General features: G+C 36.9%; 3 protein-coding genes across 9 annotated transcripts; 1 reads left to right on the forward strand and 2 right to left on the reverse strand.

Annotated features, from left to right (window-relative positions):
- Positions 1-5,050: 5,050 nt before the first annotated feature.
- On the reverse strand, positions 5,051-5,752 carry LOC104108500 (uncharacterized). The gene has a single exon (XM_009617559.1). The coding sequence runs from the start codon at positions 5,750-5,752 to the stop codon at positions 5,051-5,053; it is 702 nt and encodes a 233-aa protein (XP_009615854.1).
- A 1,018-nt stretch (positions 5,753-6,770) lies between these two features.
- LOC104108497 (uncharacterized) lies at positions 6,771-7,600 on the forward strand. The gene has a single exon (XM_009617549.4). The coding sequence runs from the start codon at positions 6,869-6,871 to the stop codon at positions 7,433-7,435; it is 567 nt and encodes a 188-aa protein (XP_009615844.1). The 5' UTR covers positions 6,771-6,868; the 3' UTR covers positions 7,436-7,600.
- A 2,785-nt stretch (positions 7,601-10,385) lies between these two features.
- On the reverse strand, positions 10,386-34,736 carry LOC104108498 (kinesin-like protein KIN-7K, chloroplastic). Of its 7 annotated transcripts, none has more exons than XM_018774950.3 (24): positions 34,442-34,736; positions 33,961-34,216; positions 33,780-33,877; positions 32,761-32,850; positions 31,223-31,275; positions 24,011-24,076; positions 23,881-23,934; positions 22,357-22,416; positions 19,759-19,837; positions 18,618-18,685; positions 18,431-18,493; positions 18,110-18,214; positions 17,474-17,578; positions 17,221-17,328; positions 16,996-17,139; positions 15,736-15,918; positions 15,393-15,551; positions 14,427-14,639; positions 13,654-13,794; positions 13,437-13,562; positions 13,243-13,293; positions 13,084-13,131; positions 12,794-12,997; positions 10,386-11,179 (listed from the first exon to the last, which is right to left on the reverse strand). In XM_018774950.3, exons 2-24 carry the CDS (start codon positions 34,197-34,199, stop codon positions 10,586-10,588), a joined length of 3,051 nt encoding a protein of 1,016 aa, XP_018630466.1. In that variant the 5' UTR covers positions 34,200-34,216; positions 34,442-34,736; the 3' UTR covers positions 10,386-10,585. The 7 variants fall into 7 exon arrangements, 6 of the variants coding, with proteins under 6 accessions (XP_018630466.1, XP_018630465.1, XP_009615846.1 ...); XM_018774949.3 differs by having other exon boundaries at positions 13,440-13,562; positions 14,415-14,639; XM_009617551.4 differs by having other exon boundaries at positions 14,415-14,639.
- Positions 34,737-72,089: the final 37,353 nt, after the last annotated feature.

The raw sequence follows: 72,089 nt of genomic DNA on the forward strand, positions 1-72,089 counted from the left end.
GGAACAATTTGGCGTATTTAGGTTGTTTGAGAAGTAAGTGTATGTGCTTTGGTCCAAACTTATGAATATTTGTGTAATTATTTTTCTTATCTTGTTTATTTTATTTTTTCTTGTTTTTTTATTGTTTATATTTCTTGTTTGTTTTCTTAGATTTTGAAAAATGGCATCGCATAATGAAAATTGGTCGGATGGTAGTTGTTCATGCGTTAATGACCCTTGTCCTTATTATGGAGGACCACACTCGTGGCAAAATTATTTAAATTCTCCCGAGGGGCGGATTGTGCGCACAATCTCAAACCCATGAGTGGAGTATTTGTGATAAGTGTGGTGGTTAAAATGGTCATTGGACTAATTGTGTTTATTTGTCCTCCCCTTCCCCGAACCCCCACTATGATGATTCTACTTTTTGTGATGACAAGTATAGGGATATGGAAGCGAAAAAAATTGAACATGGTCAAAATGGAGAGTTTAAGGTCATAGTGGAATGTCTACCTGAGGGAGGAAACAAAGAGCAAAATGCCTTGGAGGAGCTTTTGAAAAATAGTATCCAAAATGATTTGGTGCTTGAAAGGTTGAACTCACAAATGGGAGAAATGCTTGAAGCTTTGGAGGTCCAAAAAGCCTCGGAATTGAATGATAGCCAAGAACCTTCCTTAGAGGTTGAAGCCGCAAATCCTTCTTTGGCACTTGATCAAAACCAAGAAGAACTCTCAAATGCTCAAAATGAGAGGATGATGTTCATGTTGGAGGCCATTCTTGAAAATGAGGAGAAGCACAACTTGGCACTCGAGGACTTGAAATAAGTTTGACTCAAAATGATGAGAATATCCGCACTTTGGAAGCTCAAATAAAAATATTGGTTGAGGCTCACTATGCCCACCAACTTGAGAGCTTGGAAAGGGTTCAAGAAAAGTCCAACTTCGAGGAAAAAAGTGAGCTTTATTTTGAGGAATCAAGAATTGAACATCCGTCAACCGATTCCATGCTTGTTAGTGGTGCCAAAAAAAATATGAAATTAGAGTCAACCAATGTAGTTGAAAAGATGGTTGAAGTTGACTCTAGTTTGGGGGACCAAGAGGATGTCAAAATCCGGAAGGAATTGACATTTGGAGGCTTGATGTCACATTCCAAGCATTTCTCAACATTGGAGTTGTGTGGTGATATGGGAATTGAACTACACGAATCAATGTGGGGGTGTAGAGAAGAAAGACAAAGAGCCATACATCTTGAAATTTAAATATTCAAGAACGCAAAATGACATTCCTCACATGAAAGCCAAGAAATGTAAAATGAAGAAAATGGCATGTGGCTTGATCATCTACTTACCCCCCCCTCCCCCCATCACTCGTGGTCACAAGTTTGATTCCAAGTTAGGTGCCCGGTTCATATCTTTCAAGTGGCAAAAAAAGTGGTAAAGTTGATTCATGTCGTGCCACGACGTTAAATGCGGCGCTTGGTGGGAGGCAACCCATCGTTTTCAACTTTTTAGTCATTTTAAACATTTTCATTTTGTTTTTAAATTTTTATTTTTAGAATAGTTAATTTGTTATTTCTGATCAATCTACTAAGTTGCAGGAAGTTTGGAATTATTCAGGACACAAAGTAGGGAGATTGGGCAGTGAGAAAAATCAAGCCCAGGCTAGTGATCGGTTATTGAGGAAGACTTAGCTTAGGGATGAGAAGTAAGGAGACTCCAACATTCATTTCTATTTTGTTTTTGTTTTTAAGCCTATTGGCCGACATTGGCATTAAGACTTAATGAATTTATTCACATATACCTACTTTCTTTCATTTAGGTAGGCGTGGTAAAGGATCTCGCTCGAAAGAAACTCTTCACCTACTCAATTGGAATGACTTTTACCCTTACTTATCTCTTTACTCAGAGAAGTCCCTCTCGGAGCTATTCCCAGATGCTGTGTCTCTTGACTCTGCCCCTGAAAAGAAAGGGCGGGAAGACTTTTGACATATGCTGGGGAGGGATTGGGGTCTCTTTTCTTTAGGAATTTAGTCGGGCCTCTGATTTCGCAATTGCGAGCAGAGGTCCGCATTTGCGAGCATCTAGCCCACCACAAAATCGAAGAACTAGTCGCAATTGTGAACACTGCTGACTATTCATCAATCGCAATTGCGAACTCTCAGGCGTAATTGCGACCACTGAAACAACTTAAACGAGGTTTTGCATAATATTTAACAAAAGTTCCCAAAAATATTTTGAGGCTTTAAAATTGAACGACTGGTATCTTTCTCACTGTCCTACCTCTCAAGTTCCACCATTTCTCACTCCTAATTGCAAGTATCAAGGTATGAAAGCTTACTCTTTGTGCTCTTCATGATTTGTAGTATCTTCTTCTTCTTTTTCTCTAGTTTATCTCTCAACAGTTAGGGTTCAAAGTTGGTCATTTTCTTTTGTACGAAATTATTTGAAAAAATGGTCAAATCATGTGTTGATTTCTGGGTGAGGTTGGTTTTAGAGTGTAAGCTTATTTCTTTGCTTGAAAATGGGGAAGTCTGAGTACCCATGGCTTTGTTAAAATAGAAGTGATTTTATATCTTTACTATGTGTTCGATGAAAGGCCCAAATGAGATTCTTGGCTGAATTATTAAAATTTCTTCAATTTGTGGTTGTGTGTGAAGTTTATTGCATGATTTTGTGCCTAAAATTGATTGGACTCTTTAAAAGTGTGATTTTGTTCGAAAATTTTGTGGCTAGACTATTCTGGGTTTGAAGAGCTCCTGGGGATGATGGAATCGCAATTGCGATACGCTTTTCGCATTTGCGATGATTGTTCCACAATTGCGACTTCTGGGATTCCTGCTGCCTTCGCAATTACGAAGAAATTGTCGCAATTGTGAAGAAATTGTCGCAATTGCGACATCAGAGAGTAGGCTTCTGCTAAACTGAAAATCCTAAAAAAAATTCTAAGGCTGGGTTTTGTCTGTCCAATTATTTCTTTGGCATTGGACTCATTTTGCAATATAATTCATAGTCATACCACGTTTTCACTCCAATACTTTGTTTACAGGTACCATAAGCTGAAAATGAGTTCTAACTCCGACGAATCCGCACATGACAACCCTTTGGAAGTAGAGGAGAACTATGATCAACACCGGTTCTTGTCATTGTAATGCCAAGAATGGTATTATGCCGAGTTGATTTTCTTACTGGGGAATAAATCTCCAGTCATAGGCTCCAGATATTTTATAATAGAAGGAGATTCATACCCAACATATATCCCCAACTTTCTTTGGGGACCCATCTTTGTGCGTTGTGGTGGAGCAATTGGAACATATACTGCACATCCAAAGATTCTAAGATGGGAAATATTTGGCTCCTGACCAAAAGTCAATTGCAATGGGGAGACTTTATGATAACTTATAGGCCTTGTCCGCACAAGTGCTGCTGCATGCAAAATAGCATGACCTCATACTGAAATGGGGAGTTTTGTTCTCATAAGCATTGGTCTAGCAATTAATTGGAGGCGTTTGATCAATGATTATGCTAGACCATTTTTGTGTATGAACATGAGCAACCGGATGCTCAATTATTATCCCAATTGATATACAATAATCAGTAAAGGCCCGAGATGTAAACTCACCAGCATTATCAAGACGAATTATCTTAATTGTATAATCTGGAAATTGTGCTCTTAGCTTTATTATTTGAGCCAACAATCTCGCAAATGCCATACTGCGAGTTGATAATAAGCACGCATGTGACTATCTTGTAGATGCATCTACCAAAATCATATAATATCTAAATGGTCCACATGGAGGGTGAATGAGCCCACATATATCACCATGTATACATTCCAAAAATATAAGGGATTACCTCCTAACTTTAATAGTTGATGGTTTAATAATTAATTAGCCTTGAGAACATGTAGCACAAGAGAATTTCTTAAATTGAAGAATCTTTTGGTTCTTCATTGAATGTCCATGTGAATTCTCAATTATTTTAAGCATCATAATAGAACCAGGATGATCCAACCGGTCATGCCAAATAATAAAATTATCTTGATTAGTAAATTTTTTATTTACTATGGCATGTGTTTCAATCCTGCTAATACTTGTGTAATATAAGCCGGAGAAAATGGCAGGTAACATTTCAAGCACATATTTCTTACCCGACTTTATTGTAGTAATATAAAGATATTCAATCTTTTCATTATTTGTAGTCTCAATGTGATATCCATTTTGGAGAATATCTTTGAAACATAGTAAGTTTCTTTGAGGCTTACTACAATATAATGCTTCATTAATAACCATATAATGCTTCATTAATAACCAAATTTATTCCTCCGGGTAGTAATAAATTTGCTTTTCCTAAGCCTTCAATTAATCTTGTACTGCCAGATATTGTATTAACATTGGCTTCTTTCATCACCAAATAAGAGAAATATCTTGTATCTCTTAAAATAGTATGTGTTGTAGCACTATCTAAAAGACATATATCATCTTTATTGATCTTGGATCTAACTGAAGACTGAGGAATTTTCATATTCTTCATAAATAAATAAAAAGTACATCATAAGAAATACGAAAGACTATAAATAAAAGAAACATTAGAAATTACACGAGGAATATAGAAACTAGCATATATGATGTTTTAGGAAAGTACACTTAAGAAGAACAAACTACATAAAGACATAATATGAAAATAATAACTTTTCTTAAAGCTTTATTCCCCAGTAAGATAATCAATTCCTCAGTCAATATCCTCAAAAGTCTCCAGCTTCTAAATGAGTAATATTTGCAAGGCCTCCAAAATTATCATCTTTATAGGCAAGATTTGCCTCAGCATCATCATATTTGTTTGAGGGCCCGCTTTATTATCATCATTTTGAAAAGTCAAGTATGCCGCCACATTGTTATTTTTTCTTTTATTGGATGCTTGATAAAGTTTGACAAAATGGTCAGGTGTACGACAAGCACGAGCTCAATGACCTTTCATACCACACCAGTGGCAAATATTATCTCTGCCTTTCAAAGGATTATTTTGAGGATCCTTATTATTTTTTTGTTTATTTCCTCCATGATGACGATAATTATTTCATCCCCTTCCATATCTTTGTCCACGTTCACGACTATGGCCACGGCCACGACCACGATAATAATTTTGTCTTCTTTCAGACTTTTGAGTAGCTGCTGCCATATTCACTTCGAAAAATGGTACAGATCCAGTGGGCCGAGTTTCATGATTTTTCATTAAAAGGGTATTATGTTTCTCAGTCACCAGGAGGCATGAGATTAATTCAGAATATTTCTTTAAACCCTTTTCACGGTATTGTTGCTGCAATACCATATTTGATTCATGAAAAGTAGAAAGAGTCTTTTCCAGTAAATCCTCATCATTCACAATTTTCCCACATAATTTAAGTTGGGAAGTTATCCTGAATACAACAGAATTATATTCACTTACAGTTTTAAAAATGTGTAATCGTAAGTGAATCAATTCATATCGAGCTCTTGGCAATATCGTTGCCTTAAGATGGTCATATCGTTCCTTCAAACTGCTCCATAATTTAAATGGATCCTTTAGGGTTAAGTATTCGGTCTTTAACCCTCCATCGAGATGATGACGAAGGAAAATCATAGCCTTTGCTTTATCCTGGCATGATGTTTTATTTTCTTGTATAATAGTATTTTTAAGAGCTTTTGCAGCAAGGTGAATTTCAGCATCAAGGACCCATGATAAATAATTCTTTCCGGAGATGTCAAGTACCACAAATTCAAGCTTTGATAAATTCGACATAATGAAAACTATCATAAAAAATAGATAAATTAGAAGCAATTTGGGCAATTATGAAACAAGAAAAAATAATAATAAATCATGTAATATGGTATTCATATTTATATAAACAGAATTTACCAAAAATTTTTAATCAATAAAATTAACCGAAAATTTATGTGCCAGATTCTTAATTGAATTAAGAGAAAAATAAACAAAAATAGAGGTAAACGCTCAGCTGTAATTATGGCAAAATTGTTACCAAATGATGTAATATATGTATTCTATAATTTCTTATAATATCTTAATAATAATTTTATAATGATCTTACAATCTAAATTAACTGGTATATGTGCAGATTAGCAATCAACCTTGAAAAAAAGAAATTCTCCGGACGTAATAACAATGATATGACAACTTTAAAAGAAACATACTAGAAAGCAGAGTGGTGGTAGCTAGTGTGTGCCGGATCGGACTTGAGTAGAAGCTAATTCGTGCTGATAACGTATTATAAATATTACTCAAAGTAATAATACAGAACAAGAAAAAATAAACTAAGAGATATAGAGAGAAAGAGAGGAAAAGATATTCTTATTTCTTTTTCAATTGTGTGTATTTTCCTATCTATTACAAGACCTTTATATAGGCATGAAAAGTGAAGAAAAATATGACATTGAATATGTCATTAAGTATATAAATATGTCATTGAATATATCATTAAGCATTTGAAAAGATCATGGATGAAGAATAGACATCCACCATAATTTGATTTTTCTTATAACAAAATATTAAATTTTTCGTATGTGACTGTTTTTTTAATTACTTTATAAAAGTTATTACTCCCCACTAATTTCGAAAGGAAGGAAGCTGGTCTATCCTATCACATCTTTGGATGGTAATTCAATGTAGTAGTATTTTTTAACTAACAATAAATCAAATTACTCCTAATATTTAAATTCCACGTCCAAATACAAAAAGCAATGGAGTAGTACAATAACTGTCTATTTCAAATAGTAGTATAATTTGTAACTTATGGCATATATATATGGAGTAATAAAAAAAATCTGTTTCTCCACTAGTTCTCAGATCACCCACAAATACACATCATCTCTAATTTTCTCTCCCGATAAAAAATTAAAAATGGCGTCAACTCTCTTCTCCTATCTCAAATACTCCGATGGCTTAACAATCGTAGGAATCTCAATCTGCACAGCCGTAATCTGCGAAGCAATCTCATGGGTTCTCATCTACCGCACCACTTCCTACAACTCCCTCAAATCCAACATCGACAAAGCTTCCAAAAAGCTCGAAACCATGAAAACCCTCGAATCCAAAAAGCCCAACAAATCCAAGAAAATCGACAGATTCGAAACTTCACTTAAAGATTCAAGCCGGGATCTTTCCCTTTTTAAATTCAAATCTGGGTTCGTTGTTGCCATTGTGCTTTTTATGGTTTTTGCGTTTCTTAACAGTCTCTTCGAGGGTAAAGTTGTTGCGAAATTGCCGTTTGTGCCCTTCAGAATTATTCAGAAGATGAGTCACAGAGGGTTGCCAGGGAATGATATGACGGATTGTTCGATGGCGTTTTTGTACTTGCTTTGTTCGATGAGTATTAGGACTAATCTTCAGAAATTCTTGGGATTCTCGCCGCCACGTGGAGCTGCTGGTGCTGGCCTCTTCCCCTTGCCTGATCCAAAAACCAATTAATCGATGGATCTTTCTGCTTTGGGTACTTTTTATTTTTTTAGTTCGGAATTATAATTCTTCAGTTATAAGATTAGCTGTTGCTATTTTGATTGTGTTTTTCAATTTGAAGTTATAATAAGATACTTAATTAATTCGAGTTCAGAATGATTCATCGATTTGCTTGAATTGGATTTCTGTGCCTTCTGTTTTCTAGTTTTCACAACTGCAAATTGCAAAGCATATTCATTTAGGCTGAAGAGGAGCGTAGAGAAATTTGAACTCATCAAAAGTGAACTATAAAGAGATCGGATGATTTATCTACTTTCAGTGGCTAGTTTAGTTAATGAATGGCTATACCTCTTTTTGCTCCTTTTCTCATTTCTTTGCCTGTTGCTCCTTTCTTGAGCTCTTTTAGTTTAACCTCAATATCTTCCCATCAGCGCATTTACTGTGTGGTTCTGACGTTATGTTCTTTACATGTAAATGATTAAATTGTTAGCAATTGTCCCAAATACTGCAACCTGCCAATTCGTCCATTAGATCTCCCAAAGTTCATGCGACAGACGGCTAACACCTAGGGGATTTCCCACTCTTTACATTATTGCTAATGTATTACTATATACATTGTGATATAGTGTCGCAAACAAAATCTTGGATCAAAAGGCATGGAACTCTATCCTTTTCTTTGATAGATTCTTATGTAGCTGTAGTTTCCTAGAGGTTTAATGTGATTCCTGATTTTCTTAAACTGAGGAATCACTACGAAACTACAGATTAATAAGATCTCAAAGAATGAAAGGATAGATAGAGCTCCAAGTAAAGTTTGGGATACTTAAAGGCAGGACTATATACTGTCCACTAGGCACGAAGTTTAAGAAAAATAAGGAATACTTTGAAATTTTGTGGTCTTAAACTAAGATGTGTATAATGTACTAAAATGCCCTTGAATCTTGTGGTCTTAATTATGCCATGTGGAATGTTGGAGTTAAAGAATTACTAAATATAGAAAGAGACATTCTTTTTGAAACAAATGAAAAAGGAAAGACACATTAATTGAAACCAGTGTTTTAAAAGATGTGGGCGTAAGGCGAGGTGTTTTATATAAGCCTCAGCAAGGCGTAAGCCCCGAGGCACGGGGCATAAGCCCCATAGGTATTTAATTTTTAATATTTTATAAAATAATATAATTACGATAAATATTTATAAACAGGTAAAATTGCATAAAAATTGAAGAAAATTATAAATAGGTGAAATATATATATATATATATATATATATATATATATATATATATAGATGTATTCCATCCCCACAAAAATCTAGTCAAAACAATCTATTATACGCTACTTAGAAGTACAAGTAACATGAGTCGAAAAGAATAAAGTTTTTTATATGGAGGAACAAAAAAGGATACTAACCTACAATTTGAACTTTGAATTTGATGCTACGAAAGAGAATAGAGTTCTCTTTGTATTTGTAAAAAACAAATTGAATATTCGTTGCTTTTGGGAGATATTAGCAGACTAGCGGACAAGATAAAGAATTGGGAAAGACCGTGAATTAGTGCTTCAATCAGTAAAAAAAGGTCTTGATTTTTAAATTTAATACATTTCAGTTCCTTTTTAAAACTTTTGAGTTATTAGTTATTACCAAGCTGAATTTTGAGAATTTGGGTAGTATATGGACTTATTCAACAAATTTTGTTTTAATTTGAAAGTCTCTGGTACTTACGCCTCACTAAAAAAAACGCGCCTCAAACGCCCGGGCGTACGCCTCTTGAGACTTTCGTCCCACATCATCGCCTCGGGACGTTTTTGGTGCGCCTCGCCCCGCCTTTTAAAACACTGATTGAAACAGAGGAAGTAGATACTGTTTCAAATATGATCTCAAATATCTGCCAACACAATGGCAATTTGAAGAGGTTGGCAGCCATGGCAATTCCCCAGACCATTGCTGGGGAGAAAACAACTCCTGCTCGACTTCATATGCTTATCTTCTCAAGCCTAATCAAGCTCCAGTCTCTCGGGCATCATTGAAGCTTAAGACCGTGACTTATGTGCATATATTCAACTGATCTTGATGCATATATTCAAGAGACAAATCATCGGATAATACTCCAAACATGAAGGGGTGGGATGGTGCCTGTAATTCCAGCTTTGTAACCGATGAACAGAGGTAATGCTGCCGCTATTGAAGTTGGGTTGGTTCCTTTGGTGATCTCCTCTTTAAATTGCCAAAACATGTCATTTTATGATACGGTCAATTACTACTTGTGATAAACTCCCTCCATGACAAAATCTAAGTGCACCAAGCTTAAGTTACTAATTCAACTTGTAACTTATAAAAGTAGTAAAAGAAGAAACTACTAAATATAATAGGCAAAAATGATATGAAAAGTTATGTCAAAACTTATATGGCTCAAAGACGGTGAGATACAAAATAAATTAAGGAAAGAGGAGAGGAGAAAGCCCTCTTTTCACCGTGATGTATCTGTTTCTACGACTTTGGAATCGAATAACTACCAGTCTACCAGATAAGATGAGAGACTACCAAAAACAAAATAATTGAAACAGTTCACTTTGAGTACAAGAAAGTCTGCGTCTTTGAGCAAATAATGCTAGTAGACCAGCTAGGTCGTGAATGCAGTAGTAACTGGCTTAAGTTTATGCATTTATCATATTGAAATATTACGAGTGTCAATTAAATGAGTTCTCAAAATAAGGTATATGTCCAACTAAATTTATTTCTATCTTCGACATAGTAAGCGGCAAAATTTTCTTATTGCTCAAATGCAACAATTTGATGACTCAAAAAATGAAACGCTCTACTCAAGAAGAAAAAATAACTTCTTACCATACGATAGTTATTGCCTTGTAGAGACAACTGGTAAAGAGGAGCGAACCAATTTGCCAATTTCCCAGAATTAGTGAGTGCAAAATACATCCCTATCATCAACATACAGCTACAAAAATTGTAAACATCAACCTCTGTACAAAAGCAGTAAGTTCAATGTGCAAGGTACAATTCAGAAAGCCCCTCACGACTGATTTATCTACAGTAGCATAAGGGGGAAATAGAATAGACAAAGAACGCCCCCTCCTAATCTGCAACAATCCCACTAAACTATCATACAAGCACACAACTCACTCTTGCTTCTATTACAAACTTCCCTTACTGAAGTCCTCTAGACTGCACAAGACTATCCCAAACCTCAAAAGCATCAATTCTCTGGCTTTCTGATCTGGTTGATTCAGAAAGATCAGAATCAACTCCCTGAGACTTCTTTAGTTTTGCCACGAGAACCCACATATTTGCCAGTTCATTTTCAAGATAGGCTTCTCTTTGTTTGGACTCTTCAACCTTACTCTGTAATTCAGCCTCTTTCTGATCCCTTTCCGCAAGAGCAGCTTCATATGAATGCTCCCTTTCACGGCTCATAGCCAGTTCTCTTTTCATATCTGCAGTCAACACACTTTGCTCATTTCGTCTCGGGTGAGCATCTCTTCTTCCGTTTCGCGTGGCAACACTTGGTTTACGCTGGGTAGGTGAATTCTTCTGGGCGGCTAGCTCAGCAGCTAATTTCTCATTATGATTCATGAGCTTTGCAACTTCTTCAGAAAGTGCCTTTAATTCAACCGCTGCTGCAGATGCTAGCCCTTTGGCATATGTACTCTCTTCAGCCAATTTGTGGTTCCGGAGTTCCAGTTGCTCCTTCGCTTCAACCAGTTCCACTACTTTCTGCTGGAGTTCTTCAATCTCTCTTGCCTAACGGAAGCAAAAACAGCAATTCAGTTGAAACATTGTAGTGGATGACAACTGATTCGTAACATAAAAATGTTAACTCCAACTTAATATTTATGGAACACTTGTTGGTACTCAAGTATTTGAACATTTTGTGTGTGATATAAACATGTTGCATAAACATAAATCTGCAATCGTCTCCAAGTGCCATAATATAACAATGCCCCATCAGTGAAGTCCTTCCAGTTATAACATATAGTAACCAGAGAAACAATATATGGTATAAATTATCACATACACCAAAATTATGCATCTAGTGGATGACTTCCAATTTGGGTAAATTTTATGCACGAGTACTGAGGTGTTCTTTTGTAAGTGAATCAGAATCTTTTCTCAAACCGTTTTTTGGTAAGTCTCTCTTTATTTATTAATAAGAGTGGTAAGTATCTCTCTTCACACTATATTGAGTAAGATTGGTGTTTAATTATTGCCATAACCCAATTTAAAAGTGAACATGTGAAGTCCCTCCCTCCCACACACACGAAAACATTGAGAAAACACTTGCAACGAAGACCCTTTCTGTTCCTACATTCTCATTGAAAGTAGAGAAGTGGATGAGAAAACAACTAAATGTCGCATGAAATCACGACGATGGAGGAGCTCACCTCTATACCAAGTTACAGACTTGGAGATTTCAAAAGCAAAGCTTCCTAAAGTTGTGAAGGGAAACTCAGAGATCTAAGCTGTTTCAGATCATGTCACTCTTTTTGGGGGTTAAACCTCATCGGAAGAGTAGGTCATTGAAAGAAAACCTTTCCTGAAGACAACTCGAGGGATCTAAGTCGGATCCTAATACAATCAATCCTTCCAGAAAATCGCTAGTTCAGATCTTTCCTGAAAGTGGAATCTTCTAAATCATCCAGATAATTTCTACACTTCTAATCTTGTCTGAAAAATCAATGTTCTAAACCAAATAGTTGAGTACTTGTTCAGAGCATTGAAAAAGAACACCTCTACCTACACAGTAATGAAGCTCCATCTAATGTAGAGAATGCCATAACATAATCATCAGTTAGAGCAGTCAGTTCACTTACTATTAAACATGAGAAACTTTTTAAATATGAATAAATTGAAGCAATAAGCCATTCCGGAGGATATATACTTGTGATGGAAGGCCGGAAGCTGGGTAGGCAGCCCCTTTCACTCAGATAAAAAAAGGCTCAGCCTCACAAATTAGGTATTGCAAAGGAGAAAAAGATAACAAGCCAGAAATTACATACACGTATACTTCCTTAAATTTAAACAACAGTAATATGATTGTCAGGGTGCATACTTAATAGTAGGTGGCAGACCACAATAAGAGAGCCTAAAGAAATTTGCAGAACGTTATGTGGAGAAACACTTTGCAAATCAAAAATGGGAACGAAATGTAAAATGTTGAGAGAATACAACCTTAACCTTGGGGCTTATTTTATCCCTCTAGTAAGACTCCTGTTTCATTTTACTATTTTAGCATATCATTTTCTTTCGTCTGTTGTAACAAATATATATACACCCAAGGTATAAGAGTGGAGTGGCCAACAAGATAGTAGGTGATATGCAAGAGTTTCTACTCGACAGAGAAAAATAGATAGGAACCTGGGCCTGTAAGAGTAATGCTTCTTTTGCATCCTTTAAGGCAGTACTCTCCTTTTCAGCTCTTAGCTCCACAAGTAAACTTTTTGTCTCAGATAGGCGTTGTGAATGGGCTACTGATGGACTGCGGTTTCTCTGATCTAGCGCATCAGAAAGCTGTTGCTTTAAGGACACAATTGTTTCTTGTAGATTCTGGCATTCATGGGTCTGTCAAAATAAGAAAACTCATTGGAACAGAGTTTCCTTGGAGCAATCAAAATTCAATGAGGAAACAGCTGAAAGAGGCAGTCTACCTTTTGAGTTAGCTGGTCCTGAATTATTCGATTATCGGCAGCTTTAACCTGGCAATAGCAATATAAGTTTACTACAATTGAAAGGATAAGCATAAACTTGAACTCAAAGGAGAAATGGAAGAAACAATATTCTTAATGAAGACATGCAAGTCATACTACCTCGAGGTCAAAAGACTTCTCATTCAACTGTGCCAAGAGCTCTGCAACAGACTGCAGAGTGCAGACAAGAAAAACAGCTTAAAAGGTGGAAATATATTTTTGACATATCTGTTGCCATTCAAAGTAGAAGCAAGATTATTTTTTTTTGTTTGAAATGGTAATATGTTTTTTGATGTAGAAGAAGCCAAACTTACAACCGTTTCTTCCTGGTTCTCCATCTTTTCACGGGGGCTAAGAATGAACTCAGCAATTTGCTTCTCCAATGAAGCTATTTGTTCATTCTTCATTTTTACTTCATCCTTCAATGTCATAATCTCCATCTTAGCCAATCAAAGACCCAAATGTCAGAAAATATGTACAGTTGCAGTTAGAAAAAATAAGATGCATAACATATTGTTTCATGACTTATACTTGCACTTGTTCTTTCTTTGGACTTTGTGTAGCTTCCTCTGACAACCGTTTTAAAGCACTTGTATGCAGTGCCACTTCACCGGACAAAATCTTTTGCTGCTCTCTTAGGAGGTCAATTTGATCAATTGTCTTCATGCTAGTCTATTACACAAGAAGTAAAACTATGAGTTACCAGACCATGAAAAAGCACTGTACACATGAAATTGTCTATGTATGCTTGAGCACAAAGCAGCAAGTGATTACAACAACAACAACAACAAACCCAGTGGAATCCCACAAGTGGGGTCTGGGGAGGGTAGTGTGTACACAGACCTTACCTCTAACTTGTGCAGGTAGAGAGGTTGTTTCCGATATAACCCCGGAAAAAGACATACATGGAAAAAGCAGTAACAACAAGATAGTAACAGAAGCGAAGCAGAAGCACAAAAGCTGCAAGTGATTCTCTCCTTTACAAGCAAAAGGTACCCAAGAACTCGGGGAAGTAGGGAGATTCATAACTGAACTTCCATATGGGTAGTTTTCTAGTCTTTATTTCATGAAGAGAAACTTCGGATCCAATCACTAGTTTCCTCATCTGGAACCACACCAGAAGCTTCACGCACCCTAGAAGTGGAAGAATCTTTCAACAGCTTCTTTTATTGATCACCATTATATTTAACCCAACTCTGCTTAACCCTATATTTTGGTTTGCTACATGACATACAATAGATATAATAATGTTTACTTCTTTACTGAACTTAGAAAAAATGTAACTTCCATACCACAGGAGTCACCTGGTCCAAAAGGTTATCCTCTGAAACTTCTTTATCCAATCTGACATCAGATAATCGCTCTGCCGAAGGTGTGCTTTCTGTGGGTGTAGAGTGTGAGTTTCTCGATTGCATATGATGATTTTCAGCTTGAGGAGTGGATGGTGTACTAGTTGACTTGAGTCCACTGGATCTATCGCTAGTGCTCGCCAAGGTACCTGACCCACTGTCTCGTCTCTGAGAATGAGAGAAGAATTTGAAGCAGCATAAGTAATAGATAGCATAAAACACTAGAAATTGTTGCAATATAGACTGCACTGAAGAATGCAATCAAGGTAGGCGTAGAATTAAACCAACCATGCGATTGTTGATCAACCCAAACTTTTCAAAATGTTCTATAATTGTAATCAAACTAGCTTCCCTTTTCCCTACGTAGAGAGCAATACTGGTTTTTTTATCCGCCTTTGAAAAGAGTAGTTAAGCAAGAACAGAAAAAATATATGTTCTTTCAACTAAAACCTCTGAAATCCTTTCATCCACTGTCCCAAATGCATTATATTACAACTTTTTAAGTAAAAGTCAGAACAATTATAGCAAAAATAAAGAAGAGAAAGAGTACACTGGGAACAAAATAAGCTGTCCCTCAGTTGATTCCATAAAATGAAAATTTTCCTTAGTCAATAATCGACATGGTCTATTCCATATTACTTTCTAGTGTCTACTGCCGCCAACTTCCCCGAGTACAAAATGGGATTTTGAATAACCATGAGATAACAAACACTTAAAGAAGTTTTTGACATGTCATAGGCTGGAAAAATCTCTGTCATATGTAGTCATATAAAAGGGTTTTGGATCCTCATTTTTAATATGCTTGTTACTTTGGTATTTAAAAACAGTTCCATGTCCATGCACCAACATAATAGCAAAATCATGAAACAGAAATGTTAACTGTGAAGTAGTTGTAGCTACAATAGAGTAGATTACAAATACCCGTGGCTTAAACCAGTTAAGCAATCCATTTTTCCTAGTCTTCTTTTCCTCCTTGAATGTATCATCAGAAGTGTCTGCGTTGCCATCAACCGAAACATACAAATCGACATTTTCATCTTCCAAGATGAGATCTCGTCTTCGATGCGGAAGATATGCAAGCTATACATTCAAAAAAGGAGAGGAAAAAGGACAGTTGGACCTTGTAAAAACAGTACAAAAGTCTGTAAAGACAGGTTCATCCCTTTAATTAAGTGCTTAGACCATATTATCTAGTGATTCAAACTAAATATACATACTGCAAAGGCAACTATCAATTGAAAGGAATAATTACGAGTAACAGCACCTCTTCTTCCCCAAAGGAATGTCTTCTTCTAGGGCCAGTCCGATGAGGAAATCTTGAGGACTGTGAAGTTTTGGTGGATACTAGAATTAGTTTTGTTAGACGCTGTATTCTACCAAGCAAAGCTGCTTTAGCGTCCTCTTCTTGTTCCAACCTCGACTGTAGTCTGACTTGACCATCTTCTAGCTTTACAAAGTATGTCAAAGTAGATGGACTTTAGTTAGATAATATCATTACAAATAGGCACAAATCATTGTACACTCCGAGCAAATGTCATAAAGTAAGGCTCACAAAACTTCCAATTTAGTGTAACCAAACACTGTTTGTTAGTGATAATACTGAAGAAACAACAATTGCAGTGATTACTCGGTGAGATCCAGATGCCTGAGATGGCCATCAATTACTTCAAGAACCAGCCAGATAACAGGATGCTAAACCTTGTATTCTTTACAATATGAGGCTTCAATCAAAAAAAAAAATCTCACATAAAATCTACTAAAAAAACCTACGGAGCAGGAACAGACATGAAAAACAACAAATATGCGCAGAAGATTTAAATCTAGTGATTATTCGGTGAGAGCCAGAGGCCTGAGACAGCAAGCTGCTAATATTCTTTACGTGTGAAGGCTTCAATTAGATCACATTAAATCTAGTAATTTTTTGGCAGCTAAATTTTCTATTGAAATGATCATTGAATAGTCCAAAGAGGGATTCAGAACGTAGCACTCAATGATCAGTAATAAAACAATGCAAGCCAGTTGAGGAAAACCAGAAAGGTACAGACTGAAAATATCAAAATAAACAACAAATCTATGCCTCAATCCCAAACTTCTATATAAAAATAATTAACATAAATTAGCTGAGTAAAGAGAAAGATGAAAAATTCTGACAAAGCTACCATTATGCCCGTTCATAAAGGAATACGTTAACTAAATGTGTTTGACCTATTCATTTTTCTTTTTTTTCTTTTTATAATAAGGAGGTTTAACCTATTCATTCACTTTGGTTTCATAGAAAAAGGCCCCCTTCCCATCCCACCCCATTCTTGTCACACTTCCTCCACGGCCCTTCTGCAAGAAAGCAGGCTTCATGTGCAAATTGATCACGAGGAAATGGCTTCAACTCAGTCTCACTGAAAACTAGCTGTAGTTTTTGGTAAAGTTGAATGAAACAGAAGTATGTACTTTTCCAGTCAATATTGCAGACTGATGAAAGGAAAAAAAATTTAGAGGCCAGAGGAGAAAGCTCTTCTTTCAAGGTTACCTTTTGTTTCAGGAGCACAAGATCTTCTCCACTATCTTTCATTTGTGGAACTGTAACGATGCCTTTCTTCAGTTGTTCTAACTCTTCTTTCAGACGACGAATTTCATTTTGATATTTCTTGATAAGTGATTTTTCATCAATTATCTGCAAATTAACAGTTCCCATTTCAAGCTTTACTGACCAAAAAAAATAATCAAAAGAGACATGTATCTGCACTCGTCTGACCTTGTTTTGTGCTGCTTGAATCTCAATGTGTTTAGCACGGTGAGCAAACTTCAATGTGTTACGTGTCTCTTCAGAGTTGCTTGACGAAGGAGTCACAGTGCAGATTAACTATTAGAGACAAAGGAAAAACAGATTGGTAAGGTATTCTCATTAATTCAACATCTGTTTAATAAGGATCATTTGTATGATAGTCATGGTTCACTAGAAGCCATTATGTTTAACAACATCAATACATAAGAAATGAAGAACCTACAGATACACGTCCTTGACCACTTAATGAGGATTGAAGAAGCCTGGTCAATTTTGAATCTCTATATGGTATATGAGTAGCTCTCCCATCAGTTAACTTAGAAATAACCTGCAAGGAGAACACGTCAACATTACCCCCAAAACAAATGAAAACCAAAGATGGGAACCTTTTCCCCTTTCTTGCTTCCTTTTGTTCTTTTAATCACAAGCCTCATTATGTTGAGTTCTTTAGTGAAGAAATTAAACCTTTTTATGTAGCCTTAGAGTCCGCTAAAGACAACAAAGAATCATACAATGCTCCTTCTAAACCACTTTCACAAAGTCATCATCTACCAATATGCACTACGTACCTCTTTTAGCTTGACCTTGTTCATCAAATACATAAAGTTATACAGCTATACTTTTGTTCTTCAAAAATAAATCATCAAAAAGTCTCAAGATTCTAAAAATCTTCAGTCTTTTAGGCAGATTACAATGCCAAGTCAATCTACTTGATGATAGATCAAAAAAAGCTCTAGTGCTTTCTGTACATAAGTTTCTTTAACAAGTAAGCCAATTTATTACTGAAATGTCAAAAAGGAGATACTAGTTAAGCAAAACTATTACACCGATGATACAGTGGAGATGTTTGGGTCCTTACAGTTCCAAGAGTCAGTAGACTTTTGTTGATGTAAGATCCCTCCTTTCTGCGCACACCAGTGGTTTCAGCCTTTGAGCTCTCAGAACCTGCCAAATCAATAAGATGCTGCAAGCATTTTTTTTTAAGCAAGAAACAGAAAAGTGGGAAATGGAGAGTTAGCAGTTTTCGATCAAAACGAAGATAAACTCTTTTAGACAAATAACAGAACTTGACCCAATAATTAGTTATTAGAAAGAGAGAACTAGTTTAAGCCAGTGAGAAACACATGATTTGTTCAAAGTAATATGTTGAGATCTAACAAGTCTATAGCAGAGTATTTACCAGCTGTGACAAGGTAACTGCCCCTCCTCCACTATATTCACCACAGGGGCTACTTTCTATTGTCTGTCAAAAGAAAGTTCACTCAAATTACTATACACGCATTGTTTCAACAAACTCCGGATGCAAGAAAAATCAAATAGCATAACTAATGTAGGACTTATAGTTCACTGGTAAAAACATAGGGTACCAGCGTAAATATTGTATGACTTCTGCTACTGAGTAGATTGAAGTTTGTGGAACCAACATGCCTATGCTCTGTAGGTAGAAAACCCAATATTCAAAATACGTAAAACATAATATATAACTGTAAACTTTAACGAAAGACATAAAAGAGATATGAACCATTCCTAAAAGAATGAACGAACAAGAAGGATGAGAGCCCTTTATTGTTGCATTTATATGTTTGGTGTAATAAGTGTTCGGTTATGTATAGGTTGTGGGATAATATATTTTTTAAACATACTGTATATCAACTAGCCGTGGAATCAGCCTCTTGCAGAAATACAGGGTAAGGCTGCGTACAATAGACCCTTATGGTCCGCCCCTTCCCCGGACCCGCGCATAGCAGGAGCTTAGTGCACCGGGCTGCCCTTTTCTACTGTATATCAACTAGGATCAGTAAATATAACTCGGAAGATTATATGCCTGTGATTATGTAATCTTGATGTTCCTTCCTATTTCAGAATAGCATACACCAATCTAAACCTTCTACAGTATGCATTCCTGCAGATCTTTCTCTTTTCTCTAAAGGCTAACTTAGCTGAGGGCCTGATAGACAGACCGAAAACCTATAAGAATGATAGTCAAGGGCCATACTGAATAATACCAAATTAGAGGGACCAATTCAGTGAAAAATGGTCGCCAAAAGGAATAAACGTGGAAACAGGAAAACTATCTCTGAATTCAAATATCACAACATTAGGAAACATTACTAATACCCATATGCTCTCCTTTGGCATGTAATATTTAGCAAATTTGAGTTTCTTATCTACTCTACCTTTACTAGGTAGGGGTAAGGTCTGCGTACACACTACCCTTCCCAGACCCCACTTGCAGGAATATACTGGGTTTGTTGTTATTGTTGTTGAGTTTCTTATCTAATAGTAAAAGTACTTCCCAATAATGTAAAAAAACTGGTTTAAAACAAATTACATGCAGAAAAAACTGGCGTGATATGCGGATAGCTGTTGATCAACATTGTTAAAATGTATGCTTTTGCATGGATACAAAAATAGACAAGGACTGAAACTTGAAAATGGAACATTTCCGTTTATATTTTCTCTTGTTAAAGAAAGTTAGACTGTAACTAGAAAACCATCAGCTTATACCTTCCCCTGCAGCAATAAGGGATAGAGCATGAGCAGGGGATAAAATGACTTCCTCCTTAATTCCTTCCACAAAGGTACCCTATAATAAATAAGGAGAACAACTAATAAGAACACTGTATATTAAGAAATCAGAACACTGAAAGGCAACATTCTGTAGAAATTCAAAGCAATTAGCACCAAGTAGAAGATTCAACACACTAAATAGCTTGGGATGGACGAAAAGGCACATAAGTAATAACTTACAAACTAACATGAACACCGCAAATAATAAAAAAGACCACTGCAGATTGAGAAAATAAGCATTTAATACTTTGTTTAAAGCAGATAGAAGCTCATTGAGAACAGTGTAAAGGACACTCTGCCTGCATGATCATAAGCGTTTAATACATAAGATTAAACGCTTCTAGGCCCTTATTGCAGATTTAGTATCACCCTGGTCATCCCATCAGGAGGATGCTTGGTAGAATTTAATACATAGATAGATGGCTACAGAACCCATAAAAAATCATTCAGAGATTGACTCTACAGGTGCTATAACCATGATAGTGCATATTGTGTGCACTAACCAAGTGATTGTGATATTAGGTTACAGTGATTGAAAAAGGTATAAGCAGCAAACAGAACCCTAGGTTGTAGTTCAAGATAGTACCATAGAAGTACTGCTTTTTGCAAAATGCCTGCAAGACCAAATTAATTTATATCCAATCTAAAGAATATTCTTATGGAGCTGCAAACCACAGTAACGCAGCCAGTCTATATATAGAAATCAGTTATAAGTACGATCAGCCTCAAAAATCTATTTTCTTAAAAGCATAATTGATGATGCTCCTGACCGAAAATTTTGATCTCAACAAACAACATTTAGATTTGTACAAGTCATTAAACGTTAAGAAAGAAGCTGCCATTTTAGATGCCGAAACATTTTTTACTTCCAAACAGGAAGTATCTGTGCTGGTATGTATTTTTTTTATCAGATCCATGGTGGTATATATATCTTGCAATAGATATTTATGTGAGCTTAGTGTGGTTTTGCTTACTACATTAAGGGTAAATTCTTCTTCTTCTTTTTTCTTTTTTTAGATAAACATTAAGTGTAAAATTATGGGTAATTTTATTATGTGCCACTTGCCAGCAAAATCATGTAAGTCAAGCTTGGGTCACTTAAGATGTGGACGATGAAATTGTGAATCATGATAATATATCTGTTAAGTTCCCGAGTTCTCTCCAACATATCAGGTAAAAGCTCTCGCTAGCTGAGCCTTTTTTCTTTTTTGGGGATTGATAGGTTAAAAAGTCTCTTTTTAGGTTGATAAGAGTTGTTAGCCAAAAGAAGAATAAGAAGAATTGATAGCAAAGTGGCTCCCAAAACTTTGGTTCAATGGTCAAGGTTGTCCAACACAAGATGTGTAGTAGGCGCGAATCACGAGTTCAAATCCCTTGGCAAACCAGGCTGGTATTTAGGAGAGATAGGTAAAGGGATAGACCCATTATACATCAAAATCCAAAGATGGAAATACTGAATTCCTCGAGTCTCAAAATTCTATCTGAAGTAGAAGCTAAATTTGTAAAGCTAATCATGTAGCCAAAGTAGCTATGCTTCACCTTGTAAACAGGAGTACTCCTATTATATATATGAAGAAACCTTCTTCTTACATTCTAGAGGATTAGCTCCTACACTTTTGTCAAGGTCTGAACGTCCATTCTTAGCTTAGGGATTGAACCTGCTCATTTCTTATTTTTTCAAGAGCTAAGGCAGTCAAGTCCCCCTCTTTGTTTCTTTTCATTATCTATAGAATTACCACTAAAGTTGTTTATTTAAAACAGGAGAAAAGGAAAAAAAACATAGAAGTGAATTGCTAGCAGAGTTCAAAAGGTCTTTCAACTTTCTACTCAGTATTATTTCAAAGGTAGCCTGCTTCGCAAGTATTTCTTAATTTCCAAGTTATCTTAGTAACCAAGTGATTCATGCAACTGCTTAACCCCCAAGTTATCACATGCTCCATGGTCTATTATACAAGATGCTACTAACTAATGAGGCAATGGCTAGCCCCAAGCAATGGAGATATTTTCAATAACCAGCATCTTCTTCCGGATAATATAGTTCAAGGCATTGTTGTTGTTGAGCTAGAGGTCCCTTTAAGATTTGGTAAGCTTGGAGGTGAATCTAGTATTTGGAACAATATGCTGATCCCGCCATCAATGTAGCATTTCTAAGGAAGCAACTGTCCATGCATATTATTATGATTGTCCAACATTGCAGGTTAACAACGTTTTACTTCTGTAGATATGTGTCCAATAGGCTGATCACAGAACTTTGTTTTTTTATTTTAAGTGAAATGTCATTGATTGAACCAAGAAGGTGCCAAGAATAGACAGATCACTCTTCACTTAAAATGCACTTCCTCCCAGATGTAGAAGTGGCAGTTTCCTAATATTAAAAGGGCTACCTAGCACTAGCAGAAAATCGAAAGCTGCTAATAGAAGTTATGAAAGAGCAAGGAAGCCATAAAGTTGATGGCTTAATGCGCATCATAAAGAAAAATAGGTGTTTATCAGCATTATAAGAGAACATGCATTAGAATCTTAATGGAAAGATACCTGAGTGTCCTCTCGGATTCTTAAATTCTGTCCAGCTGGATTTAGTAAGTCATTAACAACCTGAATAGAGCAGACATTAAAGATAACAATCAACTGACAGAACTGGAAGCATCAACCCTTTAGTTTTCAAGTAATCACAATTAAACAGAAGAAATTAGTAGTCTGGCTGATATAAAAAGAGGCATGCAATGGAGACTAATGAGAAAAAATAGCAATTGTATGTTTTATTTTTTTGGGTTTTGGGTTTTTTGGGGGGGGAGGGAGTATGGGAAGTAGCTCAATGGCGCCCAAGGTGTCGCCTAGTGGTCAGTGAATTGTGAGAACCATGAAGTCTCAGGTTTAAATCCCGATAGAGGTAAAAAAGCACTAGGTGTTTTCTTCCATTTGCCTGAGGCCTTGGTGGGCAAAGTCTATATTGCTAGGACTTTCCAAAATGCTATCGCACCCGTGTCGGATCCTCCAAAAATGCACTGGAGGATCCTACACGCACCGACGATATTTTGGGAGAGTCCGAGCAACATAGGGTTACCCAACATTTGTGATATCGGGTCAATCAAGGTGCACACAATCTGGCCAGGACACCACCATCATTAAAAAAAAAAGGAGAGGAAACAGTTCAATGAATCTTCAAGATCATGGCAAAGCCTTATGCTAGACATGAATCTTGCTTACACGTCAGATGATTGATAGCTTATATCTCAAAAACAGAAAACTGAAACATGGGTCATAGTTTTATTGCTCATTCTACCCCGACGTTTTTAGACTTGAGAGAGAAATTTTTTCTAAAAGAAAATTGTTTCAGAATTTCTTTATAAATGTAGTGGTATTACATAACAAGTAGTACATGTTACTCAATTTCTTTAATAATTAACTAGATGTATTCTTTTCTTCACCAAGGTTAAATAGATGTATTCTTATAAACCATTCTCGAGTATCTATCTCTGTGTCAATTCATTTAATGGTGGCTATTTGTTGAAAAGATGTAACTTCCTTTACCAAAATGTATAATTATCTACAGAAGCAGAAGTCATGGAAATGGAAAAACTAAGCCGTTTAATTACAAGGGGCTAAGTAATTAGAATAAGCCGATAAACAAAAAAAGGAAAGTAGGTCAAGTAAAATAATGGGATTAACAGTTATCAGTTACTACACAATATATCAAGTAGAATTACGGACTTGAAACAACAACAACAACAACAACAACAACCCAGTAAAATCCCACTAATGGGGTCTGGGGAGGGTAGTGTGTACGCAGACCTTACCCCTACCCCGAAGGAGTAGAGAGGCTGTTTCCGAAAGACCCTCGGCTCAAAAAAATAAAAAGACAAAATGACAAAAAGGAGACAATATTAGTATCACAACAACAATCACAAGATAAATAGGAACACCATGAAATCCAGAAGAAAGATACAAAGCAAAGGGAGACAATATTAGTAAATAGAAAAAAAACACAAAAAACAGAATTACAGACAGAAAAAAATTATAAAAAACTGCCAATTTCTTCATGAATGGTTGGAAGCGCACCTCATTGTAGATCTCCAGGTATGAGAGACGAAGCAGAAATTCTCGGTTCGGAGTCTAAATCAGCAACAAACTCAGCAAAGTATTTATGTTAGAGGATAATCCATAATGAGTTTGTACTAACAAGAAGTACCTCTTGAATAATGCTGAAGGCATCCTTCACAGCCAAAGGTATAATACCAGGAGATCTTTGATCACCCTATGATGAGACACAAGTTACATATAGTTATCAGATTCTGTCCCTTAAATGAACAGAAATTCAGCTAGATAGGCCCCTATTTAGCATAAAGTACAGGAAACTGTAATAGCAAGCTCCAATCTTTAAGCAAATAAAGCACCAGCCGATAATGTGAAACCTGCACTTGTCAAGGCAGTTTAAAGATTTCTGAACTCCTTGTAGTATGAATCAATGTTATTAAAAGCCATCACTTTGTCTCTTAAAGCGATGAAAAGGGGTTATCACTTCATGGGTGACGCCATGCACTTTAGAGAAGTTTGCACTTCAAACAATGGTGTGCACAAAGTGATTGTTTTCTGTTAAGACATACTACCATAGGTAATTGTTGAGAGAAGAAACGAAGTTTCTGCATCTCTTGATATGGACCCTTAGGTCTCCAAGAAATAAGTGCTTCCTTGTTTGGCTTGCAGAGAGGTGGCGATATAAACAGAAGACAATTTGAGGAGGAGGAGGAAGATCATATATGCAGCTAGCTAATGTTTCATGTGTACATGTTCACGTGAGGACGTAAACCATCTCCTATTGCATTGTCACATTGCTACCCATGTATTGTGAGTGCTAAGCTAGTTTGGAATGCAATGAATGATGCTAGGCAAAGTTAAGGACATGTCGTACAGTTGGTCTAACGACATTTCATACAACTGGGCTCTCAAGAAGAGGAGGAGAAAACTCTCATTTAGCTCTCATGAGGGTCATAGGAATTAGGAGGGCATTTGAAGGGATAGAGTCTAGCTTTCTGATGTACCCATGAAGTTCCAGTTTCTCTAGAAGGTTGAGTGTCTTTGCTAGAGTGTAGGTTCCCTACTTTTTGAGTAGATTCTCTACTTTTTGGTATATTGGTAGTGTTAGTTTACAGGTATGTACATAATGTAGTCTTGTCCCACATTGAAATAGGAGTAATATGTCCTTGTAGAGTATAGCTATAAATAAAAACCTCTTGTATTGTATTGAGTATCTAATATCAATAATATATTTTCTCCCGTGCTTTCTCACATGGTATCAGAGCAATCGTGAGAGATTTATCGCTGTGCATAAATTCCAGTGACTCCGGGAAGAGAAATCAGTCAACCGGAAGTCTTTTTTTCCGGCAAACACAAGTCTGCCGCAGTAAAAAAAAAAAAGCCATTTTTCGTCAGTGTTGTGTAAAAACCAACACCACCACGAAGTAGATTGGCCTCCGGCGACCAACCCATACAGAAGACCCTCCACGCGCGGAAGAAATTTTTCCGGCGAAGTTCCGATGTCACGCGCCGGCGCGTGGAGCCCTTTCCGATCACTTTTTGGAAAAATTTCTTTGGGACAGATTATTCGCAAGGGAATTCCGAGCCTACCCATCCAGGTTACACCAAATTCCGACCACCTTTATATTTTTTTCCGGCGGGATCAGTGTTCTTTTCCGGCAGCTACAGTAAGATTCCGACGGCTACAGTATTTCCTTACTCCGTTTCAGTGGATTACAGTTAATTCTTTCTCTTATTTGGTAATAATTTGTAACGATGTCTTTGATGTTTTTGGGTCTAGAAACAAGAGTTCTGGAAGCTCTAGTGTTATGATTACCTCGGAACCTTTAATGGGAAGTTCAAACTACTTAGCTTGGGCTTCATCTGTCGAGTTGTGGTGTAAAGGTCAAGGTGTTCAAGATCATCTAATTAAACAGTCTAGCGAAGGAGATGAAAAGGCGATAGCACTTTGGGCAAAGATCGATGCTCAGTTATGTAGCATCTTGTGTCGATCTATTGATTCCAAGTTGATGCCTTTGTTTCGTCCATTCCAGACATGTTATTTGGTTTGGGAAAAGGCTCGTACCCTATACACTAATGACATATCTCGCTTCTATGATATGATATCGCGGATGACAAACTTAAAGAAGCAGGAATTAGATATGTCTACTTACTTGGGTCAAGTACAGGCAGTCATGGAGGAATATGAGAAGTTGATGTCAGTTTCTACTAGTGTTGAAAAACAACAAGAGCAGCGACAGAGATGTTTCTAGTTCTTAACCTCGCTGGACTTTCTAATGATCTTGATTCAGTACGCGACCAACTTTTGGCTAGTCCGACTGTCTCCACAGTTGATGAAGTATTCTCTCGATTACTCCGCCTTGCTGCAGCACCAAGTCACCCAGTGATCTCATCACAGATACTTGATTCCTCTGTTCTCGCATCCCAGACAGTGGATGTTCGGGCGTCTCAAACTATGGAGAATAGACGAGGAGGAGGTCGTTTTGGAAGATCTAGACCCAAGTGTTCTTATTGTCACAAACTTGGACACACTCGTAAAATGTGCTATTCCTTACATGGTCGTCCACCAAAAAATGCTTACATTGCTCATACCGAGACTACAGGTAACCAGGGATTTTGTTTATCTAAAGAAGAATATAATGAGCTCCTTCAGTATCGAGCAAGTAAGCAGACATCTCCACAAGTAGCTTCGATTGCTCAAACTAATACTTCTGTTGCTGGTAATTCTTTTGTGTGTTTCCCAGTCTAGTACTCTTGGACCATGGGTCATGGACTCGGGCGCTTCTGATCACATCTCTAGTAATATATCACTTTTGTCGAATATTGTATATTCACAGTCTCTTCCCACTATTACTTTAGCCAATAGATGTCAAACTAAAGCAAAAGGAGTTGGACAAGCTAATCCCTTATCTTCTATCACCCTAGATTCCGTTCTTTATGTCCCTGGATGTCCTTTCAGTCTTGCATCTGTTAGTCGTTTGACTCGTGCTCTCCATTGTGGTATATATTTTATTGACGATTCTTTTATTATGCAGGACCGCAGTACGGGACAGACAGTTGGTACAGGACGTGAATCAGAAGGCCTTTACTACCTTAACTCACTCGGTCCTTCCACAACATGTCTAGTTACAGATCCTCCAGACCTAATCCAAAGACATTTAGGACATCCGAGTTTATGCCTAGTTTATCTAGTTTGTCTACATCAGATTGTGAGTCGTGTCAGCTTGGGAAACATACTCGAGCCTCCTTTCCGCATAGTGTTGAGAGTCATGCAGAGTCTGTTTTCTCCTTAGTTCATTCTGATATATGGGGTCCTAGTAGAGTCAGTCCAACCTTGGGATTTCGTTATTTTGTTAGTTTTATTGATGATTATTCAAGATGTACTTGGCTTTTCTTAATGAAAGATTATTCTGAGTTATTTTCTATATTCCAGAGTTTCTGTGCTGAAATCAAAAACCAATTTGGTGTTTCTATTCGCATTTTTCGTAGTGATAATGCCTTAGAATATTTATCTTCTCAGTTTCAGCAGTTTATGACTTCTCAAGGTATTATTCATCAGACATCTTGTCCTTATACCCTTCAGCAAAATGGGGTTGCAGATAGAAAGAATATGCACCTTATTGAGACTGTTCGCATACTTCTAATTGGATCTCGTGTTCCGTTACGTTTTTGGGGCGATGCAGTTCTACATCTTGTTATTTGATTAATCGGATGCCTTCATCTCCCATCAAAGATCAGATTCCGCATTCAGTATTGTTTCCCCAGTCACCCTTATACTCTCTTCCACCTCATGTTTTTGGGAGCACGTGTTTTGCTCATAACTTAGCCCTGGGAAAGATAAGTTAGCTCCTCGTGCTCTCAAGTGTGTCTTCCTTGGTTATTCTCGTGTACAAAAGGGATATCGTTGTTATTCCTCTGATCTTCGTAGGTACCTTATGTCAGCTGACGTCACATTTTTTGAGTCTAAACCTTTCTTTACCTTTGCTGACCACCATGATATATCTGAGGTCTTACCTATACCGACCTTTGAGGAGTTTACTAGCTCCTCTTCCACCTTCGACCACAGAAGTTTCACCCATACCAACCGTTGAGGAGTCTAGTGTTGTTCCTCCTAGATCCCCAGCCACAAGAACACCACTCTTGACTTATCATCGTCGTTTGCGCCCTACATCAGGCCGAACTGGTTCTCGTCCTGCACCTGACCCTGCTCCTACTGCGGACTTGTCTCTTCCTAGTACACCGATTGCACTTCGGAAAGGTATACGAACCACACTTAATCCTAATCCCCATCATGTCGGTTTAAGTTATCATTGTCTGTCATCTCCCCATTATGCTTTTATATCTTCTTTGTCCTCGGTTTTCATCCCTAAGTCTACAGGTGAAGCGTTGTCTCATCCAGGATGGCAACAGGCTATGAGTGACGAGATATCTGCTTTACATACAAGTGGTACTTGGGAGCTTGTTCCTCTTCCTTCAAGTAAATCTATTGTTGGTTGTCGTTGGGTTTATGCAGTCAAAGTTGGTCCCGATGGCCAGGTTGATCGACCTGTTGCAAAAGGATATACTCAGATATTTGGGCTCGATTACAATGATACCTTCTCTCCCGTGGCTAAAGTAGCATCGGTCCGCCTTTTTCTATCCATGGTTGCGGTTCGTCATTGGCCTCTCTATCAGTTGGACATTAAGAATGCCTTTCTTCACAGTGATCTTGAGGATGAGGTTTATATGGAGCAACCACCTGGTTTTGTTGCTCAGGGGGAGTCTCGTGACCTTGTATGTTAGCTTGCGTCGGTCACTTTATGGTCTAAAGCAGTCTCCTCGAGCCTGGTTTGGTAAGTTGAGCACGGTTATCCAGGAGTTTGGCATGACTCGTAGTGAAGCTGATCACTCTGTGTTTTATCAGCACTCTGCTTCAAGTCTTTGTATTTATCTGGCAGTCTATGTTGATGATATTGTTATTACTGGCAATGATCAGGATGATATTACCAATCTGAAGCAGCATCTCTTTCAGCACTTCCAAACTAAAGATCTAGACAGATTGAAGTACTTTCTAGGTATTGAGGTTGCTCAGTCTAGCTTGTTATTTCTCAAAGAAAATATGCTTTAGACATTCTTGAGGAGACGGGGATGATAGGTTGCAGACCTATTGACACTCTTATGGATCTGAATTCTAAACTTCTGCCAGGACAGGGGGAGCCACTTAGCGATCCTGAAAGCTATAGGCGATTGGTTGGTAAATTAAATTATCTCACAGTGACTAGACTCGACATTTCTTATCATGTGAGTGTTGTAAGTCAGTTAATGAATTCTCCATGTGATAGTCATTGGGATGCAGTTGTCCGCATTATTCGGTATATAAAAATCGGCTTCAGGCAAAGGGTTACTGTTTGAGGAACGAGGTCATGAGCAGATCGTTGGATACTCAGATGCTGATTGGGCAGGATCACCTTCTGATAGACGTTCTACGTCTGGATATTGTGTTTTAATAGGAGGAAATTTGGTGTCTTGGAAGAGCAAGAAACAGAATGTAGTTGCTCGGTCTAGTGCAGATGCAGAATATCTAGCAATGGCTATGGCAACATGTGAGCTAGTCTGGACCAAACAATTGCTCAAGGAGTTGAAATTTGGTGAAATCAGTCGGATGGAACTTGTGTGCGATAATCAAGTTGCCCTTCATATTGCATCAAATCCGGTGTTCCATGAGAGAACTAAACACATTGAGATTGATTGTCACTTCGTCAGAGAAAAGACACTTTCAGGAGAGATTGCTACAAAGTTTGTGAGGTCGAATGATCAGCTTGCAAATATTTTCACCAAGTCCCTCACTGGTCCTCGTATTGGTTATATATGTAACAAGCTCGGTACATATGATTTGTATGCACCGGCTTGAGGGGGAGTGTTAGTTTACAGATATGTACATAATGTAGTCTTGTCTAACATTGAAATAGGAGTAATATGTCCTTATAGAGTATAACTATAAATAAAGACCTCTTGTATTGTATTGAGTATCTAATATCAATAATATATTTTCTCCTGTGCTTTCTCACAGGTAGTATACGGGATCTCCAATCCTACATCTTTTACATACTTAAGTCTCAACAAAATTATTTACCTTATAAAAAAAAAATCTTACCATGGTCTTGTTATCATAACACTTGAGTCTTACAAGAAATGTACATAATTTCAAGTTCCTTCACAATGATCAGTTTCATACAATCAGTCTTCGCTGAACAGTAAGCAATTTCAATATCTACTGTTGTTTCTCGTCCTTATTTTTGTGCTAGGATAGCTACTACATAAATATCATCAAGTTGAGATGATATCTCAAAAACCCTTTCAATGATATACAGAGTGTAGCTAAACTGACGCGTGGCTAAATATATATCTCATTTTTATTTTTCCTTTAGCACGACCTATTCAAAAGAATAGGAAGAACGAGAGAAGTTTGCAATAGAGTTTTATCTATTAACAGACCTTTCATCTAATCCCGTTAGTTCACCGGTTTTTGAGTTCTTCAATCTGATATGTTACAACATGTTTCCTTTAGATATTTTCCTTTTGCTTTTGGGGATAAGTTTACATGTTTCTTTGGAATCCACTCAATCCAATCTTCTATGAGTGGCATGACTGCAACGGGCTTACTATTTTAGTGAGCAAAAATAGCTAATTGTTTCATTTATACACGCGAAGAGGAAATCATCACAAATATATCCAATGAATAATTTCAAAGCAAGAAAAGCAAAGAGTCTGCGTACACACTACCCTCCCCAGACCCCACTTTGTGGGATTTTACTGGGTCGTCGTTGTTGTTGCTTATAAAAGCAAAGAGTCAATCTATTGGGTTCCCATGAGCAGGAAATAATATAGTTGTGTAGCACTTATCCAGAGAACTCATTTAATGAGGTCATCCCCACAGCATTAGAATAAAAGCCTGTTTACAAAAGAGTAGAGGAATGATTCCTTGTCCAAAGTCTAAACCACATAGCAGTGCATATATAGTAGCATGTTTAACTAGAGATAACAATTACTGTCCAACTCTAGCATAAGTTTTTTCATATAGACACCAATGTAGCTTTCTCGAAGACAGAAACCATGCACAATCCCTTTCCTGAAGAAAGGACATCAGAAAACCTAATAATATAAAATGCCAAAGACCTATAAAATAAAGCTAATGAAGAAGTAAGTAATCAAATAGGCATGTCATTATTCCAAATGTAAGATCCTTATAGAAAAATTCTCACTCCTAAATCATGTTCAATCTGTACGCTCACACAAGGATAGTTCAGTTACAAAGATACATGCTGGAAAAGGGAAAAGACATGCTCTGTGTAGAAAAAAATCAACAATTTAGAAACAATTCTCTTACATGCATGGTATGGGTTTTCCCACTGCTCGTAACCCCATACGCGAAGATCGTGCCTGCAATTGAAAGAAAACGATGATGAAGGAAACCCAGTCCAAAATTCAATGAAGAAAATATCAGCATCTCAAGTTTCCACAAAGGATTTGAAGGAACCTCATTCCAAAAATCAATAAAGGAGCAGTATACATGGTAACGGGTGAAGGGGTACCATAACAAATGAATACAACAGTTGGTCCCAGAAGAAAGACTAGGATGACACTACAACAATATTACCAGTCTATCAAATACGTGCTGTTTTCAGTTTAAAAGTACTCTGGTGGGTCATTTATATTTCCTTTGCTCAATACAATATATACTGGATTATCAATTACTATTGAAGCAGTAAGCTACAGATACGAGCACATATTTCTCCCAATTAGCAAATCAGAGAGCTGAACACAGTACTAGTTTATATGTCATTACTTGCAATAAATCACAATTCCCTCAGCTTGGTCAAGGTTATCAAATCCTGTAAAGTAGTATATCTTAAATATAGAGATATCTTACGCCTACATTACATACTAGGGTTCTAGCATTTAAATCTTTAGGGTTGACACGATATGGCTCGAAAATCTCAATATTCTCAAGTCACAGTTTCTGAAAGCTATCCTAGAACTGGATTTGACAAAGCCTTGTCTCAACTACGTGGATCATTTACAGGAACCTTACTGCACCCTTCAGCTCAAGCTATTCACTGTATATTACAGCACATGTAGGTTATCGCCATGGATGCTTATGATTAAGAAGTCAGCAAGATCACAGATAAGAAGATCTTTTGCAAGAAACTGATTACTTGTTTTTAGTAGGTAATAAAATTGAAACTACTCTCAGACAAGGAACTACAACCTACAAGGCATAAGTTACTACAGATAAAACTGTTACCTAACAGAGGCCAAATTGCAATTTATAGCTCAAAACTCAATGGAAAAAGTTATCATTCTTCAACAAACTTTCCACTAGCTTGCTCGCTGAAAACCTCAAGACATGTCGTAGATGGCAAAGGTTTCATCCCGGCTACCACTTTTCTTTGCCACGGAGGTATTTGCATTAGGCTAGGCACTAATTGAAAGTCAAATGAGCATTCCATTACAACAATATTACTCCCTCCGTCCCAATTTATGTGGCGGTGTTTGACCCCACATGGAGTTTAAGAAAGAAAGGAAGACTTTTGAAACTTGTGGTCTAAAACAAACCATAGATATTTGTGTGACTGTAAATCATTTCACTAAAGGTAAAGCTGGAAGTTTAAAAGTTAAATTGTTTCTAAATAAAGCATGACATTCTTTTTTGGACAGACTAAAACGGAAAGTACGACACGTAACTTGGGACAGAGGGAGTAGTTTTTTGTATACTTTTGCAATATGGATTTCAAGGAATATCTTTAGGAAAGTTAACGCATAAATGGTAGTATCTATCAGCAGCAAATGCACATACAAGGGGCTATATGAACTCCAATTACTTGTATAATCATAACCCTTGATCATAAGATAAGAGCTACATACCGTTGATGCCTTCCATGGCACCACCAACAACATGCTGTGCAGCAATATCATAGACATGACGTGTTGTGGTGGTAGGACCAAAAACCTTATCTGTAAAGAGCAAACCGAATTTGGCAGTTAGTGCCTATGACAGTAGTTAGATGCAGAAGGACCAAGACATTATAAAGCACATGGAAAGCAAGTCACGCATTCAATTATTGAAACAGTTTTCTGACACAATACAACAAAAGAATAAACTGAACAAAGATTATGCTTTTGCTGAAATAAGCCATCTGGGAGAGAATGGTTAGCTCTAACAGTCCAACTACCTGAAACAAACGAAAATAGCAATAAACAATCAAACACCTGACTCAAACAATCAAGTCTGCTATGGGGGATGCTGAAGCATCCTCATACTAAATTTTCAGTCACAGATAAAGTGAAGCCATTTCCTTGAGATGACCTCAATTGACGATTTGGATAAAGTTTCAACTTCTAGTTCCTTCTAGCTCAAGGAACTCATATACCTTCGCAGCATGCAAGATGTAGCAACTTGAGATTTTTCCAGAATTCTTTGAAAATGTTATCACTGGATATACGATTGAGTTTTCATTCCTACCATTGAAAGTGAATTAGGATATCTACAATTTGTTGATCTTGCCATGCTAATTTAACGTTATGTATTTGACGAACATCACTATTGCACTTCATAATTTGTTTTCTTTCTTCTGATAAGTACAATTGAACTTCATAACATTATGACGTAGTTGGCAGACATCGTGATTTGTATCAGTAGAAAAGTTCTATTCTTCATATGAAATGTTGCTTTTTTTTAAAAGAAATGTTGCAATTACAACTCTAGTCACAATTAAGTTGACTAGTTCGGAAAAACCACTTTTGTCTAAAATGGAAAGATATGAACAAGTAGCATTCAAGCAATAAGGAACCAAACTCCATGCTTCTATCCTATACACGAAGAATAGCAATATACATCAAGACATACCTATACACAAAGAATAGCAATATACATCAAGACATACCATATGCATACGCTAGCGTAGGATTATGCTCATTTCTAACTATAGTTTCTCCATCTGCATACCATGAGATTTCCTCCCCTTGTCGTATCTCCCTCGGACTAAATCATAACAACAAAATTAAATTTTTCCAAACAAAAAATAATTATGCCAATTTCTAAAACACAGTAAAATCAGTTTCCACCTTAGAGGTCGGAACCGCACTGTCACTGTAACATTCTCTTTGGATCTCTCCGTCGTTTCTGCGGAGGCGCTCTCCGAGTAATAGTACTGCGGCTTACTTCTCGCTGATGAGGACGCCGGCGAGCTCACGCCTTCTATGGAATTTTCTGGAAACTGCTTAGATGATGATGTGGTTGATGACGCAGGTGAATTTGCTACTCTTGAGCTCAATTTTTGGGATTTCGCTTGTCTTGTCGCCATTTTATCTACAAAAATTTCTAAAACAAATTTATCCGCAAAAATTCATCAGAAAACAGATAAATTAAATGTAAAAGCTGAAAAGCACAGACAATTAAAACCTACATTCAGCGACATCTGAATAAAATTTATAGCGTCAAATTTCTGCTGCTTAAAATAAAATAAAAAATATGTCCCACCCAAAAGCGTTACAAAAAGGAAAAATTGCAGAAGTTGCGGCATGCATTTTACAGTTGAGAAAATACCTTAATCAATAAGGAGTAAATATGAACAAAAAGTACATCTTCTCCGCTTTGGTCTTAAGATCTAAAAGTAGGTGTGATGAAAAACATCATTATTCTCTTAATCAATGAGAGTATCAAAAAGAGTGACTTTTAGGTGAGAGATGAAAAAGAAGAAGGGAGTACTGTGTTTGGATTGGATATTCTCTCCTCTCTCTATCTATTTTAGCTTGCCTTGGAAGCGATGCACACTTTTTTCACTTTCTCTCTCTTAACTTCATCAAAGCTTAAGCCTAACTTCACTATTTTACACAATGCCGCCATAACCGTGTTATGTATATGTATATGTATATGTGTAGAGAGAGAAAGTAGAGAGAGAAACAGACAGAAAAAGGGCACAGTCGCCCCCACACATACACATACGCAGTAGTGTGTGATAACTGTGAGTATAGGTATAGAGTAGGCTAGAGAGAGAGAGTGAGAAAAAGTGTGTGAGATAGAGAGAGAGAGAGAGAGTAAAAGGAGTTGAATGCGGTGTGACTGAAAGGAAAACAGTGAAGGGGAAAGCTTGCAGTGGAAAAGTGGAGGGGTGAATATGCTAGATTTTAGAAAGTATGGGGCGTTTTGTTTAATTTATTTGTTTGACTTATTCTTAATACTACTTGAATTAAATTGTGGGGCAACAAAAAGGCTAAACTAAAGACAGGTTCACAAGACTCTTGTGCTCGAAGTAGAAGATGGACAACAATTACGAGTTTTCCTACTTTCTCAAGATTCCCTACTATAGTACTTTTTTTGGAAAAGAACAAAATTAAATAGCTATATAAATAAATAATAACCCTTCTACAATTTTATGTTTGTCCCAAAACATGTGAATCTTTCTTAAAGATAAAATCAGTTTTCTCAAAATCTAACGGGAAAAAAACCTCCTCAACCACAAACCTTTAGATAAAAAATTTCAATTTTCTGCAAAGCTGAGTGCTATTCAAGAAATATTTTCCAGTTTTTGCGAACTTTAGAAAACTTCTATTATAGTGTTTTGGTAAAGTTTTTTTAAAAAATATCAGCACTTTTTGAAAACAAAGGTCCCCAAAATCTTTTCAGTAGTTTTTAGTATTTTAAATTGGCAAAAATTTTGAGCTATGAGCATAGTTGTATACTTATATTTTTCGTGTTTTTTTACAAACTTGTAAATATTATTCTCATATGACCAATCTAAAAGTAATTTCATGGAATAAATTGATCTTCAAATATAAACAATTTTCCGGATGGGGAAGCATAAATTAAAGGGAAACCATCAGCTATGTCCGCCTATACACAACTTATTACAAAAAAATGACCAATTCATAAAATATTATTAATATTAGCCAAGTGTTACCAATATTAGCCAATTAGCTATTTGTAGTAAAAAAAAAGTCAAATTTTTGCTTTCTTTTGAGTGGTGTTATTAGAATAGATTGGGTACATCTTGAGAAGTTTGAATCTTTTGGGATGATTCAGTGAAATTTTGAGGTGGTTTGAATTGAAAATTCTAAGTAGAAGATGAATATTAAAAAAAAAAATGTGTATCACACATGTATCATATCTGTATCAAATGTGTATCACATGTATATGCATGTATACCTATGTGTGAGATACATATGTGATACATGTTTGATACATGTGTCGCAGAAGAATTTTAAACTTGATTTTAACTACGCATTTTGATATCAAACCAGTACAAATCACCTCCAATCTTACTCGAATATTGTATATTGCCACATCTATATGTTTTTAACGAATTCTAACCATACTCGTTGAAAATAATTATTTTTGCTCTATTTTTTAATATTTTATGTTATTAGTAATGAATTTTGATTAAAATACTAGTCTAACCCGCCTTCAAACTTTTTCAAATTTTGTATATTGCCTATCTATGTATTTTCAATGAATCGTAACAATACCATTGAAAAAAAATCCTTTTTGCCTATTTTTTTTTTTGAATGTTGCATATCATCGGTAATTTTTTAAAAACTATTTTTGATAACATAACTAAAATGTCTAGTTGTTGGTAAATAGTGTCTTTTTTTTGTACATTTCCCTAAGATTCCCTAAATTAAACCTAGAAAAAAACCTAGAAACCGTGGCAACTCAATGTAACTGTGTATGTTAAGACATATTTTAACTACTCTTTTTTTTTTTAATTGTGAAAAGCTAAAACACAATCCCCTTAGATAGCATCCTTCTTTTAGCTCTGTTTATTTGTGATTATACACTTCCCATTGTCGAGGGATGTGCTCCCAATAATTGCCAAATGAGACCAAAAAATTCCTAACAAAAAAGACACATACACAACGCATGGAGATATAAGTTTTATTGCTTTTTCTTTTGTATTTCGATGGCAAAAGATATGCCAAACTAGAGGTTAAAAGAATTGGATATACGAAGTATCACAATGTGTCGATATGTCAAGATTTCAAGATATTGCATTTCATGTAAATGTGCGTTAACCTTTTTTTTATTACTATCAATACGTATATATGCCCCGAAAATAATACAAAAATTTTGTATAAACGAACAAAAAATATTGTAGCACCTATTTTTTCAGTTCTCACATCGGAACTATTGGAGTATGGAACCAAAGTGTGGTATTTTTGACTCAAAATACAAAAATAGGTATAAAAAAAAAACCCGACACGTTTGTCCGTTAAGGTATAGCGCATGCAACCCATGCGCTATATTTGAATTTTACTGACCCATCAATAATTGATGGGTATAGCGCATGCATTTATCGCTCTACATATATAGCGCGTACAATGAATGTGTTATACCCTCAATTATTGTACTCTCCTCTCCCCCCTCCCCCTCCCCACATTGGTTTTTTGCTTATTAAGGAGTTTCACTGTTTTGTTAAAAATCCATTCAGGATCCTCCATGTCTTCTGCATCCTTTTTATTCTCTTTTACTCATTCCGAAATATTTGTTTACTTAACTTTTTATGCATTTTGTCATAATATCCGAAGAGCGAAAAATTAGGGTTGCATTATATTGGGGGATGAGGTTGTCGTGGAGAATAACTCAGTACGCTATAGGCGTTCTCTACAGTGTATTGTTAAGTTGGCACTTACAATGGAGTACGATAGATTGATTTCGTTGTTATGTAAAATAATGAGTGTGAGAAAACGTTCGGTTAATATTAAAGTAACCGAAAGATATCCGTATTCTATTACTCTGCAAGGGGTTGCTTGTTATGCTGAGTTTAACATCGAAGACGATGAAACTCTGACAGATTTTTTGAGGAATCCGGATGAACACCGGGAACTTCTTGTGATAAAAATATTAAAAATGTACGTCAAGTCTGAAGACGTTCATAATATTGAGCTTCCACAAAATAGGGATAACCCTCAATCACCGGGTGGTATTTTGGGAGCAGCTTTATCCGAACAGGTTCCGTTGGAAAGAATTTGGCCAGATCTAAACTTATCTCCACAGACGAATGAGGAGCGAGGACATAATTTCTCCCCAAGTTTACATAATATCCACACGCCGAGTGATAAATTTCAATTTTTCTTTGTATTACTATAATTTATTTTTTATGTATTACTAGAGGGTACCGGCCAGATATGAATTTTACAAGTTATGAACCAACGGACAGTTGAAATATGCCCAGTTTTGATATTTTGGATCATGGTGGTCCATACGGGAGTCATCAACAACTCGATAATGTGCATCATGAGATATCAACAGATTATGATTTGTAAGTTAAGAGATAAAGTTTATATATAATGTTTGGATGAATTTGAGAAACTTATTATTTTATTGGTTGTGCAGTAAAAACGAGCAACTTGAAGGTCTTGTCCTTGCTCAATTGCTCGAACACGATATATTTAATCAGGATCTAGCAGATGCATAGAGTCAGAAGATGATAGTGATTATGACAACAATGTTGATAAGTCTGGAGATGACACACCCTTCCCTGATGAGGGTGATGGTGATGAGAATGAGAATTAGCAACCTGATTTGCCTAGGGAGCATGATGCCATCAATGAACATGCTCTATATATGCAGACTCCACCTCCCGTTAGACCGAGAGTGTACGAGTCATATGTGCCCTTTCATTCAAGGGGGATTCCGTACCTTGATCAGCTGCCCCGTATGCCGGATGTGGATGCCCTCACAAGGTATCTTGACGATATTCAGACAGCAATGTGGGATGAATCTAGACCAACGGTGCTGTCAAAGAATATACTTTTTGCTGATAAAGTACGCCTAAGCAGGGCGGTGCAAATTTACAGCGTAAAAGAGTGTCGTGAGATAGAGGTTAATGAGTCATCTCCAGAAGTATACAAGGTTATTTGTCGTAGATGGTTACAAGATTGTACATGGATGTTGCGTGCGAGAAAGTTAAAAACAAATATGTGGATTGTGGGAAAATACATTGGCACCCACACTTGTGATATGGACACATTCAGTGGGAATCATTTTAACTTGAATGTTGACTTGATTTCTCTTGTCTTGATTCCACACATTGAATCGTCCATAAGGTACATGATTAAAAAGTGTATAACATCTGTCCACTAGGTATGTGGATGTACCATTACCAAAAGAAAGGCTTTTCTCGGGCGTAAACGTGCGTTTGAGATTATTTATGGTAACTGGGATAAGTCCCCTGTTGCTCTACCCAGGTACATAGTTGCATTGCAACACTTTAACTCCGGGACTGTTGTTGAATGGAAGCTTGATCGGAGTCCGGGAATACAAGAATTCATATTCAGATATGTGTTCTAGGCATTTAAACTAGCCATTGATGGTTTTGTGCATTGTCGGCCGGTAATATCCATAGACGACACTTATGTCTATGGAAAGTATAATATTAAGTTGTTGATCGTCGTTGCAATAGATTCTAATGGAAGCATATTTTCCCTTGCATTTGCTATTTGTGTCAATGAAAGCCAAGAGACATGGACATTATTTTTGAACCACTTGAAGGAGCACGTTGTCAGATAACGTTTAGGTATTTGTCTAATATCTGATCGGCATAGTGATATTTTACGTTATGTACAGAATTTGCGTGCATGTAGGAACCGTATGCCTACCACCGTTACTGTATTAGGCACTTAAAGGCCAACTTCCTGAGGGCTCATCCGAGCAAGAACTTACATGATTTAATGTGGATGGCTGCAACAGATCATCAAGAGTGTAAATTCAGGAGGCGAATGGACTTGATTAGGAAGGAAGACCCAGAAGCCTATCGTTGGTTGATGCGACATGAGCTTGACAAGTGAAATTTGCATAAGTATGGTGGTAAAAGATGGGGAATTTTGACTACAAACGTGTTAGAGTCTTTCAACGGGCTGTTGAAGTCTGCACGTGGGTTTCCTGTTACTGCCATGGTGCGGATATTATTCAAGAAGATGGCGAAGAGGTTTGTTAAAAGATCCAGAAGTGCATCGTCATTGATGGAAATGGGTGTTGAATTTATGCCACAGCCGATGAAATAATTTGAGAAATATAGGAAGCGAGCACAGTGGCATACATTTTTGTGGTATTGTAGCGAGAGAAATATTTTTGAAGTTCGCATTGGTCTGCATCAAAATCGCGGTAATAATACACACGCCATCAATGAATCTAGAAGATTATGTTCATGTGGGAAATGGTCGATCTATCACTTTCCATGCTCACATGCCATGAAGTGCTTTCAACATACAGGTTTTGTGGCGACGAGGAACGTTGATAAAGAATATATTGTTGCTACATACGTAAACACCTATAGTGGCCACTTCCAACCAGTGGGTGCTGAGCATTATTGGCCGCCGGAACCATTTAAAATAGTGTGTAACAAGGATTATGTGTGTCAATGGCAAGTGTAAAAAAGAATGCGGATACAGAACCAAATAGATATTGGCGATACCGTTTATGCACGTAAATGTGGCATATGTTCCCAAACAGGACACGATCGCCGTAAATATCTTTCAGTTGGTTTGGGAAGCGATGGTAATTCAGCTCCCGGTGGCAGTTCATCCAATGTGCCCAATTATCAAGGATAAACTTAGTGTTTTATTTCAGTATTTTTGTTGTACTAAATGTTTGTAAATGTTCAGTTTGCAATATTTCTGAAATAAAATTATATTTCCAATAGGGTTAAATCTAATTAAAATTTAGCACTCAATATTCAATACAATAATTTAAAATATTCCCCAAGAAATAAATAATAATTTTCATTCGCCATTATCGTCACTGTCCGGCACTATTTCATTGCCATTATCTTCATCTTCTTCGTCAACATCATGTACGCATCCTTCCGGACCTAGGGCATCGTAATCTAGACCCCAGTTGATTTCTCATATTTTATCGCCATCATCAATAAGACCACTTGCTTGACAACAATATGGAACTCCTACATCCAACGTCTGCGGTAAAAACTTAGGTAGTCCCTCCCACTTGACAACTGTTGGAAAAACAGGATAATCTAACCTTGAGACTAAGTGTCCCAACTCATTTAGAAACATCCCCGGAACCAAACCAACTACCCCGGAAAGTCACACAACAACAATTGAGCATAGAATAAGCCATAAATGGGGGAACGGGGATACAACGCTCAAAACGGTCGGTCGGATCATTACAGATGAATATCTGAGGCGTACACGATACCACCAAGGAGTTCTGCAGACACATTGGTCATAATCTATGAGGGAAAAATCACATTACAAGTTTCTAATTGCTTCTATAATCTGTCTTGTCAGATTCCTTCTTACAAGTACCTGTAACAAACCCTAGCTTCCTTTTTTCTAAAAAAGTAATTCGCATTGATCTACTCCGCAACCCATGATTTTATGATATAGTAGGCTTGGCTGGAATTATCACCGAGCTAGGAGTGTCCGAGAAGCCATATAGACAGGGTGAGCGTGGTCAATCGTAGTATTCACCATAAACGAGCTGGAAAAAAATCCATAGAATTTAAATAATCGAGAACAGAGAGAAGAATCAATCAGCGATAAATCCCAACATTTGCTGCTCTAATACCATGCTAAAATGTGAAGAATCAATAGATCATGAGATCATCAATGGTGGAATATTCTGACCTAAGCCAAAAGAAGATATTTTGGAAAAATGATAACTAAGCTTCTTTCATTGCAATAGCACTGTATTTAGATACAAGTATCACTTAAACTAACAAATTTATAACTAATTATGTGCTTAACCACTGACTGTAAGGTACAACTACATGACTAAACCCTATATTTATAACACAACTGTAATGCTAACTAACTACCATGTTTGCCTAACATTCCAATAGTCCCGAGTCCGGAACCAAAGTGTAGAATGTTTTGACTCAAAGTACAAAAATAGATGAAAAACTCAACCGATGACCAATTTATATATAATGCATGGGTTGAATGCGCTATACCTTAATGACACGTTTGTCCGTTAAGGTGTAGTGCATGCAACCCATGCACTAATTAGTTATTTTTACTATGTTGCATGCTTTTTGTGATCGTTTTGTGATATAATTATTTTTTTATTTTTTATTCGGATTAGTTTATTTATGTGCTAAAAAATTATTAAAAATATATATTGTTATTTTATTGAATAATTAGTGCTATATGTGATTTTAGAGTTGTACGTATATTAATATGTGACTTTATTGTTGTTTAGTTTTCTTTAGTGTTATATTGTGCCTTTAATTGTTATGTAGTGCCCTTTAGCGTAGTAAAACTAATAACAAATTTTAGATTATGGTAGTTGACTTTGTTTATGGCCATTTAGAGTAGTGTGACTTTAGTGCTCTTTAGGATACTGTAGTCTAAAATAAAAATTACGTGCTCTCATTAACAAACTCGATAAGAGTACTCAATTATGGATTTAATGTATTAGTAGATAATTATCAAATATTAGATATGAATCATAAAATAATCAGTTGACATAACAAAAGAGACATTGCTGGAAAGTTTGGGCAAAATCTGACGGTTAACAAACAAATCGTTACAAATGACATAAATTCAATATTATTTACTATTAAGTTTTTAGTATTTTTTATATGAATAATTATTGAATATATCTTGATTACTTATGAAAATTTAATATTTAATTATGTTATAACCCAAAAAAAATTTGGAAAAAAAAGGTGATAGTTCAAACAAAACCCTACAGAATTTTGGTTAAAAAATATAAGAAACTAACATATGAAATATTAAGATAGAAAATTTATCAACCTAAGTATTTGTTATATGAATAATTACTAAAATATCTTATTATTTATGAAAATTAAAATTTTAATTCTTTGTTAACCCCAAAAATATATGGAAAAAAAAGAAGACGAGAGTTCAAACAAAACCCACCGAATTTTAGTCAAACTATGTAAGAAACTAACATATAAAATAATAATATAGAAAATTTGTCAACCTAAGTATCTTTATATGAATAGTTATTAAATATATCATAATTTTATTGGATTCCGAGATGTGGGCCCGGGGTTGACTTTTTGAGTTGACTTTTGATTAAGAACTTAGCATTTTCATATGGAATTGATTGCAATAGCTTGAGTTGATTGTATCGAATTGGTTATGGCTAGATTCGAGGCGTTCAGAGGCCGATTCGCGAGGCAAGGGCTTACTGGAGTATAGATTCGCACGGTTTGAGGTAAGTAATACTTCTAAACTTGGTTCTGAGGGTATGAATCCCTGAAATTACGTGATATGTGATTGGTGTTGAGGTGACGCGCATTCTAGGTGACGGGAGTGTGGACGTGCACCGTAGTAATTGTGATTTAGTAGATTCCGTGGAACTGTGTAGTCATCTTATCTGAATATTTTTACTTCACTCTATGTGTTAGAGCATTTGAGCTGTGATCTATGTTAGAAATCATGTTTAGGCTGTGTGCTGGTGCTATTGGGACCCACATCGATCATTCTTTGCTGTTGAGTTCTTTGCTTAATTGCAATTATGTACTCAGTCACATTCATCATTGCATATCATAACAAAGTCTTTATTATCATATATTGTCATATCATGTATCATTGATCTGGGCTGCTTGGCATGAGTGTTGTGAGCCCGAGAGACTGGAGAGATTGATGACTGAGTGAGGCCGAGAGCCTATTTGTGAGTGATATTGATGGTATCGGGCTACACACCGCATCAAGTACTATTGACTCATGATGGGATTGGGTTGCATGCCGCAACAAGTATTATTGATTCATGATAGGATCGGGCTGCGCACCGCAACAGGTTTTATTAGCGCTTGGGTAGGATCCACCCCTCCAGAGTCTGACATACCAGTAGTCAGCGCATGTTTTATTGATTCATGATGGGATCGGGTTACACGCCGCAACGGGTACCATACAGTGTTGAGTGACTGAGTGTGACGAGTGAGAATACAGTTAGGTTGAGCACTCTAAGAGTGTGAGTACGTGAGGCTTTCATTGCGTTACATCACATATGATATGCATATTGGCATATAGATATAGAGATGCCATATTCCTCGTATCATTTAGACTTGACATATTTTATTTGTATTGAGCTTAATTGTTAACCTGACATCATGTCTACATTTCCTGTACTGTGTACGAACAAATTGTGAGTTACTTTGAGTTATTATTGTCCTATTTCCCGTCATTTCTTTACTGTTAAATTCTGTATTTGGACTGTAATAGTTGAGCTCGTCACTGCTTTTAGCCCAAAGTATAGATTTGTTACTTATTGAGTTGGTTGTACTCACGCTACACTCTGCACCTCGTGTGTAGATCCAGGTACTTTCAAGCATGGTGATTGCTGATTTCTGGAGCTTCATCAGTTCGGATATTATCGAGGTAGCTGCCTTGGCATCCGCAGACCTTGACTCTCCTCCTTTATCTTTAGTTTTATTTATACTGTTCTACCTTCCTAGATAGTGTTTCAGTTGTCAGACCGTGTTATTATATAGATACTTATGTACTCAGTGACACCTGGATTTTGGAAAATTCTGTATTAAATTGCGGTGTTTTCACTCGGTATTTATGGGATTTTTTTTCAAACTTATATTACTATGTTTTCTTTCCAAATTTAAAATGCGTGAGTTTATTGTGAATATCGGCTTGCCTAGTATTACGATAGACGCCATCACGACATGTGAGTTTTGGGTCGTGACATCATCTTATCTGGGAAAAACCTACAATGGAGATTTGACAAAGTCAATCATGTGATAATTTTTCAATTGCATAGAAAATTGTGATTTTATCTCAAGGGATCGATTTTATGTTGAACTATTTATTTTTTTCAAAATTGAAAAAAATTTGGTATGAGTATGATGTAATGGTGCCCTCGCTAATTATGGTTATGTGAAGTCTAAGGGTTATGTCGATCATTTGCATCGCCAAAGATTGTTGCAACTTCTCGGTGTGCCTAATGACTCTTATAATCAAGCTCAGAGGCAGATTCTCATGAAATCAACTATACCTATTCTTAATCAAGCATATGCAATGATAATACAAGATAAAAGTCAATAATTGGTTGGTACAAATGTTATATCTGATAAAATTAATCATATGGCTATGCAAGCTGGATGAGGTCAAGATTTTAGAGGAAAGAAATAGCTTTTCAATGTCAACATTATCGTATGAAGGGTCACACTAAGAAAAATTAATATAAGATCATTGGCTGTGCAACTGATTTTAAGCCAAAGAAGATGTATGGTACAAGGACCGTAGATGGCTAGTGTAGAGATCCTTTGACTATTGTCAATAATGCTGAATTGGCTTATATATCGCAACATTCTGGTGAAGGGCAAGGGACATCTGAATCTAAGTGTCACGCCCCAAACTTGGGGAGTGAGACCGACGCTCAACCGAGAGAACCCGGCCGAGCAAGCCTATTAGATTTTCTTCTACCCAAACTCATCCATGAATAAATAGGAGATGTACTCCATTAATCAAACACTGAAAATATTTTATTAACAATTTCCTTTTTCATTCCCATTAGCAGCTTCATTCATAATTTCTAAAATATTACGAGTTTATAGAATTAATGAAAAACATGATTTCCAAATGCCAATATTTCTAGTTCAATTCCCAATATCAACCACAACCCACAACCTGTCTACGGAGCCTCTAAGTATAATAGAAGAGTAATATGGAAATGCCGGTAATAAGGCTCCGGCTATACCTCAAAACATAGTACATGAGAAACAAAAGATACATGACCCCGAAATGAAGTGGGGCTCACCAAATCAGCTGAAAAGAGTGTACTGCTATCACTGATCAATGCCGTCTGTTGTAGAACCACCTGCATCCATTAAAGATGCAGCGGCCCCGACAAAAGGGACGTTAGTACTGTCGAATAGCACTAGTATGTATAGCTAAAGGTCCTCTTTCAAAATAAAATGGCCATATAAGAAAAGGCAACACATAGAAACAACAAGTCACAATCAACAATATCCAAATGTCCAGTTAAAACATAATGATTTTCAAAATACGAACTTCATATACAATTTTGGTTGGGAGATCATTAGCACCGATATACCACCCTCTTTGTTAGCACGGAGTCCGATCACGCCCGATCGGCTAGGCCATCTCCCCATGAACAATGTGGTTTGACGTGTGATGCGAAAGAAATTTGTTACGAAGAGTAGTACCACCATGTGCGCAACATGGCGTCCGATCTCCACTCGATTAGCTAGGTCGCCTTCCCACATATACTGTGTGGGTTGACTTTTCCAATCCACAATTATTACCAGTTTCATCCCAATTAAGGGGAATGATATCATAATTTCACCAATATTTCAATTTCATCCCAAATAAGGGGAATAATCACAATCCACTCCTACACCGGCACGTGTAGTTTCAGGTGTGGGCCTTATGACCCACCCTTCCTCGATTTTACTAATGATGCTCCCAAAAATATTTTTGATTTGATTTGCATATAGAGGTAACATAAATACAATTGCACTCACCTTAACATCTTTCACATTGTATAAATTCTCATTAGTATTTCCAAACATTCATAACGACAATATTTCCTTGGCTTATTTGGCCATTCACAAGATTCTTTATTCCTAGCACGATGACCGTATTTCATATTTCACACTTTCACCTCTTTCAATTTCAAAGATCACCATCAAATATCAACATATAGAATATTTTAGAAATCATATACTTCAAATCCATTTGTAATGGGAATTTTAAACATAAATAGTTTCTTCCCAAAGAATGGGGCATACCAACCAGTAATAGAAACACACATCAAAATCATAAATAATCAATACACCATTTACTCTTGCAATGCTCTTTCCTAGAAATGACAATGTATAATTTCAACACATGAGTGTGTAAGAACTCGAATCACACTGGATATATTTATAAAGCAAAGCATTAGTTAAAGCAGCCACTTATGGGCATGAATTGAGTACAGAAGCTTTTAGGCAATTCTATTTTCGAAATCATTTTTAAACAATTGAGTCGAGGCTTATTTCATATTCTTTATCGCATCCTGTCAAATCATTTGCACTACTAGCCACAATCATAACTTAAATTCTTGGTGCGTTGGCCACACTCTATATCCCTAATTCACTTATTTCACTTCCAACCATCTTTATAGATTATCAACAATAAGACATTTCCAAATCAAGACCTTAGGTACACATATGCGCAATTAAGAGTCTTAAGCATAGTGAGTTTTTCTCACACAATTTGGCATACTAGCTTTCATTTGAAACACGACTCAATGCCATAATATTTTAATACACATATCATTCTTGAACACATTCCCGAAGGATAACATAATGTGATAGGAATATTCGGAACAAGTTTTGATTACACAATTCTCATCACTTTGCTTATTCGGGACAATAGAATTTATTGGGAACAACTCGGAACATAGAATATGGAACTTGAGACAACCATACTTGAAACTTACGTGAGCATCATGGAATTCAATTATAAGAGAGAAAGTTTAGCCAATATACCTCGCTTTGAGTTTGACTTAAATTACTACAACGTTCCGAAAATTCTAGCAATCCCAATCTATTTTGAGGCATAACAAAATTGAACCATAATTAGGAAGGTATTCATGGTTTTAGCTCATTTGAGTATTTTATCAAACGCTAGGTGTGCATAATTGGATACAATGTTCTTTTACAAGATCTCCTTTATTCTACAACCCAATCTTTACTTATTTAAGCTCAACAATCTTCTCACAAATCCTATTGGTCCATGAATGTATAAATAATACTCTCATACCCAAGAATCATACTCCTAATCAACCATCTTCTACCCAAATTAGAAATTGAAAACTAGGGTATGGAACCTTACCTCTTAAATGAAGAACTTGTGAGATTTCCTTGTTAATCTTCCAAGATTTGAGCAAGACTTGATGAATAATTAGCCTAGGGTTTCCTCTCTCTCTAAAACACTCTCACTTCTCTCTAAAACATCAGATTTTTTCTCAAAAAGGGTCAATTGTGTATATTTAACGAAGTAGGGTCGGATTATAAAATTCCAAAAATAAAGCTCCAGAACAGGACATACAGTCGCATATGCGACCGCAGAATGGATATGCGATCCGTATATCGGCCGCACAATTGGCCTCTGGAACTGAGAAAAATCTGTCAGGGTTTGCGGTCACTATGCGGCTCTGAGACCTGTTCTGCGGTCGCATAGTCGATCGCAGAATGGCATCCAAACCTGCCCATACCTGCCTCACTCTGCGGCCATTATGCGGCCCGCAGAGTGATTCTGCGGTCGTATAATGGACTGCAGAAACACATTTCTCTGCCAAAAATTTTTCTTTACTCCTCAGTGCATTGTTCAACCAAAAAAGTCTGAGCTGCAGTGAGCAAGCTCACCGCGAAGATTATATACAATGTTCAAACATGTAAGCCTACTCCGGCACCACAAAACCTTGAATTCATTTGAGAAATTGTACTGGGCTTTACACTTAAGTACTTCGAAATTTTTCGGAGTGTTACAGTAAGGGAACTTCACTTATGAGAAATATAAGCAGATTATGAACTTGCTAAATAATGACCCAGGGGATTGTTATGACATAGTAGGTACTGCCTCTTGTTTTATGTCTTAATTCACACCACATGAATGGATAGTGTATTCTGGCGCCACTCATCACATTAGTGCTAATCAAGATATGTTGAAAGAAATAGTAGTAGTGTAGATACCACTAAAAGAGACATGATACACTGCCAACTGGGGAGATGATTGACATCATACATATTGGTAGTGATGGTTTGTTTGGCACATATATTAAACATGGAGTGTTATATGTACTTGAGTTTAGGTTTGATCTGCTATAAGTATCAAAATTGGCTAAGGCTCTATCTTGTTCTGTCACTTTTTTCCCTGACTTTTGTGTCTTTCAGGACTTTTATAGTGGCAGGATAAAAAGGATTGGTAGAGACAGAGGTGGCTTGTATGTTTTGAAGAAAGGTCCTGGGGATGACCAATTTGCTATAAAGATAAAAGCTGTAGCTATAGCTGGCTCTGATGGACAAGGTAGACAATGGTACATGTGACTGGGTAACCCATTTATTTTAACTATGCAGCATGTAGCAGATTTATAGAATAAAGTTAGTAGTTCTTTCCAAATTAATTGTAATATATGCCCTTTGGCAAAGCAAACTAGATTGTAGTTTCCACTTAGTATTTCAAGGGCGTATTTACTTTTTCATCTTATATATCTGGATCTCTAGGACTTTATAAAGTGCCTGCTTTTGATATAAAATATTATTCTTTTACTATTGTGGATGATCATGCTAGGTATATTTGTTTTTATTTTTAATATAATTAAAATTTGAGTTCATTGCTGTCTTGAAATAATTCCTAACTATGGTTAAGAGCCAGTTTGTTACTATGATCAAGGTGTTGAGATTTGATAATAGGACTATGTTTATAACTCCCAATGCACTTCCCTGATGCATGATCTTAGTATTATTCACCAGAGTAGTTGTTCCTACATGTTATTATTCACCAGAGTAGTTGTTCCTACACGTGCCAGTAGAATGGCATTGTTGAAAGAAAATATAGGCACAGTTTGAATAGTGCTAGAGTCTTAAGGTTTCGAGCATCCCATATTATCCGATATTGGGGCATATGTATGAAGGCAACAATATATATCATCAGTAGGTTAGCCTCAAGTGCCATAGAGGGGAAGGTACTGTCAGGACCAAAAATCCCACCAAGTCGTGATGGCACCTAACCCAACCCGTCAAGTAAGCCAAATAACAAATAACACAAATCGAATGAAAAATTATCAATAGACAATAAATATGATGTCTAAAATCCTTACAACTACCTAAATGATGGGTAGTACAAGTCGTGAGCCACTGAGATTAAGAATACAACTATGGTACGAAGAATAAATGCAACATCTGTTTGAAGTTTACAGAATCAGAACTATAAGTCCCAAACTAACATGAACAAGTGGTAGCTTGAATCTGGAACGCGCCTCAATGCTAGCTTTCGTCATCTAAAATAGCTCTTCCAAAATCTACACACAAGGTGCAAAAGTTTAATATGAGTACAATCAACCCCATGTACTCGGTAAGTATCTTGACTAACCTCGGCGAAGTAGTGACGAGGTTTTTAAGTCATATGATACTCGCTATTCTTAACTTGTACATCTCAATAACATATACATGTACACAACAACAATATCAAAATCTAAACCTGAAATACATATAAGGCCATCGGTACACATAGAGAGGATATGCACACGTATTTTAACCAGACTAGCAGTCAACATATAGAGTAGATACACATTTAATATCAATTAACTCGTCAACAATGGCATATAGAGAAGATATGCACCTAACATCATTAATTCATTAGTAGTTGCATACAAAGAAGATATGCAAAAATAAGCAAGCCAAGTTACCCAGGTTAACATATAGAGAAGATACATATTGTTGATCAATTGATCAAGTAAAGCAACATATAGAGAAGATATGCATAAAAGACATGTATACATTCTGTAGCTAGCATATAGAGAAGATAACAACAACAACCCAGTATAATCCCACTAGTGGAGTCTGGGGAGGGTAGCGTATACGCAGACCTTACCCCTACCATGAGGTAGAGAGGCTGTTTCCAATAGACCCTCGGCATCCTTCCCTCCAAGAACTCCCCACCTTGCTCTTGGGGTGACTCGAACTCACAACCTCTTGGTTGGAAGTGGAGGTTGCTTACCATCAGAGCAACCCCTCTAGCATATAGAGAAGATATGTGGAAAAAAATCATGTATATATCCAAGGAGTTTTCATAGAGAAGATACGCAAAACCAAAATATTGATCAGTTTCCACAATCCGCGTCAACCAGAAATCCATCTGTTTCTCATAACCTGCATGTACACTATCAAGAGAGAAACATGAGAGGGCAAACTTAGGGGATGGATCCTTATCCACATGCTGTACGGACAACTCACGTATCATAATCATAATCATCACATAGACAACTCACGTGCCATAATCATAATACCATTTGGACAACTCACGTACCATAATCATAACACCGCACGGACAACTCAAGTACCATAATCATAACGCCACACGGACAACTCACGTGCTATCAATCCAGTCCATCACAGAGAAAGTATGTACAAGAATATATGTATAGAATCAAGGGATATCAAATCACATACTCATATACAGGGAAAAATAATATGCTAAAGTGTATGCTTGTGCGAAGTGTACAACTATGACTCAGATTAGACGTGTACGCCAAACAATAATAGAACATATGCTCAAATAGGGAATCAAGGTATATGTGTGGTCTCTAACATGATTCAAGAAGTTCACGTCGTTGTAAAAACATATAAAGCATCATAGCAGGAAGTACAATATCCAAAATAAGGCATGATACAACCTAAAGACTACTCCGGTCATGAATCATACATAACAACCATATATAGGCTCATCACCTCGTATATTTGTCACTTCTCACATACTCCAATTAGACAAATAAGATCATATCCTAAGGGTTATTCCCTCACAACAAGATTAGATAAGATACTTACCTCATCCAGGCTAGCCTTCAACCTCGAATCGTGTAAAAACTCGCTAAGCCCTCCAATCACGTAAATCGAAGCCAAAAAATTCAAATAATGCTATAAGAAGAAATATCAATCCGTAAATCTTCGATCTTTAATGAATTTCTAAAAAGTCAACAAAAGTCAATCCAGGATCGCGTGCTCGAAATCCAACACTGATATTTGGCTAAAAATCTATGTTTTTGCATGTAAATTACCTTGCATATGGCTCGATGTTGTTAAATTTAGTGCGAATATTTATGACTCGAGCGTAATAATAATATTTATATGTGTAGGGGTCAATCGGAGGTGATATGGAAGGATTGTGCACAAATGGTAGCCAAGATAGAAGAATTTAGAGGGAGTATGATTTTTGGCATCCAGGTTTGAGCCAAGCCCGTTAAAAACGCAAAAGGTAGCACAAGACAGAGTTGGGCGCCCAGCTTGGTGCTAGGCGCCCTCTATGGCGCCCTAGCGGGAATCTTTTCCTATTTCAACTAGGACTTGATAGTTTCGACCCTACACCCCCAACATATATAAAAGGGGTTGTAAACCTATTTTTTAGAGGGGATATATTATTGGAGAGGCAAAAAGGTTACGAGAACACTTGGAAGCAAGGAATTACAAGAGTTTTCTCTCTGTTCTTCCTTAATCTGTATTTTAATGCTTTCGAATATAATCATGATTGTTAGTATGATTATGAATAGATAAACTCTTTTATCTAGGGTTTGATGGAATCTTTTGGAGGGTGAATTTTTATTACGTTTTTATATAATTTAGCCTTTGGATTTTTCTACTTGTTTAACTACGTACTTATTTCAGTTGATTAAATGGCCATCAATTTACTGTGCCTATTTTTATTTTTTTTATTTCTTGGAAAATGGTACATATGTATGTGGTTGTTGAACAACGTCACTCCTAACGTACGTGAGGAATTAATACAGAGGGTTTAAAAGAGGATTTAGGAATAACAAAGCCTTGACGTGGTCATAGTGAGTGGTAAGATAGTGCCAGCTAGCGTAGTTTGGGAGAATATTTCTAGTAAATTATTGTAGTTACTCCGGAGAGAATTACGACACCAAAAGTAATCACAATCAGTGGAGAATACTTAAGTAAAATTATAGGATACGTAGTAGGAAGGATTCCGACAATTGGGAAAATCATAACTCTAGGTCTCCTTAATCTTGTCTCCAACCCTTAGTCTCGTTAGTTGATAATTTTACTGTTTTTTAGTATTTATTAATTAATTAATTTAAAATAGATATTACAATATTTATAACTAGAAAATTATTTAGACTTGTGTTTCTTAGCGATATTGAACAACTATAGCTAAGCTCCAGTTCTCAGTGGAATTCGACCCGGATTGTTAGACGGATTTTTATAAGGCATAGTTGGGCATGATCAAATTTTGGCGCCATTGCCTAGGAACTAACGGTGTAGTTGTAGGTGTAAATATTGCTAGATTTCAAGTTTGATCATTAATTTTATTTTATTTATTTTATTTGTGATATGAAAGACATGGCATCTTGGAATTATGGGAGTCTGGATGTTGGTAGTTCTACGTTTGATCTTCCTAATGCTTATTATGAAGGAAACCACCCGCGGTAAAATTATCAAAATATTTTCAGGAGCGAGTTATATGCACCAACTCAATCCTACGTATAAAATGTGTGTGATGTGTGTGGTGGTCAAAATAATCACTTTTATGGTTATGCTTTTATTTTTTATCCTCCCCCAGCCCCTTATTATGATGAATCTACTTTTTCTTGTGAACTTAATAGAAACAAAGAACCATGGGATGCTAACCTAAAAGAGATCTAGGAGATGTTAATGTGCCTTGTGGAATAAATAATAAGACACAATTATAGATACAAAGGCAAGAGGCAACTATTCACAATTTGAAGGCTCAAGTGAGTCAAGTGGTGGAAGCTTTGAATGTTCAACAAGCTAATATTGAAGATAATAGCGAAGAGCAGTATGAATTAAAGTCATCAGTTGACACTCTGATGGAGGAATTAAGAGTAGAAAATCAATAATCTAGCCAACTAGAATTTGAGGATACCGATGTTAAAGAAGTGGTACTAGAGTCAACAATGGGCATTGAGGATACAAATTTAGTTGACTGTAGTGTCATTGGTGTGAAGGATGTTTACAAGATTGAAATTCATGTATTTGAGCGCGTAGGACCTCATTCCAAACTGTTCTCCACATTGTGTTTGGACGATGAAATAAGAGTGGATCTGTCACGACCCAATTCCGTACTAGGTCGAGACTGCACCTAACGCCGCCATTAGGCCAGCTCATAAGCGAAGCTACTATTTATTTATCCCCTTTTAACCTATTTTTAATTACATTAAATTTCATGCAACTGTGATACGCCCTTTTAAAACAAAATATCAACATAATAAGTACATAGTCTGCGGTGATAAGAATGACAAGTACAACAATACATAAGTACTCAATTCCCCAAAACCCGATGTCAGAATACATGAGCAATCTAGAGAATGTACAAAACTACTAGAACTCCGAAAGTAATAGACAGGAATAGTAAATAAGATGGAAGAAGACTTCGGTGCTGCGGATCATAGCAAGGCAAGAAGCTCACCACTAAGTCTCCGAAATGACCGGCTACGCGCCCCTCGTGACCACTGGTGGAACCTGTCTCAGTACCTGCACATCAGTGCAGAAGTATAGCATGAGTACGAAGAACAATGCGTACCCAGAATGTATCTAGTCTAACCTCGAATAAGTAGTGACGAGGGGTCGACTTGACACTTATTAGAGGTCAATAATAATAATAAAAGTTCATAAAGTAGACATGGTGAACACACAACAAGTATCAATGAGACAAATAAAAGCAACTACAATAAATACGATAGGAATCCGTAACACTTCACCAATATCTCATAACTGGTCGTGAAGACCCAAACTCAATTATATCCAAACTTGAACCCGTTTCGATTATTTAGCACGAAGTTGCCGAGGCGAACGACCAGATCCTATAAGAATAGTGGTACTCAGTACTGCCGAGGCGAACGGCTCGTTCCCATAAGAGTAGTGTTACCATAATATTGCCGAGGCGAACAACCCGATCCCATAAGAGTGGTATTACCATACTGCCGAGGCAAACAACCCGATCCCATAAGAGTGGTGTTACCATACTGCCGAGGCGAACGACCCAATTCCCATTAGAGTAGAGAAGTTTACCTCACTCGCGGAAGTGCTTGCGACGCGAGAGGACGTGGATTTTTCTTAATTATTCAGTATTCCTTATTTTTTAAAAATAAGAAGTCTAAGTCGATAATTGCAACTTTAAAATCCCTAGTCTCAGCTCTATTCAAGTCAGTTAATAAGCATGATAAACACAACAATACAATTAAAGTCATGATGTGGATCTAAGCCTACCCGGACATATCATGGAATATAACTACGTACGGACTCTCGTCACCTAGTGCATACGTAGCTCCCCACACAAGTAATACACAACAAGATACACCTAAGGGGATGAGTTCCCTCTTACAAGGTTAGGCAAGAGACTTACCTCGTTCCCAAGCTCACTTCCGGTCTACTAATACGCTCTAAAAGCCCAATTCAATGCCGAACAATCTGGAACTAGTCAAATATTATATAATCTAATCAATATATACTCAAAAGTTCATAATTTAGCTATTAGAGTAATTATCCAACCAAAATTGGAAGATTCTTACAATTCGCCCTTGGGCCCATGTGCCCGGAATCCGGAATTTTTGAAGATAAATATTACCCATAGCCTCACAAACTCAAATATATAATTTTTACTTAATTTCATAGCTACTTTTGTGGTCAAATTTCATTTTTACCAAAACCCTAGGTTCTTCTCAAAATCCCATTAATTTCATCATTTTTCCATGTTACATCTACCTATGATTCGCGGATTTAGCCAAAGAATTGATAGGGATCACTTACCTCTTGATGTTGATGAAATCCCTTCCCAAAATGCTCTCAAAAATGCCTAAAACCAAGTGAGAAATGAGGGAAATAAAGCTAAGTCCCGTAATAAAAGCTCTTTGCGAAGGTGGCAAATGCAAAGGCTGGCCATCTCTACTATGGTGGCAAATGCGAAGAGCGGCAGGTTCGCAAAAGCGGTAGGATCTTCGCAAATGTGAAATTCTCAGTGCCTTCCCAACTTCACAAATGCGAACAAAACTTCCCACTTGCGATACCTGAGGCACCAACAAAAAAACCCAGAAAATTGAAGTCCTTCCACCCTTCCGAACGCATCCGAAACTCATCCGAGCCTCCGGGGCTCCATACCAAACATCCACACAAGTTCTAAAATATCATAAAAACTCGCTCGCGTGATCAAAACACCAAAATAGCATCTATAATCATGAATCGGATGCCAAAGCACATGAATCAAATCATGAAACTCAAAACTTCTAAAAACACTTTCGCGCGTCCAATTCCTATCAAATCAACTCGGAATGATGCCAAATTTTGTGTGCATGTCTTAAATCACCATACGGAACTATTCCTAGGCCCTAAATCCCAAACAAACCTCGTTAACACCAAAGTCTGCTCCAAACCAAACTTAAAGAACTTGGAAAACCTTCAATGCACCAACGTTCAATATTAAGCGCTGAAACGCTCTCGGGTCATCCGAGACCCGATACGAACACATGCACAAGTTGAAAACCATCATACAAACCTATTGGGACCGTCAAATCCCAGTTCCGAGGTCGTTTACTCAAAACATTGACTCAAGTCAAACTTAACTATTATAGGCAACTGTTAAGGAACTAAGTGTTCCGATTTCAATCTGAACCCTTCCAAACCCGAACTAACCATCCCTGCAAGTCATAAAACATTAAAAGCATATATGGGGAGTCTTAATTAGGGGAACATGAATCTATAAAGCAAAACTATCACGCCCCAAAATCGAGGAGCGTGACCGACGCTCAACCGAGTGAACCCGACCGAGCAAGCCTGTTAGATTTCATTCTACCCAAACTCATCCATGAATAGAGATAATACATATTATCATTAATTAGACAAAAATATGTTCATGTCTACAATACCAATCATTTCCAATTGTTTCATCATTTTTAAAGTCTCAAATGGAAAAGTAATACATCCACAACATAACATAGTTTGTCTTTCCCCAGCACCAACACACAACTCACACTATGTCTACGGAACCTCTATAGATAAAGAAGAGTCCAATGATAATGCCGGCAACAAGGCCCCGGCTATACCTCAAACAGAATACACAAAGTACAAAAGATTTATGACCGCGGAATGAAGTGAGGTTCACCAAGTCAACTGGGAAGAAGTTGCATTGCTATCACTGATCAATATCTCCTGCTGTGGAACCACCTGCATCCATTTAAATATGCAGCACCCCCGGAAAAAGGGACATTAGTACGTTGAATAGCACTAGTATGTATAACTAAACACCCTCTCAATAGAATGAAAAATACTACAAATAAGATTATCATAATATCAATGAAAGACTTAATCAACATCAAACCTCAATTTAGGACCAAGACAATGTTCAAATTAATTTCCATATCTCACATTGGGAGATTTTTAGTATCGATATACCATTGTCCACAATACCATTATTCACAATACTATTATTCACAAAACCAGTACCACCGTACTCTTAGCACGGAGTTCGATCACGACCCGATCGGCTAGGCCATCTCTTTAGGGACATCAACCACAATTTCCCTCAATATCAATACCACCGTCTTTAATACGGAGTCCGATCACGACCCGATCGGCTAAGCTATCCATTAGGGACATCAACCACAATTACCATTTCAATTACAATTTTCAGCACAATCACCACCATGTGTGCGGCATAGTGTCCGATCACGACCCGACCAGCTAGGCTGTCGTATTTGAGACATCAACCTTTTTTATATCAATCATCGCATTTCGTATTACTTTTACATCTTTTCATTTCATTGGCACTAATGGCCATAATTATAAGATCATTCTTGGCACGTTGGCCATATTCAGTATTTCAAGCTCACCTTATCAATCTCAAATATCATTATCATCATCAACAACAATTACAATTCAAATCAAGGTGAGTAGTACACATGTGAGCAATTTAGAGTCTAAGGCACATAGAGATATTTCACAAAACTTGGCATAATAGCCTTCATTTGAACTTGACTTAAAGTCGAAACATTATTAATGCACAGCCCATATTTTAACACATCCTCAATTGGTAACATAACATGAATAAAGCATCTGGGATGCTTGTTGAACATATTTCTTTCAACCCAATCTTACTCGGAAGAGCCAGTTTCATAATGAATCACTCGGGACTTACATAATTTACATGAATATCGTGGGATTCAATTCTAAGAGAAGAGTTTAGCCAACATACCTCACTTGAGCTTCCTTACACTCTAAAATATTTCGGAATTCTTAGCAACTTCAATCTATTTTAGAAATATAACAAATTGAATCAAAATTAGGAAGATGATCATGGGTCTAGCTCACTTGAGCATTTTATCAAACACTAGGTGTGCATAAGGTTTCAATGTCCTTTTTATGAAGGATTTCATCATCCCACAACCCAATCTTTACCATTTTAGCTCAACAATCTTCCTACACCCTTTTATAACACATGCATGTAAAATAAACAACTCTCATGCCCAGAAATTTATCTTGCTAGTTACCCATTTTCAGAAAATTTCGAAATTAGGGTTTAGGGTGTAGAATCTTACCTCTAGGATGAAGACCTAGTAAGCTTCCCTTCTTAATCTTCCAAAACTTGAGCAAGAATTGAAGAAAAATTATTGAAGAACACCTTCTCACTCTAGGGCACTCTCTCTCACTCTAAAATATCAGATTATGTCTCAAAAATAGCCCAAAGAGTTTATTTAACAAAATAGAGTTGGGTTTTAAAAACCTAAAAATGGAGTTCCGGAATAAGGTATGCGATCGCATAACCGATATGCGGATCGCATATCGGTCGTATATTTGGTTACAAAATAGCCAAAAGAACTGCCTGTGTATGCGGTCATTATGCGGTCCGCATAACTATTATGCGGTCGTATAATGCACCGCATAACAGTTATGCGATCGCATAGTCGACCGCATAGTTGCTTCCAACTGACCCAATTAACTGCCTCACTCTGCGGCCATTATGCGGTCCGCAGAGTGGTTCTGCGATCGCATAATGGATCGCAGAAATGCACTTTTCTGCCAAATATTTTTCTTTACTTTCCGGTGCATTATTCAACCCAAAAAGTCCGAGCCTCCTTAAATACATAAGCCTAGTCCGGCATTATGAAACATTATTTTCTTTGCAAATTTTATCTGGCTTTACACTTAAGTACTTCGAATTTTTTTGGGGTATTACAAAAATGACCGGTCGGGTCATTACAGGATCCTTACGAGTATAAAAGAGAGTCAATGAAAGAGGTAGACGAGCCATACATTCTGAAATTTGCAATGCCATTTAGGCAAAACAACATTCCTCATTAGAAGGCCAAGAAGTGCAAAATCCGATATTTAGTTTTTGGCTCGCAAGGATTTGTTCCACCACCCCAAGAGCATAATCATAAGCTTGAGTCTAAATTGGGGATCTAATTCATAAGCTCGAGGTGGAGGCAAAAGGTGATTCACGTCGTGCCACAACGTTAATTAAGGCACTTTTTGGGAGGCAACCCAACTTTATTTTTTTTTAATTTTAATTTTATTTCTTTAATTTTTATTGTATTATTTTTGTGGTGTTGTTTTTTATTTTGTAGGAGCATGGAAAGCAAAGTCATTTGAAGGATACAACAACAAGCTATATGGTTGGGACTAAGTATGGGGTACCCTCACAAAGGACTATGCTCGGGAGAAGTCTGAGTATTCCATGAGTTGTTAATGCTTCAGCCTCTGGCCTACTAGGGAGTTTCTTTCACCCTTTTGTTATTTATGGTATGTATTAGGAACAATACACAATTTTAAGAGTGGGGTGAGGAGATTGTCCGGGTAATTTTCTATGATATTTTAGTTGTATTAGTTTAACTAGAAAAAAATTTAAAAATATCAACAACAAAAAAATTAGACTTTTCCCAAAGATGGATCACGTGGACAACTTTCTTGAGAGATTAAGGTCCAACGAAAAACTCCAATTTTTTTTTATTTTTTTTTAGTTATTTGTAGGTATATAATAATACCCCTTGATTTTTCTTTTAGCATCGATTTTCCAGGGGATGTAACTTGAACCGAGTATTTTTATTTTTAGGAAATCGAGGGAAGAGAACTTGAGTGCTCCTATGTGCCTTTTGACCTATTTGATGCTAGCATAGTTAGGCCTTATTATAAAAATTACCTTTTTAACATATTTTGAAGAAAATTGATGATGTGAAATATTGAATAGTCGATCTGTGATGCTTTCTCTCAGTTACTTGACTCGTTGTTCATGTAGTGCTTTATTTCTTAATACTTCTTGACTTTGTGATTACTTGCCTAAACCTGAGAGTTTGAATGAAACCGCCCCGACTGGAGTCATGTGCATTGTGTGACATGAGGTCTAGAATGTATTCTGTGCTATCTTGTGTTAGTCTAGAACTTGCCATATATGTTAGTCGAAGCGAAATAATTAAGTTTTGTGAGTCTAGGAGATGACATGCATTTCTTTGATTGTCCATTGAGATGTTATGCGACCATAACTAAAATTTTCCTTAGTTAGCCCGTTTGAGTCTATTAACCTTTTCTTTGGCACACACATTACAAGTCGAATCCCATTTTGTTCTTAATTGGACCTTTTTAAACCTTTACCCTCGAAAGTACTTAAGTCTCTAGAAGAGTAAGGTGAGAGTTGTGGATAGCTTTTGAGTGGAATCATAAAATGTCCAAAAGGTTAACGTATGTTTTGAAAGACCATTACATGGGCAAACCAACTTATGGAGAGTGTGAAAGAAAAAAAAAGAGAAAAGAAGAAAACAAAAACCCGAAAAAATACAAAAAGACCAAAAGAGAAAATGCACCGCCTATTCATCTTGATCCGGACTAGTAGATGTATAGATGTGCTTAAAGAAGAAAAAGGGCCAAACTGCGAATGATTTGTGGCATTGTTCGAATTGGTCATGACGAATGTGTACTTTAAAGTTAAGTGTAGTATATTAAAGTGCTTAGGAGTGTTAGTCGTTGTATCAAAATATATCCTACCCATCCCTTAGCCTATATTACAACCCGAAAAGACCTAATTAATCCTAGACTTAGTGACCTAAAATTAGTAGAGACATACACTACGGGCAAACCTATGGTACGACCTCAGGATGTACGTGAATTCTTTTGTGAGAGTGAGCGATATATTTTTGTTTGAACTTGACTTACATTTAAAACTCTTGATTTGAATGTGGAATATACACACTCTTTTTCTTTGGTGAGGGCACATGATTCTGTGACGAATATATAACTTTATTAACTTCTCTTGTTAGGGCGAGTGTGCAGGTCAAAAATGCTTATTGGCAATGAGTTGGTCTTTGAGGGTGGGTGGTTATGGGCAGGTTGTTTGAGTGTTTTAAATTGTTCACTTATGTTTCGGAATGTGAAAGTTGGGAGGTGCATGAATGCGTATGCAATGGCTTAATTATTGGAATTAATCATGGTCATATGTGTAGTGTGTTGAATTGCTAAATGTTCCTCCATTGTATGATGTCCTGTGTGGCATTGTTGGGTAGCAAAGTGCGAGGTTTCTCAAGGACGAGCAAGAGCGTAAGTGTAGGGTGGTGATATTTTCCAAAATATTCATGTTTTTGCATGTAAATTTCCTTGCATTATGCCTCGACATTGTTAAATTTAGTGCGAATATTTATCACTCGAGCTTAATAATAATATTTATATGTATAGGGGTCAATCAAAGGTGATATGGAAGGATTACACGCAAATGGAAGAAAAAATGGAAGAATTTAGAGGGAGTATAATTTTTGGCATCCAGGTTTGAGCCAAGCCCCGTTCAAAACGCAAAAGGCAGCACAAAACAGAGTTGGGAGGCCAGCTTAGCGCCAGGCGCCCTCCGTGGCATCCTAGCGAGAATCTATTCCTATTTTGGCTAGGACTTGGTAGTTTCGACATTACATGCCTCCAACATGTATAAAAGGGGTTCTACACATATATTTTATAGGGGAGACATTATTGGAGAGGCAAAAAGGCTGCGGGAATCCTTGGAAGCAAGGAACTACAAGTGTGTCTCTCTGTTCTTCCTTAATCTGTATCTTAACACTTTTGAATATTATCATGATTGTTAGTATGGTTATGAGTAGCTAAACTCTTTTATCTTGGGTTTTATGGAACTTCTTGGAGGATGACTTTTCATTATGCTTTTCTATAATTTAGCCTTTGGATTTCTCTACTTATTTAACTACGTGCTAATTTCAGTTGATTGAAAGGCCATCAATTTACATTACTTATTTATGATGTATTTCTTGAAAAATGATACATATTTAGGTGGTTGTTGAACAACGTCACTCCAAACGTATATGAGGAATCAATACAACGGGTTTAAAGGTGGGTTTAGGAATAACAAAATCTTGACGTGGTCATAGCGAGCGGTATGATAGTGGCAGCTAGCATTGTTCGGGAGAATATATCTAGTAAATTGTTGTAGTTTCTCGGGAAATAATTACAACACCTAGAGTGCTCAAGATCAGTAGAGAATAATTAGGCGAAATTATAGGTGACATAGTAGGAAGGATTCCGACAATTGGGGAAATCATAACTCTAGGTCTCCTTAATCTTGTCTCCAACCCTTAGTCTCATTAGTTGATAATTTTACTGCTTTTTAGTATTTATTAATTAATTAGTTTAAAATAAAAATTATAATTTTTATAACTAGAAAATTATTTGGACTTATGTTTCTTAGCGATATTGAACAGCTATAGCTAAGCCCTAGTTCTCTGTGGGATTCGACCCGGACTCTTAGACCTGATTTTATTTTTAACGATCACTTAGTCCTTTTTATAAAAAAATAGTTGGGAGTGATTAGAAACCAATACCAAATCTTGATGACCCATAACCTATAGAGTCCAAATATGTGATTAGACTCTAAGACCTAGTCCAAATTAGTACTCAAATTCCAAAAATACACTCTCTTAAAGTATAGGAAAAAATCTCAAATTTTCCTTCAAATTTTTATGATTAAAGTGTGTAAATCCATGAAAATCAAGATATATTATCAAATCCAAGTATAAATTACTTACCCTCAAAGTAGTAGTGAAAATCTACTCCAAAATTGCCTCGTATTGAGCTCCAAAAGTGCAGGAAAATGAGAAATAAACAAACCTTCAAAATATAATAAGCTGCCAGGGATTCCGCTTCTTCGGACTATATGCTCGCATCTGCGAGATTCCTTCAATCACCAGACCCCCAAGGTGCGCATAACCTATCACAAAAGCGATGTCCGCTTCTTTGTAAAACCAAGCGCATACCGCAACTTCGGATAGCATATTGCATCAACGACTACTGATCATGCCACTCTTCTCTGTAGGTGCGTACCCTCTCCCATAAGCGACCACCGCATCTGCACTCCAACATCACATGTGCGATCAATAAAGGACCAACCCATCATCGCAAAATCAACCAACGATGCACCAAAATCAAAAATGCCATGCAACTCAAAAGTGACCTGAAATCAACCCGAAACATACCCGAGTACCTCTGGACCTCGTCCAATCATACCTGCAACTATATATACCTAATCTAAACTTTTCCAAAGGCTCGAACCACCACAAATAGAATCAAAACCAAGAATCCAAGATCAAATTATTCTCTTAACTTTCTAATAACTCGACTTCGCCAAACGCACCCGAATAACACTTTGACATTCCGGATCACAACTAAACTTTTCACACAAGTTCCAATCAACCAGATGAAGATATCCAAGATTTTAAAACCACAACAGGAGTCTGATAACACTGAAGTAAAATCCCGGTCAAACCTATAAACTCTCCAATTCTTCAAATTGCCAACTTTCGAAAATTAGAGTCAAAACCTTCTAGGAACATCCAAATTCAAATCCGAATATACGCCCAAGTCCAAAATCACCATATGAACTTATTGAAATCATCAAATCCCAAACCACTCAAGAATCAAAACCAACCATACACGCAAGTCATAGTGTATCATATGAAGCTACTCACAATATCAAATCGCTGAACAGAATGCTAAAGCTCAAAACAAGCGGTCGGGTCTTTACATTCACCCCGACTTAGAGATATGTTCGTCATCGAACGTGCCAAGAGTCATTCCAAAGCTGCCAAATCACTGTATAAGCTCATCATATACCCACCCATAGATGATCTCATGTCACCTCAATCCATACAATCCCATAACACAATCCTAACTGAAGATTCTTCCTTCAACCTTAACATACAATCCTTAGAGCCAAATTCCAATATTCAAAACTCCTGCTAGAATTCGATTCTCCCATATACACTATATCATTCCTGCAAGCTATACTAAACCATAAGTACACTCCCAATATATAACCACATGTATGGATAGCAAACGGTGCAGGGCGGTGCAGTTGCGGGGCAAACCCGCATCAACCCACGAAGGTTTCAACCTGCCCCGCAAAATATAATTTGTTGTTTTTAAACCGCCCCGCCCCGCATAACTTTTTAATTTTTTTCTCCTAATTTTAGAGTATTATAAAAATACACCATATTCTAATGCATTATAATTTATATATGCTTCTTTTTAGAGAAATTTTATGCAATTTTTCTTCTTTCGTTGGTGTTAATGTATAAGTATGCTTGGATTTGGATTGTAATGTATAAGTTGTGTTTGATAACCTTGCATCTTTGACAAGCCATCCACCCTTTCCTTTCCCATAATAAAACCATTAAAATCTATTACTGCTTCAAAACAAAATAAACAAATAATCAAACGACAACTACTGGAGAATATGATAAAGCAACAATATACAAAAAAATAAGAAGTAGAAATTGTGAAATTATTCTTTGAAATGATCTTTCCAATATATTATGATCTTGAATAACCTCGCCTCAAACCAATTGATCAATTGCATAAGATGCATCAACAACAACGAACTGGCCCATTTTAATGTAAACATGAACTAATCATTCAAAAATCTTTAAAAAACAAAGCAGCGAATTGTAAACATGAATTAATATTATTTTCTCTCTCTCTCTCTCTCTCTCTCTCTCTCTCTCTCTTTATATATATATATATATATATATATATATATATATATATATACAACTACAAATTATGAAACAAATACATACATAGGATTTCTCATTTGGGCACTACCAAAAGACAATCTCTTTTCAATAAAGTTAGACTTTTAGGTTTTAGTTATGAGTAGAGTAGCGTTTTAGGTTCTAATTCAAAAAATTAAAATCCCGCCTCGCAATCCGCCCTGTCCTGCATTAATTTTTTTAAAAAAATTAGAATCCGCCCCGCACCTTCCCCGCAAATGCTGTAACTCGCCCCGCCCCGCACCCACACTGCCCCATTGCCATCCTTAACCACACAATGAACCGTGTAATTCATATGACCATAGCCATACCTTTCGACCAAATTAACTGCTCATTGCCAAACTCGGTACCAGTAATATACCTCATATCAAATAAAATCTTATTCCAAGCCTTCGTAACACTGCAGATGATAAAAGAAACGTCTAGAAACTTATAACCACCCATCATATCGACAAGTCATGGAATTCTCCCCCCGACAAGAACAATTATAAAATTTTGAGCTAACTAATGAGATTCTTCTTCCAAACATACCTTATCCAAATTCGATTGCACTAATTTCAGGCCCAATAATCTCATCTCACCTAGTGCAAGCTGCTCGACCGACATGCCACACCAAAGGCCACCTAAAATCACATATGACACGATCTGTGCACCAACCAACAACAATCCGAATGTGACCAATAATGAAAAGAGAACCAAATAAGAGAATTTTCCAACAATTTTAATAGATATAACCACAAAAATACAATACTATGAATCCATCCTACAAAGGAGAAACAAAACACATGGAATAAGCACAAGGTATTGTATCCAATCTTACCTCCATTGCGGCACAAAACACGATCCAAACATATCAATCCATAGGGAAATACCCCTCGAGTCCAATTGAACATACTCAACAATATGTGTGTATCAACAACAAGCACACGAAGTACATGATCACAACTACGGAGAGACGGATAGCATAATATACCACAAACAGTCAAAACACAACTATGTTTCAATAAGAAATTCAACATCTTAAGTGCCATTTCGCGCAATTATTGACACATAGCCTAAACAGGACCACATCATGCGTGTGAATAGTCAAATAGTCTCACAACCCATCGTAGCATAAAAGAGTAACACACGGAATAGATCAGGGCATGAATAATATCAACTCTAGCTGATGACACACCCCTAACAATTGTTGTGATGAGTAATCAAATCCAATCCAATGCAGAATACACATTCCCACTAGGCCCACCAATATGCCCTCAAATCGATTCAAACCTTTTCGTTTACGTGAATAGATTCCCAAAGGTCCATAGTGACCTATCCATAATACATACAATCAACTGTCTAACCCTTAACGCACGTTCACAATCCACAACCAAAGGGATAGTCTGCCACTAAGAAGATCCAATCCCTAAATCTTATGAATACCAAAATTTCCATACTTGATCTCAAACTCTTCCACCTCAATAACTTCCACGTCATGCATACACAATCACCTTACAAGAAATACTCCCATAAATCCTCCAAAGCGAGTAGAAAACCTGAACCTCAACAGTTACCAACTATGCAATTTCAGTAATACTAGTTAAGCGTCTGCAACTCAATACCCAATGTATTTTCTACAACATACATCCTTCTCAGGCAATACAAGATAGTGCTATCATGCTTTTAAACATCTGAAATCTCGCATGCTATCTAGAACTCATTATCTTCCTTTCGAAATTGAACCGCAACCTTGTCCATGCAATCTTAATCCCATACGGCGCACCGCATCTATCATGCTAACATATGAAAATACCAGAATCTCATCGTCAACTTTGAATCACAAGTAGGATAGACACTCCATCAAACCGAATCCTTCCACTTAACCTAATTCAGGAGAAAATCACAACATACAACAAACTTTGCATGCCTGCAGAAGACATCCACCTTAAGCTATAGTCAAAACCATCGTGAATCCCTCAAACCCCATTTGCACATAATCAAGCCATAAGAACTGAACCCTATTAAATCGACCAAGTCACACAGATAGTCAAAACCCAAAAGTGTTTCCACAAAATAACTGTAAAACCCTATCACACTAAAGGAACCGATCATTTCTATTACTATGCTGATCCAAACCGCTGCTAATCTAACCCAATTTCTTCGGATTCCTCTTGAGTCGCCTTCAAGATAACACTTTGCTTTTCCAACACACTATGGGCCTCAATTGAAATGCATCCCAAGCGATCCTAGCATGAAACCATGTCGTCATAAGTCTCGTAAACCACTTTATTCCCTCTCATGCGCCCAATAGTACCCAAACTAAAATGTCCGCTCTGGAGAGACCCCTGTGAATCCGATGTTGTTTTTTATCTCTCTAATACTGCAATGCAATATCAATAATAATATAGAAATACCGCAAGTATCGACACCATCAACTTCAAATATCAAGTCGTATCCATACACAAATCTAGAAATCCTTAGATACCATATATGAATCTTGAACCCATTAAAACCTTCTCATGAGTCACCCACTTTGTCCTAATCTCCAATGCGCAACCAATACACACCGAATGACTTGTGCTCCATCAACATACAAATACTTTAAGAAGCAACATCATCCTTAAGCAACCGATTGAATCCTTTATCCTTGTATATTACATTTACAATGAATATCAAACCTAAATCATTACAAGATCTCCATATACCTATAAAGTATAGTACATCATGCATCCAACAAATTTCTTGCTCATCATCCTTGAAATAATCATCTTCAAGTCATAACTAATCCACAAGTATGCGTTAGTCTAGAAAATTTCCACAACATGTGCCTAAATGACCAAATCGTCATTTATAGAATTCCCCACTTGGCTCAAAGCCACAAAACACCTCATCTGATAACCCAAATACTCCTCCTTCATAACTACCATGGTCTCACTCTGTTATTCAGCTTAATTCCTCATAAGCTTATGTAGTACTATTCAAAAACACACTCCAGTTCATCTGCCAATGTTTATTCATCCTTGTATTGGTTGTGGCAACTTCCTCACGCGATCCAAACTCACATTGCAGTACATACATTCCACTGGATAAAAGAAAAAATCTTCATGGGAGCCTCATAAGAATCGTACAACCTCAAACCCTCTCGCATGAGATAATCCACCTGCTTAGCCTCAACTCGACATTTTTTGTGACTAAACATGGTCACAACCATTATGCAATCTATTAATTTTCCCGAGTCTACACTCGTCATCAAGGATTTCATTCCACAACGAACAACTGAAAGGTCAATCAACACACTCACAACCTAAGACTGTATTGTACATCAAGATGATAATCAAACCTCCATATTCCTTTCTGCATCTCAAGCAAATCCTTCTCATTATATCCACACTATGTAAGCGTAGTCCTCAATAACATAATACTTATCATATAACTATCTTTCCACTCACTAAACCATCGATCTCACTCCTAGGGACACTAACAGACATAAGAGTCTAAAAGCATATACTCACACAACTGAATCTGCTGAGCCCAACCTACAATCTAAACCTGACCTCATGTCCTCCAGACTGTCCTACCTTCACAACACATAAATAGATCTCGCACCTCATCCATGACATCACAAGTCGTCGATGTACAACTGATACTGAGTGCTCAATATTACATACGAGCGAATGGAAAGAAATCGAAGATATATGCTTTAAGATGGATCATGTCTGCACGATAAGGAAAGAAATAAATGAAAGTTTCCTGGATGCCATGTAGCCTCTCGAAGATATGTATGGACATCATCATACTGATCCACAAGACTCTACTCCTCACTTGCTCATGACTCGTAGGACCTATGAACCTAGAGCTCTAATACCAACTTGTCACAACCCAAAATCTTACCAAGTCGTGATGGCACCTAACCCAACCTTTCAGGTAAGCCAAATAACAAATAACACAACTCGAATGAAAAATCATCAATACACAATAAATAAGATGTCTGAAATCCATACAACTATCTCAAGGATTAGCAGTACAAGTCACGAGCCACTAAGATTAAGAATACAACTATGGTACATAGAATAGACACAACATCTATTTGAAGTTTACATAAATAGAATTATAAGTCCCAAAGTACTATGAACAAGTGGTAGCTTGAATCTATAATGCTGGTACAACCTAAATACTAGCTTTCGTCATCCATTGCAGCTCAACTCTAAAATCTGCGCGCAAGATGCAGAAGTGTAGTATGATTAGAATCGACCCCATATACCCAGTAAGTATCCTGGCTAACCTCGGTGAAGTAGTTACCAGATTTTCAAGTCCAATGATACTCACTATTGTTAACATGTACAACTCAATAACATATTCATGTACACTACAACCGTATCAAAATATAAGCCTCAAGTACATATACGACCATCCATGTACATAGAGAGGATATGCACAAGCATTGTAACTAGACTAATAGTTCAACACATAGAGCAGATACGCATTTGATATCAATTAACTCCTTAACATTTGCATATAGAGAATATATACGCCTAACATCATTAATTCGTTAACAGTTGTATATAGAGAATATATACACAAATAAGCAAGCCATACCCAGGTTGACATATAGAGAAGATACATATACTGAATCAATTCATCAAGTAAAATAAAAGATAGAGAAGATATGCATAAAAGACATGTATACTTTCTGTATCTAGCATATAGAGAAGATATACGGTAAAATCATATATACATCCAAGGAGTTTGCATATAGAGAATATAAGTAAAAACCCAAAATACTGATCAATTTACATAATCCACGTCAACCAGAAACCCATCGATTTCTCACAACCTGTGTGTACGCTATGTAGAGAGAAACATGAGAGGACGACCCTAGGGGATGGATTCTTATTCACACGCTGCACGAACAACTCATGTGACATAATCATAACACTGCACGGATAACTCAAGTGTCATAATCATAACATTGCACCGACAACTCTTGTGCCATAATCATAACACCTCACGGACAATTAATGTGTCATAATCATAACATCGCAGGGATAACTCACGTGTCATAATTATAACACCGCACAGACAACTCATGTGATGTGAATCCAGCTCATCACACAAAAAGCATATACATAAATATATGTATACAATCAACGAATATCAAATCACATACTCATGGACTGGGAAAAATAACATGCTAAAGTGTATGCATGTGCGAAGTGTAAAACTACGGCTCAAATCAGGCGGGTACGCCAAATAATAACAAGCCTCATGCTCAAACAAGGAATCAAGGTCAACACATGGTCTCTAACATGATTGAAGAAATTCACGTAGTCGTACAAACATATAAAGCATGATAGCAGGAAGTACAATATTCAAAACAAGGCATGATACAACCTAAAGACTACTCTGGCCATGAATCATACATAGTAATCGTATATACGCTCGTCACCTCACATATACATTACTTCTCACACATTCCAATTAGACAAATAAGGTCATATCCTAAGGGTTATTCCCTCATAACAAGATTAGGAAAGATACTTACCTCATCCGAGCTAGCCTTCAACCTCAAATTGGGTAAAAACTCGCTCTAACCCTTCAATCGCACAAATACAAGCAAATCATCAACCAAGGAAGTCAAACAATGATATAGGAAGCGCCTTCAATCCATAAAGCTTCGATCTAAGAAGAACTTCCAAAAAATAATAAAATTCAACCCTTAGTTGCGTGCCTGAAATCTGAAACCAATACCAAATGTTGATGACTCATAACCTGTGGAGTCTAAATATGTGATTAGAGTCCAAGACTAAGTGCAATTGGTATTCGAATTCCCAAAATACACTCTTTTAAGTATAGACAAAACCCCCAAATTTTCCTTCAAAATAATGATTAAAGTGTGTAGATCCATGCAAAATCAAGATATATAATCAAATCCTATTACAAATTACTTATCCTCAACGTAGTAGTGAAAATCTCCTCCAAAATCTCCTCTTACCAAGCTCTAAAACTCAAAAAAAAGAAGAGAAACTAACAAACCCTCGAAATATAGTAAGCTGTCAGGGATTCTGTTTATGCGGACCATATGCTAGCATTTGCGATATATCCTCAATCACAAACCCCACAGATGTGCATAACCTATGGAAAAAGCGATGTTCGCTTTGGCAGAAAACCAAGCGCATAAGTGGATACCGCATCTGCAGATAATATATCACGTAAGTGACAACTGACTAGGCCACCCTTCTCCACAAGTGCATATCCTCTCTACATAAGCGACCTCCATATCTGTACTGCAATATCGCAAATGTCAGTATTTACAATTCAGGCAGTGAAATATAAGCATTCTGAGTTTACTTTCAACAGTAATAGAGGTATGTTATGTACAATTGGCCACTTGCTCAATGAGAGTTTATATTTGCCTGGCCACTTGGTCAATGAGAGTTTATATATGTCTGGCCACTTGGTCAGTGGCATTTTATATTTGCCTGGCTGTAAGGCCAGTGAGAGTTTACTGTTGCCTGGCCACTTGGTTAGTGAGAGATACATTGAGTCCTATATGTAGCCGCCTAGATATGATATCACTATATTACATTGTGTTGAGTCAGAACAAGTGAGTATATCTCAGAGCTTTCTTTGGCTTTCCGATTACTATGTACTTTAGTTCAGTTTCATCTTTCAGTTATTCTATTGCCTTACATACTCAGACTGACGTCCCATTTGCCAGGGATGCTGTATTTCATGCTTGCAGATTCTGATAGATAGCTGGATAGACCTTGCCAGTAGACAGATTCAGACATCAGCTTACTCCACTCCCTCGTAGTTACCAGGTCTAGACTTTGGAGTCCATTTCATATATACAGACTTGATAGGTAGGTCGGGACCCTGTCCCGACCATGATATGGCTCTGTTATCGCCAGAGGCTTGTAGATGAGTCATGTATGTCTGTATGTCAGTGTAGCGGCCTTGCCGACCCTTGTATATGCTCATTTTGGTATTGTTGTTGTAGACATTTATGGCGGCCTCATTGGCCTGCACAGTTATGTATATGAACTTTTGGGTATGTTTACCCTTTAGATGAGCTACAAGTTATTTTCAGATGATTCAGAATATGGCCTCGTCGGCCGTAGTTGGTATTGTCTATTTTCGTGTTAGCCTTGTCAGCCTAAGTTCCAGGGTTCACAGTTATAGAGTGGTACGTTCGGTCCGAGTATGGCAACCGGGTGCCAGCCACGCCTCCCCGGTTTGGGACGTGATAAACTTGGTATCAGAGCACGTGTGTCCTAGGGAGTCTACAAGCTGTGTCTAGTAGAGTCTTGTTTATAGATGTGTTGTGCACAACATTATATAAACATGAAGCTACAAGGCATTTAGGAGTCTGTTAACCTTCTTTCAAATCCAAATCGTGCTATAGAACTGAGTCATAAGAGTTTGAGTCAAAACTTATGTTTGCTAATGATACAAAGATGCTTGCAATTAGAAAGATTACAGCTAG

Source organism: Nicotiana tomentosiformis, chromosome 3 (genome assembly GCF_000390325.3).
Source record: "Nicotiana tomentosiformis chromosome 3, ASM39032v3, whole genome shotgun sequence".
Classification (NCBI taxonomy): domain Eukaryota; kingdom Viridiplantae; phylum Streptophyta; class Magnoliopsida; order Solanales; family Solanaceae; genus Nicotiana; species Nicotiana tomentosiformis.

Excerpts from the sequence above, each read along its gene's own strand:
- LOC104108500 (XM_009617559.1), bottom strand. The coding sequence starts at position 5,752 with ATGTCGAATTTATCAAAGCTTGAATTTGTGGTACTTGACATCTCCGGA.
- LOC104108497 (XM_009617549.4), top strand. The coding sequence starts at position 6,869 with ATGGCGTCAACTCTCTTCTCCTATCTCAAATACTCCGATGGCTTAACA.
- LOC104108498 (XM_009617551.4), bottom strand. The coding sequence starts at position 34,199 with ATGGCGACAAGACAAGCGAAATCCCAAAAATTGAGCTCAAGAGTAGCA. Across the intron at positions 18,494-18,617 it reads GTCATACAATATTTACGCTG|ACAATAGAAAGTAGCCCCTG; the intron begins GTACCCTATGTT and ends TTCTTTTGACAG. Across the intron at positions 12,998-13,083 it reads AGGACCAGCTAACTCAAAAG|ACCCATGAATGCCAGAATCT; the intron begins GTAGACTGCCTC and ends TTATTTTGACAG.